Here is a 72089-nt window from a genome sequence, read left to right on the forward strand (position 1 = left end):
ACAATTATTGTATTTGTGTCACTACAACCCCTCTTTGTTTGATAAGACAAGGGAGTTGAATTGCACCAAGTTGCCACAAAACTATCAAATCAGTCTTCTCAAGAAGATGCAAAATTTGAAGCAATGAGAGAGCAGTGTGGAGGAGTACATCAAAGAGTTTTACCCGTTGAACATAAGAGTTGATCATGTTGAAGAGGATGCAAAGCAAGTTTCCTATTATTTGAATGGATTATGCATAGCCATTAAAGATAAGTATGGTTAATGTGCATAGTGTGGAAGAGGCATATCAATTTTCCCTGAAGGCTAAGGAGAAGCTCAATAGGAAGCAACAATGTAATTCACGGTGAAGAGGTAAACTTTCACATGGAAGAGGACAGCCCAGCAATTGTAGAGGCTCCACCAGCAAACAAGATGTAGCAGGCACTTCAAGTGCAAGTACACAGGAAGGAAGGGGAAGAGGACGCTTCCCTAGAGGAAAAGAGGGTTATTCCCATGGAAGGGGATCCTTTGGAAGAGGTGGAGGAAGGAGTTTCAACAGTACTGGTTACTAGTGTGGGGAAAAAGGTCGTCGAGCATTTGAGTGCCCAGGAATTCAATACGATGGAGGAAAAGGAAAGGAGGTCACAGTGCATGTGGTAGAAGCTGAAAGTGAACTAAAGAATCCATCAAAGCAAGGAGATGAACCTGAAAATGGAGTCATTGATGATGGGAAGAGTTTTGCTGAATCTTGAAAAGGAGAAGCTGGAACAAAACCAAAGGTGAAAATTGTTCTAGACAAGATGCAAGGCAAATGGTAAATGTTGCAAAGTCATTGTGGACAGTGGTAGCACATATAATATTGTGCCTAAAGAAATGGTAACAGGCTGAATTTGAAAAGAACCAAGCATCCTAGTCTATATAGTCTCATGGTTGCAAAAGGAGCATAAGTTGTTAGTGAATGAACAATGTTTGGTGAGTTTCAGATTAGGAATTACAAGTATGAAGTCATAAGTGACATAATGCCAATGGATGCATGCCACCTTTTGGGCAGACATCAGCAATCTGATCAACAAGTTGTTCATGATGGTCAGTTGAACACATACACCATCAAGAAAGATAGAAGAAAGTACTTCTTAAATTCTATAAAGGATAGTGAAGGGAAGGGGAAGATAAATCAAGAGTATGTTTGGTCTTTGGAAAGCAATTTTTGAGGAACTGGAAGAAAGAGGAAAATTGTTTTGCTATTACTGCCAAATCAGCCACCATTGGAACAGCCAAGGAGGAAGATGAGATACCAAGGGAAATCCAGGAGATATTGGAGGAGTATTCTAAAATCCTAATGAAAGAGTTGCCTGATGGGTCAACCCCAATAAGAAGCATTAGCAATTGTATGGATCTGATTCCTAGTGCAAGTTTGCCAAACAAGGCACCTTATAGAATGTCGCAAAAGGAGAATGAGGAAATAAACAAAAAAGAAGAAAAAATGATGGTGAAATTAAAGAAGTGTAGATTTATGAAGGAAGAGTTTGTATATCTAGGCTTTGTTATTTCCAGCAGTGGTCTGAAGATAGATCCAGAAAAAGTGAAAGCAATAGTTGATTGGCCTTCTCCAAGTAGTAAGTTTGAAGCTAGGAATTTCCACGAGTTGGCAAGCTTCTATAGGAAGTTTATTCAAAATTTCAGTGGGATATGTGAACCAATAACTGAAACAATGAGAGAAGATAAAAGAGAATTTGTTTGGATAGCAGCAGCTGAAAAGAGTTTCAACATTTTGTGGAGAAGGTGACAGATCAGCCTTTGCTGGCATTACCTGATTTTGAGAAGGTGTACCAGGTTGATTGTGATGCAAACGAGACAAAAGTAGGGGGAATCCTAAATCAAGCAGGAAGGCCCATAGTGTACTTCAGTGAGAAGTTTACTGAGGCAAAGATAAAATACTCCATGTATGATCATGAGTTCTACGCAATCTGTAAGCGTTCAAGAAGTGAAGGCATTACTTGCTACCCAAGGAGTTTGTGTTATACATGGATCATTGTGCATTCCAATTCATAAATAGCCAGGTAAGTTTAGTCAAAGGCATGTGAAATGGGTGGAGTTCCTTCAAAAAATTCCTTTTGTTTTTTAACATTAAAGCGAAAAATGAAAGAGAATAGTAGATGCGTTAAATAGAAGATGTTTGTTGCTAAATGAATTGAGAGTAAGTGTTGTTGGTTTTGATCGTATAGGAGAGTTATATGAAGAAGATGCAGATTTTAAGGAAGCTTGGGCAGCATGCAAGAACCCGGTTGGGGTTGATTGAACTCCACGGTTAGAGTATTTCATACAAGAAAATTTATTGTTCAAAGGAAAGAGGCTATACATTCCTAGAGGTTCAATGAGGGAGAATTTGATAAAGGAAAAACATAGTGGAGGTTTAGGTGGACATTTTGGAGTGGACGAGACATTAGCGCAACTGAGTGAGTGTTACTTTTGACCAGGATGAGTGCAGACGTGAAAAGGATGGCGCAAAATTGTCAAACATGTCAATATGCAAAAGGAGTAAAAATAATACTTGATTGTATCAACCACTACCAATACCGGATAAGCTATGGGAGTGCATTAGCATAGATTTTTTTTAGGGCTACCTTGGACACAAAGAGGTAATGACTCTATCTTTGTTGTAGTGGATAGATTTTCAAAAATGGCTCATTTTATACCATGTCAAAAGTGTAGTGATGCTTCCCATATAGCTTCATTTTTCTTTAAGGAGGTATACAAAATTTGTGACATTTTTGACATACTTTGTGCAAGAAGATAGGAACATAGTTGGGATTTAGTTCAGCATACCATCCTCAAACTGATGGTCAAACGGAAGTTGTGAACCGAGTTTGAGTAATCTCTTAAGATGTTTGGTGGGAGACAAACCAATTCAATGGGATTTGATATTGGCACAAGCAGAATTTGCTTATGACAGCTCAATTAACCGAAGTATAGGGAAGAGTCCATTCCAAGTGGTGTATGGATACAGCCCAAGGGTAGTTGATGAGTTGAAAAATAGTGTTGATTTGACTAGGAGTGTTGTAGCACAAGATTTCGCAGAGTACATTCATGAAGTGCACAAGGAAGTGAAAAGAGCTTTACAAAAGAGTACCATGAAGTACAAGGATGATGCTGATAAACATAGAAGAGTACAAGAATTTGAAGTTGGAGAGCTGGTTATGGCACACTTGCATAAAGAAAGGTTTCCACAAAGAACCTACAACATGCTGAAAAAACAAGAAGATTGGCCCATGCAAAGTTGTACGAATTTTTTCAACGAATGCTTATGAGATTGAAATTTCAGTTGGGGCAGACATCTCACCAATATTTAATGTAGCAGATTTGTACAAATAACTATGAAGGTGAGTCAAGTAGAGATAAAAATTCACTTCCTGATTTGCCAGATGCATCAAAATGGGCGTGTCAATTGCCAGAGAAAGGGACTGAAGGCATTGAGCAAATTATTGATTCACGCATAGCAAGGAAAACACGGGGAAAAGAGAATTGGGAGTATCTAGTTCATTGGAAGAACCATATAGCTGATGAGGCTACCTGGGTCAGTGCTGCAAATTTAGAAAGATTTGGTATTGAAGTCCCATCATTGCAAGAATATTCACGAGCTTTATGTCCATGAAACATTTTAAGTACCTGTGGTGTATGATGCAAGAGCATCCATCCATGATGGCATGTAAACTATTAGATGCCAATTTTTAGAATCTGTTGGTATATGTCATGTTAACCCATGTTTTCTATCTGTCAGATGTCATGTTATCTGAGCACTGCTAGTAGTAGTTGGAATATTTAATGTGGGATTTTGAAATTTCAAAGTATCTAGACTTAGGTCCCCGTTTTGAATTTCAAGTTGGTTTGGGCGCTCAAATTAGTATGCCATTTTAAATATCTAGTGTGCATCTTCTGAGTTAGTTTTAGAAAGCTTTTAGAGAGATTTTTGGGAGAGGAAGAAAGTGAATGCTTGCTGGTGACTCCACATTGCAAAAGAGGCTGAGTACTAGGTGCCAAGGAATAAAGAGTAAGAGAGTAAGTCCCTTCAAAGAATCTAAGTAAACAATATCTGAAATATAATAGAATCTAGAGTTTGCTTTTTGTGTTTGTGTTTCATACATGTAGCATTTCGTTTTTGAGTTAACCCTATGTGCTTGCTGAGAATCTAAGTTATTTTGTAACAACAATTATTCTGTGCGGGGAGCATTTCTTTCTCTTGTCTTTTTAAGTTAATCTTGCAGGTAGTAGTTTGTCATGGGTTTTTCCACAACCCCTCTCTGTTTGATAAGAGACAGGGGAGTTGAGCTGCACCGCAACATCCCTCCAACCTCAGGGGCAGTAGTGTCCATCTTTGTAGCCTCCTAGAAAGAAATCTACTAGGGAGTGGAGTTGGAGGTGGGGTTAGGGGTCGAGTTATGCACAGGACCAGCCTAAGGGGATGGGATTTTTCACAATGGGGGGAGGAGAGTCACGGTCCTTGCTGGAAGAGTGGGCGGAGGACTCATCAGTAACTTTAACAGAATTATCCAACTACGTGGATTCAATTTTTTATAGAGCATGTTTGCCCTTTTCCTTAGGAATTATATTTAACCCGTAGGCATCAATGGTCTCAATGTGATCACCCAAGTCAACTATGTAGACGTCTTTTTTTTCTTTTTGGGTGGGGCCTAGTGTGATGAGCTCGTTGCACATGAAAGGAGACTGGATTTTATAGAAAACATGATGAAATTTTGTCAAATATTTGATAACCTTCACATATGTGAACACACTCTGTGTATGCACGCATTATTTTCCATTGCAACACAACCTCTAACATTGACACATCTTGTTGATCGATTGAGGTCAAAAATTCCAGATTTCTTTTAATTTCATTGTTTGTGGTAAACACCATTGAGACATTCTTCCAAATAACTCTCTTGGCATGCTATGGCATCCGTATGTTTAGCATTTCGTCAAACAAGTCACAGGCCAAGTCTTCAGTTGTCGCTCAACACAAGCGAGGAAGATGGTGGCAGTGAACCCCACACCAATTCAAACTATTCTGATAAGATGCCTGTTTCTCGCCATTCTAATCTGTAGATGCATTCTGTAATTATTGTATTTATTTGCATTTTACTCTCTCAAGACTCCAACCTTTGACCTGTCCATCTCCCTCCATTGGCCAATAATTTCTTTACCATGGTTCATGATCTTGCATCTATATGTCTGAATGGTTGTCCAATTCAAAATGGTTTCACATTTGGCTGTTTCAAAAATATTTGACACAAAGGTAGTCATAAAATTTGGAAGTTACAAACCTTTTTAAAACACTTGATTAACTAAGATGAGGTTAATCAATCTTTTCTTTCAGTGTGTTTTATAAAGATTGATTGACTTCAAATCTATTTTATTTTATTTGACTTATCACAGACTAATGCATCATTGTGATTTACATATTTTCAAAAGATCAATTAACCTTTCTTTCTTTTGCAAGTTAATCATTATTTTTGAATGAAATGACTTTTTTCAAAAATTCAAAATACAGGGTGGAGGTGGAAAACGCCCGAACTCAATTAATCAACATGATTCCAACAAGGACACATAGCGTCAAGTTCCTGTCGAAAGCTTATATGATCAAAGTATTAAAAATGTATGCAATATAACTATGTTAGTAGAATGTCAATTGATTTCTTTATACTTATGTATGTTTAAAATTAAATTGTGATCTAGAATGTTCAATTTGCTACTTTTAGAAAGGAATTTTATTCTAGCACTAATATATTTTTATTAGTATTATATGACTTATTAAATGTTACTTTTAATTTTTGTAAATAGGAAATATAAAGATATAAAAATATGATATAAATCTTTATTGTTTTATTTGTTAAACTAAATCATTTCAATGGTAGCTATAAACAAATGAGAGAGTTTATAGATTAAAGACACTGAATCTATCCACTGAAAATCATCAAGACGCAAATTTGGAGATTAAGGAACCACTTATTCTTTTGCTTGTTGCTTTATTTTAGCAAGTTCAAGAACATGAATGCTATTACGAAACTTGTTTGTTGGCTGTTCTAAACTTCTAAGTTAAGCTTTTACTATGGTAAATGAAAACTCGAAAGAAGTGATTCAAAATATCTTAATAGAAGTGCCAAAACTTGACTCTGCATTTCGGTTTAATATTATTACGCTATTTTTTCCAGGGGGTTAAAACTTTTTTCAAAATTCGGATCTCTCTAGAACATTTTTTTTTTCATCTAGTAATAATGTAAGTTATTTTCACTTATTGCCATGCTTTCATTGATTTTAAAAGTTAACCACTTCAATCCAAAACAAATATTAAACCTTTAATCTTTCCCACTCTAATGTGAATGTAGAAAGCAACTAAGGTGAATGTACAAAGCAATGTTTAGTCCAAAAAATGAAAATCTCTAATACAAGATTGAATTTTATCCTCCATTTTTCGCGATTTTTCAAAATTGACAATCTGCATTATCCCACCATTCCCAATTCCCAATTTGCTGTTATTGAAAGATGCAGATCAGATAAAAACGATTTTTTAAAAAATTATACAAACCACACAAATAAAAAGTATAATTTGTACATTATCTCAACGTTCACAATTTGCTTTCAATTAAGTTATAGATCATGGAAATAGATCTCTGAAAAATTCACACAAACCATTGAAGAAAAAGCACAATTTGTACAGCATCCCAATTATTCACTGCTTCCATTCAAGAAACAGATGATGAAAAACAATTTTCAAAATATAATACAAATCACACAAGAAAAACCACAGTTTGTTTACTTCCATTCAAGATACATATCATGCAAAATGATCTCTATAAATTCAGTCATATCGTACAACAAGAAGCACAATTTAGTACAGTTTCTACCATTCACAATCTGCTTCCATTCATAATAAAGATCATGAAAAGGGATTTTTAATATTTGATACAAACCACACAAGATGCAAAAAAAAACACAATTTTTTATATCTAAAATGCCTTTTCTCAATTCGTTATGGTATGAGAGATATCACTGAAATGACCAGGAGAGGGCTGAAAAGACAGTAATAGCGCAACACGCCCTATCGTCCTTGTAACTTTGGGCTTGGGAACGACCACCGTCAAAACACCATCCTAATAATGCACCCAAGTTGCATCAGGGTTAGCAGAGGGAGGCAGCCGTAACCTTCAGGTGTCCAGATTATCAAAGCCAGGTGCCGGGTGTTGCTGTACGTCTCTCACAACAACTTTGTTCGTCCCAGGAACGATTCGCACAACATCCACTTCCACTAAGATCGTAACCTGAGAATCCGCTATTACGAACTTGAAGGCGGTCTCCATCTCCTCGCTTTTAAAAAGCATAAAACCTCCTGCCCTTTTTGCTGAGTACCTTACATAGAAAATAAAATGAGAAGCAGCTTGTACTGAAGACTCGGTATTTTCATGGGAGGTCTTCTAGCTGCAGCAGATTGAACCTAACCTATTACAGACTTAGACTCAGACTTAGAATAATTGATAATGACTGATCCCGTATACTTGAAGAAACAAAGGAAATCTGTGAAGGGGGGCTGCAGATATTTAGTCTTCATGAGGGCAAAACTTTTAATGTTCTGGAATTATGTTGCTATTTGACTCGGAAAGTCCAGGCTGCCTCAATTTTTCACTTTTCTGTATTTCGAGATAAATTATATACTTTCCCCATGGTATGTGAGTTTTTTCCCAAGAAAATTTATGAAAAATCTCTTTAGAAATAAAAGGGAGATAAAAAATAAAGAATACTATGATTCTTTGATTAAACGGCGAATTAATTTTTTTTTTTAAATAGTTATAAAACCTTTTAAAAAGGGAGAGGAATATTTTTTATTATAATTTTACTAAAAGAAACTCTAGTTGAAGGGTCTGATGGTTTGGGAATCAACCCTTAAATGTTATATTCAGCATTTGTGTGAGACTTTAGAAGGGGTCATGGAGATCACTCAAGGAAAAATAAGGCTGCTTGGTGAGCTATGAGCTTAGAGAAGGGTGAACACAATGTGTGTACAGCTTGGGACACAAAGTACAGTCCACGTTGTCCTGATCAGGGCTATTGTGCATGTTAAATAATTACTATGAATCATGTCATATTCGTGTTGAGTTAAAGCTTGGGAAGCATTAGCTAATTTAACTCTAAAGCAAGTTGGATTAATGCTTGGGAAGCATTAACTAATTTAACTCTTAAGCATGTTGAGTTAACGCTTGGGAAGCAACTGTGTTGGTTCTGAATACGAATTGGATCCTCCTAGATGTAGCATAGTTGGTTAGCTATTTCCTTCAGATTTCTTATAAAGTATGCATGCAATACTATTTATATCTATTTTAGCTAACATTATATATTGTGCATTATGTTAACTTTAGTATTAAGTTTAACCATTGTATTAATTCCATTGCAAATTACTTTTGTTAACTCTGGGAGAAAAGGTACATTACAGACTAAATAATGCACCTCCATTGTTAAGATCACTGACTTGCTTATAAAAATGCTCAAAAGGTATCTATCCTAAATCCAAAAACATACAGAGAGAGATCAAATTTCAATAACCTTCAGAGAAGACTCCTCAAATCCATCCCTTTGATGTGATTGTTTCAAGCATTGTTCATAAATTTTCGTTGTCATAGTATTAACTGTTGACTGCCCCATTCGATTTTCAGGATTGATTGAGTTAGCAGCACCATTAATAGAAGGATGACTCATGTTCCTCCTTAGCTGAGCAAGAATTTGCTGCTCTTGCTGCGGGTTTTGTTGTTGTTGCTGTTGCCATTGTCTTTCCTGTTGCTCATGCTGTATCTGCAGCTCCCTAGCTTTTGATTGCTGTATTTGTAAGATCGGCAAAAATATGCACATGCAGCCAACTTCAATTGCAATTCAAAACAGATTTGATAAAATTCAGATCAAATTCTAGCAAAATTATCAAATTAACAATCTCATCTTAGTGTTGGTCATGTAATGTAAACGTTTATAAGTAAAAATGAAAAACCCTCACCTCTATATATGATGCTGCCTTCTCAGAATGTTTCTCATTTGTTCGTGAGATGAAAATATCCCAAAACACAGACCACCACTCAAATAAAAAGCCTCCAGGTGCATCAATTGCTGTTATCCAATTCACTGACTTTTTAATAGAGCTTATTATTGTAATTTAATAGAAAACAAAAATACTGACCTACATTAAATGCAAGTCAAACCAGATGGTAAAATGCAAATTAAAAGCTATTAAAGCAAGGAAAATTGCAGCATGATTCAGCCACAGATGAGCTCCCATGGCATGGTTCAAGTTCATTGTCCTATGAAAAAGTTCAATCTTTCTGTCACACACATCCAGTCGCAATCAAGCATTTTTAAAAAGAAGGTGGAGCACATTTTATATGACACCTTAAACATAAACATATATGGTAAAAAAATAAGGGAAATAATATCCAAAGCTGATAAAAGATATACATTTCACAACAAGTACAACTAGCATGGATAAATATCAAACAATTAAGAATAATTATGAGCCAATTTTCATGTATAGAAAAGAGTATACAACATACACGGTATCTATACCGCAATTGTAAAACATAATGTGCTTGTAAGCAATATAGTAATATGCCAGAAAAGAGGCACCTATTTTTTAAAGAATGTACCAAATATATACAGCATCTAAAGAATTACATTAAAAAATAATTACAACACAGACACTAAAATCTCATGTTCATTATAAGTTGTGGTCATTCTTATGCCAAATCATACATATTTAATGCTTCTATTTCTGAATAATTTCCTTGCAATTCAAATACGAGGGCAGAGAATGGAATGCGTCTATCATCCAAAAATTTAGAACAAATAAATTTCTCAGCTTTAATATTGTAAAATAAATCCCCAAGTAAACTATCAAATATGTTAAATATACACATTGTAAATGGGGTTTGCACAAGAAACTTGGATTACATTTCCAAGATAAAGAAGGTTTTTTTTATTGGAATCAAGTATATTAAATAAAAATGCAGAAGAAGGAATAAACATTATTCAGTAAAGATGACATTAATGGTGTTCTTCCTTGTTGACACGAGATCCATGAAACATGATCAAGGCACACGGAAGTGCAATATATAAAATTGCAATTGAGTGCTTGCTATTGGATCAGGAATTTCTTACCAACTGGCTCTGTACAAACTTTCCCCTCTTGCATGAATGCCTTAGCGGATGCGTTGAGACCTCGCTTGACAAGATAGTCATGAATGTACACATCCAGCCTAATCATGTACAAATAGGAAACTAAAATTCAGAACATTATCCTGAAATTAAAATCTAATTAGCTCTCATATCTAATATATATGTGTGTGTGTGTGTGTGTGTTGGGGGGTTGTTCAATTTCAATAACAAAATGAAATATTAATTAAAATCAATACTATTTTATCCACAAGGCTGATGCTACACTTCACTTTCTCTACTCTTCATATAGATGTGTATTGATTGCACCCCAAATGAATTCTCATATATGAGACCTTTCTCAATTTTAGGCATCATGTCTCGTGATGAATAAAATCAAACATATTGGAAGTTAGAATGTAGAATTTCATATCATTCCTTAAATCTTTCAAAATAAAAATTAAAAACACCTTGACATCTTGTCATAAATGTACATAATTTTTTTTTAAACAGGCTAGTCCTATTCAATTATATTCATTCATGAGCTTTTAAGTACAATTTGTAAGTTGGGAAGGAACAGATTTAAAGACAATGTTTGCTACTAAAGATGCTTATGAAGGTATTTACTAATTTACTTGTGTATGACAACCGCATATGATTTGTAGTAGAACAGGGAATATTTCAATATACCTTATAGATCTATGAAAAATACTCTCATAGTTTTTGTCTATATTCATTTGTAGTGAATCATCTGTTATATAAAATGATACCTATATTTCTCATGCCAATGGCTCCATGTTTCCCTAATAGCCATGAGGAACACACGCACTCTATCACCATCACGCCTCCACCATCACAGATAGTCTATAAATGGTAATATTTTGATTGATAAAATTAGAACATGGTGCAACTTCACGACAATCGCGTATGAGTTAATCTAAAACTATGTTGCTTGAATTCACACATTTCACATTTGCAAAAACAATTATTAAGTAGTACGATTTTTCGTGTAAAGCTGCGAAACAGATGCTGTAGCTTCTGCTTGAGCAAGGATAATATATGATTAAGAAAGAATGGGTGAACATAGGAGGGATTTTGGTGAATATAGAAATATTGTTAAAACATAGCCCTATGTGAGTAACAATATTATCTCATGTTGTTACCAGACGTGATAATCTAGGAATAACAAAGAATGGGTAAACATAGGGGATTTAGGTGAATATAGAACTACTATTAAAACAGAGCCCTATGTGATTAACAATATTATCTCATGTTGTTACAAGATGTAATTGAGTGGTTACATGACAAAAAATTTAAATAGTAGATTTTTCTATTGTTACAAATAAGCACTTGAACTCCCAAAGGAAGAATCGCATTGCAGTAATATCATATCATATATTCTCTGATACCTTGTTACTTCTGATTCTGTCAAGCATATTTAACTTCACTGTTGTTTATAAAATTACTTCATCTAAAACTGGACTTTCAGGCAATAGCCATTAACAAAACAATACTTCCAATCATCGACTTAAAAAGGTCACTTTCAACAGACCTTACGCATTTAACACTTAAAGAGAAATTAGATTACAATAGCATCTTGCAAAATTCTTAATGCAGCCCATAGGCAAGCTTTAAGTGAAATCTGTAAAGCAAATTATAGACAATTTTAAGAAAAGAATAAAAATATGTGTGGTAATTGAAATTGATTCAGAACTCTTTCCCACTTGAAGTAAAATTCATTGAATTCAACTCCAGAAAAGATGGAGGTGAACAATCAAACTTGTCAATATGCATGGTGCAAGTAGGGTCCTGACTTGAAAAAAGATGCAAAGTTGTGAACTATTCCAACAACACTCATTACCATAAGAGTAAAGGCACTACTCTGTTAAGGAAGAATATCACACATTGGTACATGGAATTTCTGCTACACGCGTTAACAGATTTATTGCAAGAATGGCGTAAGATCTGAATCAATGCAATATTTTATTTTATTCAGCTGTATCTGAATATTGGACTATACATGTACTGCACAAAGATAATGTACTATACTCCCACTAAAATTTAGAGCATATGCATTCCAACAGATTGGATTGCCAGTGGCATGTAAAGTCTCCCCCATATTAATCAATTGAGATTTTGACCAGATACATAGAACTAGGCCTCTAAGGTTTTCACAAGAATAGATTACAGTGATATTTTCTAATTATTGCTAGAGATTTTTTCAGTATATTTCAAAATATATGATTTGTGAACATTGACTTATCAACATCTGCACCTCATTTTCCACTGTATGACAAATTGAATCAAAATTGAACAAAATCTCACATAACATTTAGGCTAATTCTACAGCAATATTTCTGGAAAGACAAAGCCAGGTGCTTTAATAAAAGCTTAACGAAGTCTTCTTTGTGAATATTCTTGTGACATAACTTTTAATGGCTTTACCAAACAGATACCAACTTCTTAAAATGGCCAATTCAAAACCGACAAAAGAATCTACTCTCCAAATGAGATCTTTTGAGTGGAAACGAAATTCTTCCTTTTCTATTTTCTCCCAAGGAAGGTTCGTTGTATATCAAGAGTATTGCCGATTAGTTGTGAGAATTGAATTGTAGCAATGCCAATAAACCAGAAAAGTTGTATTCATCAAAGCACAAATTTAGCCAAAAAGAAGCAGAAGACTCCGCCACTTCAAATAACAGTTTTGTTTTCTGTTTCTTTAGAGAACTCTCAAACAAAAAGAGTCTTGTCAAAATCCACACTCCTCAGAACTCAGAGAGCCGAAAGACAAACCATTTCAGATTGGTAATTACTCAGAATAAAGGATTCTATAATTATGACTCGTTCAGAATCTCACAACTATGATAATACCAAAGCTTGAAAAAATTAGGGAAAAAATCCCTTTTAGCACTCTTAGGTCATCCGGAGTATAGTATTCAATGAACCTAAGTAGTACAATCAAAGCCCACACGGAAGTATTAAAGCTCAATGTTATGAATACATTTGAGTAGACAGCCAATAAACCTCAGCAACTTCCAAAAACTCTCAATAGCTCCCAATACTGATAATATTTTTCTTTTGAACTCGATATTTGTTATAGTCAGCCAAAACCTGATAATATTTTACACTATGCCACAGTATTTTAATCTGTAGCTCTCCATGTTTCTACTTTTTAAGTAGTGTAGCAGTAATTGTAAGCACTGGCCAATTATTCAAGTCACTTTGATTTCTTCAGGCTCGGCTCCTCACAATTACTAACAGACGCTTTTAACACAGACGCCAGAACAAACAGAGAAATGGGTTGAGGAAACTTCACCACGCCAGAACAGAATGCACGACCGACTCCAGTAAAGATAGTACATTTCACATCTACATGTGCATTCACAAATTTAAAAGCTTTTGCCAAATCATTAAGCATGGGCTTTGTTAGGGAGAGCAACAATTTAATCAATACAGTCGTCATGGCAGAAACAGGGCATGCACACAAAGGCACATGAAACCCCTATTGTTGCAGTGGTAACCCAATACTAGAATCCTCTTTAAATCCAGGACGCAGATTGTTTCTAATACTTGATGAAAATCAAAACTTTAAAAATGATCACCAAGCCTAACAAATAACCCATGCAGTGTGTGCACTAAAACTTGGGAATCCCACTGCCCGCCAAGGCCCTAAATCAATAATAGTTAAATGACTGTCATTTGAAATAAATTTTGGTGATACCCATTAAAAGAGAAGAAACGAATGGTCATAGAGGAATGCAGGGAACAATACTTACTTCTGTGGCTGACTTTGAATGACATTGCATGTGTAATCAAGAATACCAATGAGACCCAGATCCTGTAACTTCCCAGAAGTAACCTCCTCGGCCATAGTTGTAGGAAGCATGCCCTTTATCTTCCTCTTTTCGTCATTGGCCGTGAACCTGCACGCAAATAATAAAATAAGCCCTAATCAGTCAACCATATAAACTTTAGGTGAGCAGTAAAAAGGATGCAGGGCGTATAATTATGTGAATCGGGTATTGCTGCTTCCAACTGGCTTGAGACTGAGTGTTTCTGGGCATGCACGACACTAACATGGTAATCCAGGTGAAAATTGAACATGTGGTGTGAAGAATGAAATTAAAATTAAAATTTGCAGGAAAACTTCCAAAAGTCCCTTAAAAACAGAGCTTTGAAAATTAGTGCATATCTAGAGCTCATGATCTGTGTGGTTTTCTTCAACGCACAAGCTTGGAATCGCTCAGAATATTGAGTATGTGATGATTCATACAGGAACCACAATAAAATAGAGGAAGAGGACAACTGCAGATGTTATCACTATCTGAACCAACTCTTCGTCGGTGTATTGGGTTAAACAAATGCTGGAGGAGAAGTAACCTGTGCTGTGTCGTTCAAATGATTGCTTAGTATATCAAATTCAACAAGCTGCGAGATTCTTAAAACATCAAACTGTTCAACAATGAAAGGGGAATCTATCCAAATGTTTCAAATAATAGGGCTTTTGTAATTTGGAACATCTGTAAACATTAAATAACAAATATGGTACCGAATGTTAAAAAGCTTTCATATCCAGCTCACTCACCAATGCCCAGACTGGATTAATTATGAAGGAAGATGCGCTTTTGTTTGCCCACTCTTGTGCTGGTGCTGTGCCCTCGTCCCTCCGTGTCTCTACAATGTGCTGCGTACATTCATTTGCAGAGCAGAGCAATGAGAAGGCGTGTGATTGAAGCCCATGTCGGGGTTTCCTCTAAAGACCTTCCGAATTTATCTTTGGTAGGAATGCCACCAACTCCAAGCATTAATTTCCACCGACTGAAGTCAAACTCAGACAAATGCCACCGACTCCAAGCATCAATTCCCACTGACTGGTCATGCTCAGCGTAGCAAATATCTCGATTTTTAGTACAGATCAATAGGTCTTGTTTGACTGAGTTTTTGACAATATTAATACCAACTACTGTGCAAGCACTGTGCTATATGTTTGCACAATACAATTTAACAAAAAAACTTTAGTGTTTGATCAGTTAAAAGTTCAAAAACAAAATTGAACACTGACTGTTCACTGTCCGTACAAACATTTATATAATGCAACTTTATATTTGAATAGGAATATGTAATAATTCTAACACTTTATTCGTTGGAAAAAATTCAGAATAAGCATGCACTTGATGCTATAGTATCCTGCCGGCAGGAACTAACAAAAGATTATATATATTCAAAGTTGAGCTTTCCTTTGTTACAGAACTGAATAACTCAAATTTTGGAAAAGTTGAGCATGGAGAGATAGGCCAAAAATTGAAGACGATTAAACATGCCTTAGGAAACATGAAAATTTAAATTATGAAGCATACAGATATAAGGACAACATATGTTGATAATATACTTCATTACAATATTAACAAATCTATTTCAATTATTTTATAGTAACCTTTACTATATAAATATGTTGTATATATGCTTAATCAATTTATTTCAATTATTAATATATCTCATAGAATTTGAGGTATTTATAAGGTATGTTCTATTCCCTACAAAGGTAAAATATGCACAACATATGATCCATGATTGTTCTGTTTGTGAGTACATCTTCTCTGACATACAGATATTTGTGGTGTTGTTATTTCATTAATCTAACGGAAACAATAAATTTTGATAATCATATCTATGATATCATAAGATTTGAAGTTTGTATGCTATTTGTGCAGGTTGGGTTACAATTTTCCTACCATGTGTTACATTTGGACAGGGAGTTGCACCTGTAGAACGGGCAGATTCATGTCAAATACTACTTACTTTCAATGCAAAATCTATTTTTTTCTTCCAAGACTTTTGTTTAATGGCAGACATGTAAAATTACCGGCTGTTGTATATAAGGTGGTCTGCACGTGGTGTTTTGCATGTTAGGAAATCCATGCATGTACACATGCGGAAACATGAAGAAACAAGTGGAGACTGTTGTGTACACTTGTTGTGTCATTGTTGTGCACTCTCTCAAGAAGCCAGGGAGATCCAAGATTAAAGAAATCAGGTAACTAGTAGTTGCACTTCAACAAGGAGCAGATGTTATGTTGATAGGAAGACAAAATTGGGCATTGTAATGAAAGCCGGGAAGAAAATTTCAATAATTCATTTGTCAGTGATTGTTGCCAGCTTTTTATTTTGTGATTCATAGTATTTCCCTTAAAAAGGGAAGAACAAAAGCAAAATAATGTTTTCATATTTGCCACTAGAGTGCACAAGTTTTTGTTGTAGATTCTTTAAAATGGTTTGTTTTAGTTGTTTTCTACAAATAATAAACTGACTGGAATAGATTTCTGCAATAGAGTGAATTGTAAAATTTAAATTAAACCATATGGTGAGAAGAATAGGTAAAATGCAATTTTATAACAAGAAAATAAAATGCATTTCAAGTCCTATTGTGTAGTAAATGGGTAAGAAAAATGTGACAGAGATATAGCTGAGAGTTGCATGCCTCGATTATGGGAGGAGCACCCCTCAGCCTGGTAGGGTAGATATATTCTTTGAGCTTAGTTGCTCCATTTCTCAAAGAGGCCATTTAATACATATTCACTCAAATATTCTTCAAGAGGCTCTTGTTCTAGTTGCTTCATTTTCTCTTCAGTGAATTAAAACACTTCTGCCCCCCGTGTCTCTATCAATGGCAATGCATTTTTATTACAAATTTTTCCATTTGGGTCCACTACCACTAGTATGGCCGGATTCAATTCACCCCATTCCCTTTCAAAAAAGTAGCACACCTCTGTCTTTAACAGCCAGGGATTTTGTAGCACAGGCCATGGCACTTCTCTTAAAATGCTGTCAAACCCAGCAAGATCAGAATCTGGCACTACTGCCACTTGATGCCGCGTTCGCTCCTGAAGTCGTCCTCGAACTTCAACAGGGATTGGTATAGAAAGGACTTCTATGTTGTCACTGGCCTTAAATTTTGTATATATTTCTTTCAAGGACTGGAATGGATGCTCATCCATGAGACTGATGAGAAGCAAAACTGTCTTTCCACTCATTTGATCAATTCCGACCTACAATTGTAAACAATGAAAAGAATTATATAAGCTCTGATTTCGTCGAGCAATTTTTCTCTAAAATTTTATTGAAATCCAAAAACAACATCTTACTTTTTCTGTGTAATTCCTGAGAAAAACGACACTTGTTCTTGACTCTGCAGTATTGATCAATGTTCTTAGCAACTTCTCATTGCTCTCCTGCGTAGTTTCTGTCAATTTGTGGAGGTCAGAATACAAACTAGAGTTAGACAAGGAAAACTCCACAAATGAATCTGTAATATCTTCCCATCTGGAGAAGTGTTTACTGCCTTCTTCATCTGTAACAACATCTGTAAGCACAAAATTTGACGAAAATTGGGATGGATAATCCCCATTGGCTTCCAGTTATAGAATAACAAGAAAGCATCAGATTCCTCAGAAGCATATGCCAGAATTTCATCTGCAAATTCTTTTGATAATTGGCCAAAATTATTGCCAACATAAATCATTTGGAAAGGCACAAGCAGGTGGTCATGGCGCACCACAATTTCTTCCAGCAATCTCCATGGACCCGTCCATGAATCTTCCTTATGCTCATACATGACAAGGAGGAGAGTGTCTGGCACAACAGTGGATAAAGAGAAGGGCTTTTCATGGGAGTCTTTTAAAAGGCATTTCCCAGTTAACAATTTTGATGCAGCCTTATTCAAAATATTCTCGCACTTCTGCAAGATAAGTACAACCACAAATTTGACGAGGTCAAGAAAGAGAATTCTTTAATATGCACTAGAAAACATCTGTTAAATTACAAGATCATTTCATTGGATTATAGGGAAAAATGAAAACTACATTTTGTCATCTTTATAAATTAACTTTGAACCAAAGAGCCTAAATCACCTTGTGGCCTGTTCTTACAACAAACTGCCACATTTCTCCTTCATTTTCCTTCTCCATTTCCATTATTGCCCATCGCTTGCGCAACATCATGCTTCCAACAATATCAACCAGCTCTAACGTTTTAATCTTTGCCACAGTGTCCATCCACTTCCCTTCTAACTTTGTACACCATTGCATATTCAAACCTTGCAAAGATGCCAGACAATGGAAATCAGCGCTCAATTCTTCTAATGAGTGGCATCCCATCAAATTTAGCACAACCAATGACTTCAACTGACCGAAACCTTCAGGAAGCCTCTCCAAACTTGTACAACTGCAAAGATCCAACCTGGTTAAACTCGCTAATTCCACAAGCCCCCTTGGAAGATTCATCAGTGATTGACAATGTCCAAAAGAAAGATCTTTCACCAATTTGAGGTAACTACAAAACTCTTCTGGCAAATCTCTCAAGGAGGAACAATGTTCCATGCCGACTGACATGGGAAAAGAGCTCAGTTGTCCAAAACTGGGAGGAATACTTAGCAGACCCGATCCTTTTAAATCTATTCTAACCAGAGCTGATAGATTTCCAATATTATCAGGCAAGTACTCAAGAACTCCACAATCCATTAGGCTCAGGATCTTCAATGAGGAAAGCTGATCAAAACTGCTAGGAAGCTCTTTGAATAATACAGATCCCATATCAAGCTCTTCGAGACAGCTCAATGATCCAAAATCTTCTGGCAACTGTTCTAGACATACACAAGAATGAAGATCGAGATATTTCAAAGATCGAAGTTTCTCAAATGAGTCTGGCAGTTTTTTTAAAGACTCACAAGAGTGGAGACTCAATCTAGTCAAAGCCTTTAAATTGCCCAGGTCTTTTGGCAGATGGCGAAGCTTTCTGCATCCAGTGAGATCCAGCTCTTTCAGTTGGGTTGATGACAAAAGCTTCTCAGGAAGAGTCTTCAGTGTCTTGAACTCCGCCAATTTCAAGATGCTTAAACCACTTTTTTTAAAACACTTTCAATGTCAACTCTAGAGGTATATCGATAGCCATTCAACTTCAACACTTTCAATTTTGAGGACATCTGCACTTTGATAACGGTATAATCAATATCAAACTTAAAAAGTAAAGCTGAAGCTTGTTCAAATACTTGCAGAATTAAAGCTAACTAGTGGTTTCGTTAACTTATGGACTAGGATATGAACAAGTTCAGAAGAAGAGATTAACGGACACTTGCCTTGGTTAATTGCAAATCGTTGTAACGAGGTAACCAATCCAAATACCTTAGCTCTTGCAATGTTGTAGGATGGAATGGAATGTATGGAATTAGTCCAGCCTCAAAATATATAATCTGTTTGAACTTCTGCCGGCAATGTTGCCCATCCACTACTATTGTCATGTGCCCAAGCGCGAGCACTCTTAGAGAGTTGTGCATCAAACCAAGTACTTTTGCCGACATAAGGAAAGGTTCAGATATGTTGTCTTGCAACCAGATCCCTTTCATGCCTCGGATGTCATCCTGGTAGCACAGAAATATGTAACTGGAGCAAATAAACTATAACAAGCAAAGGCAGGCTTGGAAGAAATCGTGTGTTTTCTTACCAGATTGTTTCCTTCCAGCACCTTAGTCAGGTCATGCACACTTGTGAATCGTTTGCCCCTTGTCAAGTTGCGGCCTACAGTCAAAATGATAGGGCGGACCATCACCCTATTTTCATATTCTTCTTTCTTCAACAACAGAGCTCTCTTTTCTAGGAGATTCAGCTCACCCTCACCCATTATACAGCAAACCTTATCCCAATCCCAACCATTGAAGAAAGAGCAAATGTCAAGAAAAGATTCCTTTGCAGAGGCTGTAAGTTCTTCCAAATCAAAGAGAAGGCCTTTCGTTTCTATAATATTCTCTTCTGCAGTACTGAAAGGTTTTCCACTTTTATTCCAATCAATTACTCGCATGTAAGCTTCATTCTTGTCCGGGCTATGACATATATATGTTCCTATCCGCTCTAGAACAGCGGGGACGCCGTCACATATCTTCACAATTTCGCTGATCTGAGACATATGATGCTGGGGTATTTGCATCCTGCCAGAAAATCCCATATTGTTGCACAAGAGTTCCAAGGCATCCTGGGAATGGAGGGGTTTGACAGGGTATACGTGCGTAAGGATCCTAAAGCCTGAGATCACGTCTCTAACCGTCTCATCTCGAGCAGTGAGGAGAATTCTGACCTTTTTGCAGGACTTAGGTACAAGCTTGTCAAGATCTTTCTTCTTAAGCATGCAATTGTCGATATAAATGAATGATTTCATGTTTTCAAACGCCTCTCCCTGTCCATCCGGATTGTTTATCATGCTCTGGAAAGGCACAGCAGTAAAACAGTCCCATCCTTGCAAATCAAGTGTGGCAAGAACAGCATCTGCCAGGGTTGTTTTCCCCGAGCCGCCAAACCCGTGTAAAATAACTGCTACGGCGACATTTGTTTCGTCCTCCCATTCAAGAAGTCGAATTACACTATTCACTTGATCATCTATCCCAGCTGTTAGTGAAATTAATATCCGTTTGTCAATACATGTAAATCGAAAATAAACTAAGGTAGAATGGGAAATCGATAGGCCTACCTGCATGATGAGGAAAAGCAATGTCTGAAGAGAGAGGCACTAGTTTGCAGGATGGAGGCAGAGGCACTGATTTGGGGGATGAAATTTGAGGATGGACTTCTGAATCAGAAGAACAAGTCTCATACGCAGCAATTTTCTCGTTACCCTTGCCACGAGACGAGGAAAAGCGCAGGCAACACCCGAGCAGACAATTTCTTCCCATTGAGTATGCGTCCGGTGGATCTCTTGGCCTTCACCTCCGGCAAACTGTGATTGAGAGATTATTGCTCGACATATTGAAACGCCCGATATCAAGATTCCAAGACCGACAGAGACAAAAATCCATAGGATATGGAAAGTTTCAATTCAAGCAAATAGATTGTACAGGTTGAATAGAATTTTCTCGTACAGCAAAACCTGCCGTTGTGAATTTGGAATCGAAGCTTGTAACATTTTAATAACTTTTTGCATCTGTGTTTCTGTAGGATGTTAGCTAATTTTGCTCCTAGTATTATGGAAACATAAATTAACTCTTTAGTAAATTGCAAGTAATTATTTAAGTAATTTGTCAAATGTATTAATTTTATTAATATTATAATAATTATGCCAAGAGACATATACAATGGATGAAACACTTCCCAGCACAAAAAATATGTGTAAGGAAAAAAGATTTGGTGAGAGTTACAAACGAAATTAAAATATGGAATGTCATTTGGCAACTCGAAAAAATAGAGTTCGAAAAAGTAGGGCCTCAAAAAATAGGGGCGAAATAATTTCAATATGATTTTTTTTTTGTTAAATATAATTTTGCATGTACATTCATACTTGTTTTTTGTGGGGAGTGGGCGAATTTGAAACAAATTCATGGAATGTGAAGAGACATCTGTTGGGGGATATGAGGAGCCTCTCAGAAGTTATAAAATCAAAGCTCACCATTTCATTTTCATTTTATGTTTTTGCAGGAAGGAAGAGGTGGAGGTTATTGGAGGATTAAATTGGAGTTTTTGAATATGAGTAGATTGAAGTTTTGGAGTAACATTTTTGCAAGTGAAATTTCTATTTTTTATTTACATTTTCATTTAGATTTAGATGTAAATGTAAATTGAAATTCAAAATTAGTTATAATATTCTACTTTGATTTAGATTTCAATTTTAATTAATTTCATTTAGATTTAGAATTTTGTTCATAACTATTTAGGCTTGCATTTAATAGTTTAGTCTTGCATGTTTAATTTTGATTTAGATTTGTATTCAAAATTTATTTGATTTATATATTTTATAATACTTTTCATTTACACATTTTAAAAGTGTATGTTTCAAATTAGTATTATATTTGCATATTTCATATTAGTTTTAGATTTTCATATTTCAAAATAGTTTTAGTTTGCATGTTTTAGATTTGAATGTTTCGCAATAGTTTTACATTTGCATGTTTCTAAATATTTATATTTTCATATTTCAAAACATAATTTTATCATTAATCTGGATGAGAATGCCACCATATCAATACAATTTATAGTTTATTAAAGTTAATGATTTATTTAAAGTAGATAAATCATATATTTAGTATATATTTTAACATTATTGAATTATAAAGTAAAATAAAAATTTTAAAATAATAGCTAACCAAAATAATATTAAGCCAAATGGATGCTGAAATAATAGAACTTGAAAAAATAAAGTCAAAAAAATAGAATGCAAGAAAATAAGGCTGAAATAACTTAATTAAAATTTTAAATATAAAACATTTTCTTTTTGTTAAATATATTTTTGCATGCACATTCATGCTTATTTTTTGTGAGAAGTGGGGAATTTGAAACAAATTCATGGAATGTCAAAAGACATCTATTGGGAGATATGAGGGTTCTCTCATAAATTATAAAACAAATGCTCCTCATTTCATTTTCATTTTGTGTTTTTGCAGAGAGGAAAAGATGGAGATTATTGGAGCAATTAGAGTTTTTTAACAAAAGTAGATTAAAAGTTTCATATAGTTTAGCCTTGTATGTTTGATTTAGATTTAGGATTCAAAAACTTTTTGATTTAGATATTTGATAATACATTTCTTTTGCAGATTTTTAATGTGCATATTTCAATTTAGTTTTACATTTGCATGTTTTACATTAGTTTTAGATTTGCATATTTCAAAATACTTTTGGTTTCCATGTTTAGATTTGTATGTTTCATAATAGTTTTATATTTGCATGTTTCAAAATATTTATATTTTTAATGTTTCATAATTAAATTTAATTGTTGATGCAGACAAGAAGTTCACCTTATCAATAAAATTTGTATTTTATTAAAGTTAGTGATTAATTTAAAATAAACGAATCATATATTTAGTTTATATTGTCATTATTTAATTAGATTATATATGTGGCTACTAAATATATTAATTAAGAAAGAAAATCATAAGTCTAAATAGATTCCTTAATGATAGGGAGATTTATTGATTAAAATTCTTAATCATTGCAATAAAAATTGCATTAGCATTATTAAAAATTCAACAATATATAATGTTCTCACATCATCATGGAGAAATAATTTTCATAAAATTGACTCTTATATATTCTTTCACACTTTTAACATCATCTGAATTGTTGTGTTGGGACTTATAACTTCCCTTTCATGAATTAATTTTTTCACTATTTGAGTCATTTGTATAACATATATCCCAAATTTGACCATAGTTGTACTCCAAATACTCCAACACTACACCTAAATCTCATACTTCCCTTAACCCTGTCCCTTATTTTAGTGTAACATTTAACCACTTATTAACCCTAACCATAACACTGAGTGTCATATAAATGAAATTGTAAACCTTGGATCCTAACTATAACTCTTACTCTATATATGATTGTACTAATCATTTAGTAAATTATATACCTTAGCCTAACCCTATATGTACAAGTATCTAGAAATATATTTTTTTAATATAAGTGATAATATGTATATACACACACCCAGAGAGAGAGAGAGAGAGAGAGAGAGAGAGAGAGAGAGAGAGAGAGAGAGAGAGCACATATATGTAGACAAGAAGGAGCTCATATTATGTTTCTTGTAGAGGCATGTTTTATGTAGAGAGAGAGAAAAAGAGATTATGAGGTGTATCTAGAGAGTAGGCACAAAGAGAGTTAGGGTTAGGGTTAGGTTTAAAATTACAGTTAGAGTTGGGATTAGGGTTAGGGTTAGAATTAGAGTTAGAAATATAGTTAGGATTAGAGTTAGGGTTAGGGTAAGGGTAAGAATTAGGGTGAGGGTTAGAATTAGGGTTACAAATATAGTTAGGATTAGTGTTAGGGTTTGAATAAGAGTTAGGGTTAGGGTTAGAGATAGAGTTAGAATTAGAGTTAGAATAAGGGTTGGAGTTAGAATTAGAGTTAGAGTTAGGGTTATATTTAGGGTTATAATTAAGGTTATGATTAGAATTAGTGTTAGAGTTAGGGTTATGGTTAGTGTTAGGGTTATGGTTAGGGTTAGCATTAGAGTTAGGGTTAGGGTTAGTGTTAGAGTTATGGTTAGGATTAGCATTAGGGTTAGGGTTACAATTAGAGTAAGAGTTAAAATTAGAGGTAGTGTTAGTGTTAGTGTTAGTATAAGAGTTAGAGTTAGAATTAGAGTTAGAGTTAGGGTTCAAGTTAGAGTTAGAGTTAAAGTTAGAGATAGAATTGTGATCAGGGTTAGATTAGGGTGAGGGTTAAAGTTACCTTATTAGATTTAGGGTTAGGGTAAGAATTAGGGCTGGGATTAGGATTAGAATTAGGGTTAGTGTTAGAGTTAGAGTTATATATAGTGTTAGGGTTAGGATTAGGGGTAGGTTTATAGTCAAAGTTAGGGTGAGGGTTAATATTGAGGTTAGGGTTACAAAAAGTGTCAAAGTTAGAGTTAGGGTTAGAATTGGAGGTAGAGTTAGAATCAGGGATAAAGTTAGAGTTGGAGTTAGGGTTAGAGTTAGAGTTAGAGTTAGATTTAGGGTAAGAATCAGGGTTAGGATTAGAATTAGCATTAGAGTTAGAGCTAGGGTTAGAATTAGGGTTAGGGTTAGGGTTAGGGTTAGGGTAAGAATTAGAGTTATAGTTATAGTTTGGGTTAGAGTTAGGAATAGAATTATAGTTAGGGTTACAATTAGGTTAGGGTTAGAGCTAAAATTGGGGTTAGGGTTAGAATTAGAATTAGGGTTAGAGTTAGGGTTATATAGGTTTGGGTTAAGATTAGGGGTAGAATTAGAGTTACAATTAGAGTTAGAGTTAGAATTAGGGTTAGGGTTAGAATTAGGGTTACAAATATAATTAGCGTTACATATTGAGTTAGAGCTAGAGTTAGGTAAGGGTAATAATTAGGGTTAGGGCAAGAATTAGGGTTACAAATAAAGTTAGGGTTAGGGTTAGGGTTAGATTTAGAAGTAGGATTTGAGCTAGATTTAGAGATAGAATTAGAATTAGAACAAGAGTTGGAGTTAGAGGTAGGGTTAGAATTAGGGCTAGGATTATGGTTAGCATAAGGGTTATGGTTAGAGTTAGGGTTAGCATTAGGGTTAGGGTTATAATTAGTGTTAGTTTTAGTGTTAGTGTTAGTGTTAGTGTTAGGGTTATAATTGGGGCTAGAATTGAGGCTAGGGTTAGGGTTAGGGTTAGGGTTAGAATTAGAGTTAGAGTTAGGGATCAAGCTAGAGTTAAAGTTGGAGATAGAGTTGGGGTTCGGGTTAGATTTAGGGTTAGGGCTGGAGTTAGGGTTAACTTTAGGGTTAGATTTAGGTTTAGAGTTAGAGTTAGGGTTAGAATTAGGATTAGGGTTAGAATTAGGATTGGGTTTACGATTAGAATTAGGGTTAGGATTAGAGTTAGAGTTGCATATAGTGTTAGGGTTAGTATTAGCATTATATATAGTGTTAGGATTAGGATTATGAGTAGGATTAGGGTTAGAGTTAGGGTTAGAGTTAGGGTTACAATTAGAGTTAGAGTTATAATTATAGTGAGGGTTAGAGTTAGAGTTAGAGTTAGGGTTAGAATTAGGGGTAGGGGTAGGGTTAGGGTTAGAGATAGAGTTGGAGTTAGAGTTAGGGTTAGAGTTAGAATATGGGTTTAAATTAGGGTTAGATTTAGGGTTACAATTAGCATTAGAGTTAGAATTAGAGTTAGGATTAGAGTTATAGTAAGGCTTAGGGTTAGGGCTAGAATTAGGGTTAGGGTTAGAATTAGCATTAGATTTAGGATTATAAAGGGTTAAGGTTAGGGTTAGGGTTAAACTTAGATATATATAAACAAATAAATCGATACTAATTTTATCAAAAGTAAAAATTAGAAAAAAAAAAAAATATATATATATATATATATATATATATGTATATATATATGTATATATATATATATATATATGTATATATATATATATGTATATATATATATGTATATATATATATGTATATATATATATAATACATATATATATATATATATATATATACATATATATATAATGTCGAGAGTCATCCTTCTCGAGGCACCTATTTTAATTCAAATCGTATCCAATACAAAAAAAAATCATTAGGATTTAAATTAAAATAGGTGCCTCAAGAAGGATGACTCTCGGCATATATATATATATATATATAAGCTAGTTATTCTTTGTTTTAACATATAGATTATGATTTGATGTTATCCCTACTATGGTATTTGACTTGACTTGGAAGCCAATAGAGGTGTGGAATGTTGAATTTCAAGAAGTTTTAGTTTTTAATTTGTTTGACAATGAGTTCTCGACTTTGAACAATTGATTTTTTTAAATTTATTTTTTTATTTAAAAAAATTAGTGATCGAAAGATTGACATATTTTATAACAAATGAACAAGATGTTTTAATAAATCTTCTCAATGTCAATAAAATAACCATAGATTCTATGAATACGAATGTAAATTAAGTTAAGTCCTTAATTTTTTTATATGAAAAAATTATAAGAACAACATCTACATTAATAAATTGAGAAAAAAATGAATGTCAAAAATATAAAATAGAATTATAAGAAAATTAGTTGTAAAACAAAATAAAAAATCACAACAAAATAAAAAAAAACTAAAATCACAATTCTTAGCAATAAATATTTTATTAGTCAACTTTTACAAGTTATACTAATAACTTTTTTTGGTAAATTGATTTTTATTTTTTAAGTACATGAAAATGATGTTCCCAATTAATTTAAGATCACAATTCTTCTATTTCTTAAATTAAGAGGTGTTCTATTATTGTTCTATTTTATGATACAATGACAATAAAAGATTTATTTCTATTATATAAATGTGCTTCTTTTTCTATTAATAAGTAGACATAAATCTTTCCTTTGTATAATGTGATTTTTTAATAAGAATAGAATGAAAGGTTAGTGTATAATTTGATTTTTTCCAAAAAAAACATAATGAAAAGATTTTGTATAATGTGATTTTTTTCCATAAAAATAGAATGAAATGATATTATTCTATAAAATAAATAGAAATATTTTCATTACTTATTTTATTGTAATTAGTCATAAGTTATAATTAAAAAAAATTCATATATTGAAATTATTGTCTATCCTTAACATTAACTTGTCAAACAAATAATATTACTTCTAATAAAATATGGAAAAAATTAATAGATAATATTTACATTTAAAAAAATAGAAAATCATAAACAATGATATTTACTTAGTTAAACAAAGTTGGAAAACTTACCAAAATTATAAATGATATATGAAGATAGAATGCAACAAGTGCCATGCATGTACTTGCCATTAGAATGTATTGTAATAGAAACAATATTCGATATTATAATAATGAATATGTATAAGAAATTGAAGTTTAAAAAGATTAGATATATAATACAATTATTAATTTTTAATTATGTACTATAGAATATTTTAGTATTGTAATATGCATTATAAAATAATATAATAGAAATTAACTTTGTATGTTGAACATTATTTTTACCATGTATTATGCATTATTTATAGTAAAATATTAAAGAAAATGTAATATGTAACTTGCTAATTATTATTTTTTATCAACAATTAATAAAAATAAAAAATTTAATGGTAATATTTTAAATTTTAAATGATAATTCAAATTTTAAATTAGGGGTGCTTGTATTTCAATTTTACTATTATATTTTTTTAAATATGAATATAAATTTTTTTTAAAAATTTAAAAATTATGAAATAAACATTTTTAAAAATGTATACATTAGAAAAATAACTTACTTCACAGTCTTGATGTTTATAGGGAAATAGAAGATATATTTTCATCTATTAGTTTCTTAACAGTAGTTTTTGAATGTAATAATTGTGTATATATCTATATTTATTTGTGAATTTCATGCCGTTAAAAAAGCAATATGGTGGGAGCTCCGAGAAAAGGGGTCTTATAAGACAAAATGAATTCAACCAATTAGAATGGAGATAAATATTTTTTCATAATATATTATATTGATTAAAAATATGAAAACTTTATAAAAATTGAAATGAGGTAAAAATGCTTGCATATAATTGGTTGATACTTTCAAAACTAATGCACTAATGAGACATAGTGAATGCAATAGTACATTGCCTACGACAAGTACAATAAGATGCACATATGATTTGTATATAGTCTTTATGATGGGAATATGCACTGGGTATGTTTCTTTACCATCTGATTTTAGATATGGACAAAATTTGTTCGTATGCATTTTGTGGATCTGAGAATTTTCATTGTGGTGACAAACAATTCCTTCAAATTTCTCCCACAGTTTATGCATCTTGTCTAGCATAATTTATAGAACACTTTGTTTTCTTCTTCTAAAGGCTCAATCTTGATTTTGTTTTGAATTTCAACTTCTTCATTCATACGTGAATATTTTTCATTTCCGAATTTTAATACTATTCAATTCTAGAGATATCAAAGCACTAAGTGCTCACTATTTATTGGTAAAGACTAGATGCTAAGAAGTAATACAACACATTTCATTTTCAAGGAAGAGGACTTCGTTTAAGAATAAAAGAAATCCACATCTCCATGGCTATAATGGAAAACATTGTAAAGAACTAGCACATTTATGTACATGCAACAATTAGTTGATAGAAGTGAAAACCTTGTTAAACATTCTATATTTTATAAATTTTCATTATGAGATTAAAAATATCAAAAGAAGAAAAATATTGTATTATTTTTTTAGAATGGAAGTATCTATTGAACTACAATACTTTAACCTAAAGAAATTAAGATTATGTAATTTTTTTATAATAATTATAATTTAATATTTATAAATATTTAATTTTAATTAAAAAATTATATTTTAATTTTTTGAATACAAATTTCTTATGTTCTATTATTAATTATCTTAGATGAGTTCTTTAAAAGCGAACCAATATGATTAAAAGAGAAAGGATATACCTCTATATAATTGTACGAATAATTAATTATAGAGAGAATTCAATGCTAAGGTTAAGCATTTGAAAGATGGTGAAATTATCCTCTAAATAAACATTTAATATAGGTAAAATGCTAGAACTACAACCCGGATAATCTATTAGTTCAAATATGTGTGATATTTAGTTGGACATAAATTTGAATATGGTTTTTATTTACTTTTACAATTTCACATTTTAGTTTTTAAAATTGATATCTCTAGATTTTCTTTAATCGATTTGATAAAATATAAATATCTTAATTATATAATTTGATCAAATTTGATTTTCAAAATAAACTCATAGCAGCTTAAATTTAAATTTTTTTCAAATTTATATTCATATCAAAGATTCTAATATCCATATATTCTAATTATTAAAACAAAAACAAAGATAAAACTACATCACAATAGCATGTAAAAATGGAAAGAACTTAGCTATCTACAACCATGCATGTGTATGAAAGATAATTGATAACTAAGAAGAAACATGGTGGTATTTTTGTTTTTGTTTGAGGAGATTTGTTTAATGACAAAGACAATAAGTTGACAATATGTCATTTATAAAACCATTTATCTATTCAATAAAATAACTAAATCGATTTGTACTTTTAAGGTATGATGGTCACAGAGAATCATCTTTAAAGAGTTACACATAGAAGAATCAAACAAGACTAATTATTGTGTAATTCAATATTGTAGTTTATTATTAATATGCATGATGTAGGATTGAAAAATAGAGTTGAGCAAAGAATTTGAGTGTATAATACTAACATAGAAATAATGATTATATGACGGTGATTATATTTTATATATAGGAAAGAAACTTTTCCTATATCAATGAAGCTCCTTGTTCATAGCTTAGGAGTGCTTGAAGATAATAAACTTGGGAATAACAAGACCTTGCATCATAGATTGATGAATTATCACATAATCAATATTAAATTAAGTGCCTGTAATATGCCTATCCGCTTAATTAATTCTTATAAACTTACAAAATATGTTACAAAATGAATCATCAGCTTTTAAAATTAATTGTGATTCATAAATTGTTCTGAAAATTTCAGTATTTGATCTTCTTGATATGCATAGTTTGTAGTAAAAAACAACAATTTTTTTAGAAAAAATTACTAGGTTTTCATGAATCTAGAAAAACAAAAAGTTTGACTTTGTTTTGTCGTTAGTGCATTTTGTCCTAAGATTAGCTTGCTATATAGAAATATAAGTTCACCATTTTCAAATGATGTATCTATATTTAAAATGCACATGAAGCATATAAGTTGTTCATCATTTTTCAAATCTTTATCATCTAAAATAGATGAAAAATAGATAAAAGTGCAAATCGCTCTATTCTATGGCTCCTCCCTACCATGGCAATAGGCGTAAAGAATCTTCCCTACTATTCACCAAGGGGACTAGTACACCATATTATAGATGTAACATGGCCTTCCAAGTACTAGAACTAATCTTATGCCTAGAGATAACAAGCTAGTTTGCATCTTCAGCTTGATTCCAGCAGGGCCATATGACTACCTATTCCCCATTACGGTGACATGGTGGGGCCAACCACAACTAGAATTGGGTAGGCATGTTATGTATAAAACCAATCCTAGAATTGGGTACACATATAACAACTCTATACATCATGTATCTATCAAAACACAGTCTAAGAAGATGTAGAGGATGTTGGCACGAGCAAAAATGGGAAATTATCAAAATCCATTTTTTTGGTATTTTCTATGTTCTAGTATTTTGCATTTTTGAAGGTCTCTAGGGAATTTATGGGCTTCAGTAGGTGCTATGCTCAAGACTTCAGACAATAAATGTAGTTCTCTAGAATATCTTTCTAAAAAATTTGACGGTTCATGATTTCGAGATACGAGTAGAAAGTTACGACTTCTACAAGTAGACACAAATTTTAATATAGTTTTTTTATAATTTGTATAGTTGTTAGAGTTTATTTTGTAATTAATTAGTTTGTGGACTTTTCATTTTCATTTCCAAGGGATAATGGTGGCCCTTGGGATCCATGAAACTTGTATAAACTCTATTTTTTGAAAGGAATGGATCACTTTTGGCTTGTAAAAAATCTAGTGTTGCATTTTGATTGTTTTCAATTTTAGCCACAATACCACAGGTTCTACACCAGGTATTGTAACCTAAATTCATAATTTAGATCAGTGGTATTAGGGCCTATTCACTCTTGTATGTCCCATTGTACGTGGTTAGCTTATTGAAGGTTGGGATTGGCCATGAGAGATCTCTCGAATTATCTTCCTTTGAGGCACAAATAGTCACAAATGGCAAAACAATCATCAAATGGGATGGATGAATCCCTCAAAACACTGGTAGAAGAGGCGTTAAATAAAAAATGTGAAGAAATGATGCAACAATTTTCACAGATGCTTGAAAAATGAGAGTTACATGCCAGTCCAAGCAATTCAAAATTTGGCAGGCAAACCCCATTCTTTGACATTCCAACTTTTCATATAAAAAATGATGCAAATGTTGTTGATGACTGGTTTTCTAAATTGGAGAGGTATTTTTGTGTTAATAATTTTTCAGATAGTGAAAAGATAACCTTCACCCTCTTCAAACCTGAGAATCGTGTGAAGTTGGCATGGGAGGTACACTTAACAACTGAAGAAACCCAAGAATCTCAGCATGGACATGAATTTTTTGTGTTATTTGATGGAAAACCCACATAGGAAGAATTTTTAGAGCATATAAAACAAGAATATTACCCCAAGGATACCTATGAACAAAAATATATGCAATGGCAATTACTCGACAAAAGAAAGACCAATCAGTTTAGGAGTACACCAACATTTTTCATGCTCTCTCTACAAAGCTTGGCATCAAAGACTCAAAAAAACATCGAGTTCTAAAGTATAAGAGTGGTCTTCATAAATACATTTAGATTGAAATGGATTTCTTGAATATAGAAACATTACCCAATGCTTTCAAATATGCATCAAAATTTGAGGAGAAGTTCAAACAAAGAGGGAGGAGGGAAAATCCAATGAACAACAAATGGAAAGGTGAAGGTAATAAGTTAATGGAAAAACAAATACCCAAGGAACCATCTCCAAATTCACCAACAAAGAAGACATGGGGGGTAAAGAAAATAGGGCAAGAATCAGGTATATGGTGTGAAATCCATAAAAGTCCCTCTCATAACACTAAAGATTGTAGAACTATAAAGAGTTTAATGATGGAAACCCATGAAGAAGCTATTGAACCTGACATGACAGAAGCTAGAAAACAAGAGGATGAAAAAATTCATTGAGGCTAACCCATATGCCACTATGGCCACTGCAAAGGTATTTGCTTGTGATGATGAAGAGAGATTATTCCATTCACAAATGTGGGTAGGAGGAAAAGCTTTACATTTTATTGTTGAGAGTGGTAGTCAAAAGAATTTGATATCTTCTTAGACTATAAAGAGATTGAATCTAAAGACAACATCACATATACAACCATATTCTATGGGGTAGGTGAGCCAATGGCGAGACATTTAAGTAAACAAGCAATGTCATCTTTCATATTCCATAAAACCATTCAAAGATGATGTGATCTGTGATGTAATTCCTCTTGATGTGTGTGATATTATGTTGGGGCAGCCATACATGTATCAATGTCATGGAGTTTATGATTTAAGGCCATGAAGTGTGACAATCAAATTAGGTTGACAAAAAAGTACCATATTTCAAGAGTAAGTCCTACATACGCTGCATCTTTGATTAGTGTAAAATAGTGTAGAAGGTTAATAGCCCAAACTGGTATATTTGTGTTATTAATGATCCATCTAGAGGAACAAAAGAAAAATGTGTGTAATTCTCATTCCATGGTATCCATCACAACAAAACAACAAAGATCAATGGATCAAATTTTAAAAAAATATCATAATGTGTTTGAGTTACCAATAGGGGTACCCTCACATTACCAAGTAAGACACTCCATTGATTTGATACCAAGAACCCCATTACCTAATGAGCCAGTATATAGGAGATCAATTCTAGAGAATGATGAGATAAAAAGGCAAATACAAGAATTAATTCAAAAAGGACATATCTACCCAAGTGCATCTCCCTGTGGTAGCCCAATTGTTCTGGCAAAGAAAAAGGATGGTACATAAAGGCTTTGTATTGATTACAGATCATTGACTAAGATCACTATAAAAAATAGATATCCAATTCCTTGGATAGATGATCTCTTAGACCAGCTTAAAGGGGCAAAATTCTTCACTAAAATTGACTTAAAATCTGAGTACCATCAAGTACCAATTGATCCAATAGATGTATGGAAGACTGCCTTTAAATCTAAAGAAGGACTATTTGAATGGTTGGTGATGCCTTTTGGTCTCACAAATGCCCCAACCACATTTATGAGGATGATGAATGATGTTCTTAGGCTATTCACTAACTCATTTGTAGTTGTATATCTAGATGATATCCTAATTTTTAGTAAACCTTGGGAAGAACATCTACAACATGTGGAACAAATACTTTCTACATTACAAAATCATGGACTCTATGCAAATAAAGAAAAATGTTATTTTAGCATGCAAACTATTAAGTACTTGGGATATGTTATTGATAGTGAGGGTGTTCATGTTGATCTTGAAAAAATTCAAGTAATTAAAGATTGGCCTGCTCCAAGGAATCTCATAGAGTTGCGTAGCTTCTTGGGGTTAGCTAACTTTTATCGCAAATTTGTGTTTTGATTTCACATTTGTCTTGGCCTTTAAATCATTCATTATGAGGAGGTATGAAAGTGAATTCAAGTGGGCAAGTGCTCAACAACAAACATTTGAGCAGTTAAAAAAAAGGTTATGTTCTGCACTAGTTTTATCTCTTCTTAATTTACAACAGTCTTTTGAAATATAAACCAATGCATCAGAATATGCATTGGGAGCAGTCGTCATGCAACATGGGCATCTAGTTGCCTACCATAATGAGACTTTTTTTGATATAGTGCATAGATATCCCACCTATGACAAAGAACTATATGCTATTGTTCAAGCTTGCAAGCAATGGAAACATTATATATTGGGAAAGGAGACTATCATCCACATAGATCACAAACCCCTTCAATTTTTACAAACACAAGGTAAATTATAGAATGATAGGCATCAAAGATGGTCAACTTATCTTCAACAATTTCATCTCAAAATTCATCATAAGAAAGGAAGCACCAATAAGGTAGCAAATTATCTGAGTAGGCCTCCAATTGCAAGAATAAGTATAGTATTAGAATCATGTGGTCACCAAATAGAAAATTGGGTCCACTTGTATGGACATGATAATGAATTTTCTGATGTTTATACTCAGCTAGTGGAAGGTAATCATGTGAATGATTTTTACTTGCAAGATGGAATGCTTTGTCACTTTGGCCAAATATGTGTTCATGAGGAAGAACGTAAGAATATAATATGGGAAGCTCACTACAGTAAGGTTGTTGGTCATTTTGGAATAGGTAAGACTACTGCTATACTAGAAAGATATTTTTACTAGCCAAAAATGAAAAATGATGTCATGAAATAAATTCAAGCATGTATAGCATGTGTCATTGCAAATCTTGCAAATCATAAGTTGGGTTTATTTTACCACTTCCTATCCAAATAAACCTTGGTATTCAATTTCAATGGATTTTATGTCTAGTTTTCCTACCACAAAACATGGGCATGATTGTGTATATGTTGTAGTTGATAGATTTTCAAAAATGGCAATCTTGGTGGCTTGTAGAAAGGCAATCTTTGCTGAAGAAACTGAAAAACTCTTTTTTGAGCATGGTTGGGTTCATTTTGGGCTACCAAAAAGCATTATTTTAGATAGGGATAGTCACTTTCTCAATAAATTTTGGTCTTCATTATGGGTAATGATGGACACAAAACTAACAAAGTCTACTACTTTCCACCCTAAAAAAAATGGTCAAATAGAGGTTGTTAATTGAATGATTATTCAAATCGTGTGTATGTATCACTCCAAACATCATCGTACATGGGATGAGAGCCTTCCCTATGTACAACATAGCTACAACAGGGCAATTCATAGTTCAACTAGCCATAGCCTATTTGAAGTTTGTCTTGGATATCAGCCCCTAGCACCAATAAATGTTTCTATTCCTATTATGCAACCTGACTTGGTACCATGATTGGATAAGGAGAAGGAAAAAGCAATGAAGTTCATTGATAGAATTCATCATTTGCAGCAAGAAGTTCATGAAATTTTGGAGCAAACCACTAAGAAGTATAAACAGAGGCATGATGAGCATCAAAATCCTCATAATTTTCAGGTTGGGGATAAGGTATGGTTTCATTTCCAGAAGGAACACCTACAAGGCCCTCATAGGAAGCTTCATCCTCTTCACTATGGTCCTTATAAGATTATAAAGAAAGTTGGTGAAAATGCATGTGAACTTGACTTGCCTCCGTTTTTGGGTGTTCACCCAGTCTTCAATGTAGAATTGTTGAAGCCAAATTTCCCTCCTTTACTATATATTGTAGATGTTGCTAAAGAAATTAGTCACACAGAGCTGAATCTAGAAGCATCAATCCACTTCAAAGTGATCAAATTTTGGAAGTTGTTGTGAAGAATTTGAGGAACCAAAAAATATATTTGTATAGTGTGGTAAAAATAGGACAATTTGGTCAATAGGGAAAATGGCTTACATGTGAATAAATCCATGTTCATTTTTGACATCTAATGTAAAGTGTGGATGATGGGGCCCATTTCCTCTCAAGAAGGAAGGAATGATCAAAACATAGTATAGGAAGATGCAGAGGATGTTGGAACAAGCAAAAATGGGAAAATATTGAAATCCATTTTTTCGGTGTTTTCTATGTTCTAGTATTTTGCATTTTTAGAAGTCTCTAGGGCATTTATAGGATTTGGTGGGCACTACACTTAAGAATTTAGACAATAAATGTAGTTCTCTAGAATACCTTTTTTGGAAATTTTGACGGTTCATGATTTTGAGCTATGAGTAGAAAGTTACAACTTCTACAAGTAGATGTGAATTTTAATATAGTTTTTAATAATTTTTATAGTTGTAAGATTTTATTTTGTAATTAATTAGTTTGTGGACTTTTCATTTTCATTTCCAAGGGATAATGGTGACCCTTGGGATCCATGAAACTTGTATAAACTCTATTTTTCGAAAGGAATGGATCACTGTTGGCTTGCAAAAAATCTACTGTTGCATTTTAATTGTTTTCAATTTTAGCCACAATACTATAGGTTCTAAACTAGGTATTTTAATTTGAATTCATAATTTAGATTAGTATCATAATAACCCTAGGTGGTATCAATGATAATGCACTCATTGAATCTCCTTTCATAGTAATATTTGGAACATCTCATTTTGTAGGTGGAGGACAAGTGCCACTCTTCACCAATTGAATGTTACTAACCTCTTCACCTTGATTCTTTGTTGTTGATGTTGATCTAGATTTCATTTATTCATTTAGGGTTTGTGATTCACTTTTGAGTAACTTAGCATTTTTGACATTCAACTACTCAATCATACTTCACCAAAATAAATTCGTGTAATCTCCTTTTGAATCACTTCACAACTCGCTCAAATTGTTTTACCTCTCAAAATCTAAATGCAAGGTGTGCAAAATGTATTCAAATTTTACTATATACCTTTATTCGTTCAAATTAGGGTACTCTTAAATGTTGTGTACTTCATTAGGTGGAATCCAACTATCTTGTCATTATTACATTCTTTGTTAACTCGATCTTCATTGCACAACTAGACCAGTGATATTCAACTCGAGCAATACATCATCTTAGTCATTGTAGGCACTTGGTCTATATTGCAATGCTCGGTCCTAAAAAATGAGATGTTCCAGATATTACTATGAAAGGAGATTCAATGAGTGCATTATCATTGATACTACCTAGGGTTTTTATGATACACGATGTACATGGTTGTTATATATGTAAGATTAGTGAAGTTAGAGACTACAAGATTTGAATGACATATTAGGAATTATGTGACAGAGGATTTTTGAAAGATGAATTCAAGATTGTGGAGAAGAAAGGGTTAGCACCCACCTTGGACTTTCCAAGAAACTTCAAAATTGAATAGATTAAAGCAATATTGAGTGAGATTAATGATATGGAGTTATGGCTGGAGAATGGATTGGTGAAAATCACAAAGAAGATTATACATGTAGTCACAAGGTATCCCACATTTGAGAAGAAGAAGACCATGAGATACTAAGGCAAAGATGTGATTAAGGAAAACATTAAGGCTAAGTGGAATGGTCATGTCATGTTAATTTTTAGCATCACTAATCTATTGATATATTTTTCTATATGTGTGATAACACATAATTTTTATTAGTCAAGCTAAATGAATAGTGTGTAGTGTATGACAATAGACCAAGCTTGTAAGATTGTTATGAAATATCATGAATATGATTGTGCAGAGCTCCAATGGCTAAAATTGATAGAGAATTTTCTATCAATCAGGAAAGTAAAGAACGCTATGTGCAAGTTTGGATCATTGATAACATCTTCTTTTATGTTGAAAATTATTTTCCTATATTGTTAATGTTGTTTGGGAGCAAGGGAAACCTGGTACTAGCTAAATAAGTGAATGTATTGTAAATTTGGGAGATAGTTTTGAAAATATATTGGATGGATATTTTGATGAGTTCAAACAAAAGATGAGAAGAAGAAGGATTCCTGCATTCTTATTAGATAAGTATTACAATGATGTGTATTTTCTAGTAAACATTGATTATACATATGTTCAAGCAGTTAAGCTAAGGGTAGACTAGCTTAAACCATTTTCTTATGAAATTGATATTGATGACATGAGTGCAACAATCACACAATTTCTTATTGAGGAGATTGAGGCAAAGGTTGGGCCCTTTGGAAAATATGAAGAAGCAAAGGAAAGGATAACAATAGATTGATTTGGTTCTAATGTCTTTGAAATTTGAAATGGTGAGAGCTCTCGTGGGTGAGAATCTGGTAGGTAGGAATTTAATTGTTGGAACCGACCCTAGCAATGTAGGGTATCTGAATGCAAGGATTTTGGCAGGCAATGTAGGGAATCTAACTGTAGGAAAATCAACAGAGTTTGACAGTTCCTCAGGGTCAGGTTTTGATGGCTTGGAGCAAGAATAAGACAAATTGCTACTTGGGTTTTGTTCTAGAAGATGTGGGGTTGAGGATATCTTTTATTCTCACCCCTAACTGAGTGTCTAGTCCAGACTAGGGACCCACTATAGGAGGGGGATATTTTGATGGATGTGGGCAAGGATGCAATTGCATCATATGTGGAGGATTAAAAGAAGGATGTGGTGGAGACAAGTCAACACACATGGTCTTCACGATTTGGCAGAAATCTAGGAGGAAAGTCATATTTTCCTCCTGTTACTTCTAAGTCTCATTGGGAAAAAGGTTAGTTTCAAATATTCATCCTAGATTCAATTGTTGATTATTCTATTTCAATTATGGAGTTTACCCTAGTTGGTAAATTTTTGGGGGCTTGTCCAAAAGTTGATGGTCTTAGAAAGATGGTTAAAAGGAAATGGACTCTTTGTGGGCAAGTGGACATTGTGCTAATGATGAATAGATTCTTTTCCTTTGTCTTTACGTGTAAGGAAGATTTAAATATGGTTCTTTGTGGTGGTCCTTTCTTGTTTGGTAATAGTACTCTAACAATCAAGAAGTAGGAACCCAATATGGATCTGTCTGATGCCTTTTTCCTAACTAATCCAATTTGGGTTAGATTACTAGGGCTCCGCTTGAATTTTGGCATGAAGAAAATTTTAAGGGGATATCTGGTTCATTTGGTGAGCTAATAGTTATTGATAAATGGGATGGCTACAAGGTCAAAACTTTATTATTCCCAGATCTATGTGAAAGTTTCTCATTAAAAAAATCTTCCACAAAAAGTGGAATTAAATTCAAAACTTGGAAAAGTGATGCAAGACATAGTCTTTGAGGACCTCCCTAATGCCTATTTTGTCTGTAAAAAGTAGGGCCATTCGGCTAAAAATTATTTGATGAAAATTTAAAAAGAACCAAAGATGGTGAATGGGGAAAAAAGAGGGAACCAAAACAAAAAAGAGTATGGAAACCTAAAATCATTCTGGAAAATATGACTGAAATTAAAGTTGATCAAGACTTTCAAAGTAAGGAGAAGTGGTTGGAAGAAGAGGAGATATCCTAGAATAATTAAGTCTCTAGGACCAAGGAAAAAGAGGAATGTGAAGATCCTATGAACCAGATGGTAATCTATCAAAACAAAGATCCTAAAATGGAAGGTTTTGTAGATTTAGAGGAGATGGGGAAGGAGAAGTCCTTGAGGAAATAAGTGGTCAACTTGATGAGTTGGAAGTTTTGGGAGAGCCTCTATAGGATGTCTCCCAGATCCTTTCAAGATCCTTGGGACGAGATTTTGAATCTTGATGATGTTGAGGAGCCAAAATGCTTGGATTTTATTTCTATCAAGATAGAATCTAAACAAAAATTGGGTCAAAGGAAGAAAATAGAGAAGAAATCTAACCCCAACCCAACTTCTTTAGGAGTGGAAACTCGAAGAAGTAAACTAGAAATCAGCTCTCTCAAATTGAAACCAAATGTTGGAACTCCAGAGAAACCTAGTAGGAAAACTACCAGGAAGACAAGAGAAAGTGAAAGTTTATAGAATATTGCTAATGGAAAACATGCAACTATTCTAGATTTTACTCCCAAAAAGTTACTATGAAAGTGATCATCTAGACTATTAGAAGGATGAACAATATTCACAAACTTATTATTGTTCATAACTTTGTAAGAGAGCATAAACTTGATATTTTAGTGCTTTAGGAAACTAAAATGGAAAAATAAAAAGCATAAAAGCTTAAATCTTTTAATAATTATTATATTATGGCAAGTAATTTTGAAGGTGCTTATGGAGGAACAATGATCTTGTGGAAATAGTCTATATTATTTGGTAAATTGATTGATGCTAATAAACATTTATTGGTTAAGTTAAAGAGTAATGCCCAAAATAACTATTGGTATATAGTTAATTTGTATGCGCCCAATGACAATAACTCTAGAAAAAAAGATTGAGAGTCTTTATCTAAGATAAATAGTGTTGACTATAAAGGCAGATGGCTTTTCTTGGGGGATTTTAATATTCCTCTTTATGAGCATGAAAAAAAAGGTGGAAATGCTAGTCAACTAGAAGGGAGACTAGATCTTATGGATTTTATAAACAAGAAGGGATTAATGGACTTAGATCTTCATGAGATTGAGTTTACCTAGAGTAAAAAAAGAGTGGGAAATGAAAGCATCCAAGCTCGGTTGGATAGAGTCTTAATATCTCTAGATTGGACTAAAGATTTTGTGTGTAAGATGAAGGCTATCCAGAAGATAGATTCTGACCATTTCCCTCTTTTATTTATGATGAAGGCTAGTCAAACTACAAAAAATTCCCCATTCAGATTTGAGAAAATGTGGATGCAACATCCTTGATTTTAGGATTGGATTGTGGAATGGTGGAACATAAACATTAAATGATCGACCCTATACCATGTGGCTTCAAAACTAAGGCATGCTAAAAAGAAAATTAGAGAATGGAATAAAAGGAATTTTGGGAATATCTATGAGAGTAAATCTTCTATTAAGGATGAACTTAAAATTATCCAATATAGAATCTAGTAGGAGGGATACTCATTGGAGTTGGTGAAGGATGAAAATAAGAAACTAGTGGAGTATCATGACATAATATCTAAAGAAGAGACCTATTTGAGACAGAGGTCAAGATCTATTTGGCTTGAAGAAGGAGATAGGTGTTGGTGTTTTTACACTACCAAGTAATAAGGATACCTGATACCAAGATGATGAAGATCAAAATAACCTAAGGATTAGCTACTTCCCATAAATAGCTAGATGTTCTTTAGATTTGGACCCAACTTCAACAAAATCATAAGAGATTTTCTACTCTTTTGCCATTGCAAAACCAAGGCGGGTGCACCTTAGGGATAAGAGATTTCAAATCTTGGTACTACATTCACATTTCATTCATTCCATGACATTTTATAACAATATTCATCCCCTATAGTTGATTGTTCACAATTCTTCTTAGATCTACAAATAATTCTGGGCAATAGCAGCTAACTAAAACTCAAAGGTTATATGTAAACAAGTACTGACTAGCTATGACATTCTTCATACATTTAAAATAAAATTGATATTGATTTTTTTTTACATTTTTGCTTGACATCTATCTATGATCTTTTCATATGCTAACTGAAATAATTGATCAGTGCCTCATTGATTGGGATTCAGAGTCTATATAATTTCTTGACCTAATTGACTACATTACAATCAATATAATTAACAATTCTCCCTAAAACTCATTCTTACATAAATCCTTCTCACTACCTGGAGATCCTGTCACATTCACTAAAGCATTTACTCAATTCATTGAATCAAAAGCAATAATTAATTAGTATACAAATTATCCCAATTGCATTAAATTGAATAAGCTTTGCTCATACAATCTCAAAATAACCAGCCAATAAAAAAGGAGACAAGATTTAGAGAGAAAAGATATGGGGACAATTCATCTTTGTATTAATCCTCTTTGAAAATTATGTAACATTGGATAATACTCAAAACAACTCAAAACAAGACACCATGATCCTATAAAATTAATATATTCTTAGAATTGCATAGAAAATACATCAAAGAGTTGACATCAAGAAAACTAGAATGAAATAGACTAGCAAACTAAAAGTTATACAATAAATTAGACCATTTCTCTAGCCTTGGAATCTCACTTATATAGTATGAGATGCAACAAGCTTTAGGGTTAGAGAGTACTAACAGTTGTCCTTAAGATAGAAAGATATTTACAATGTTTTTGATTAGATAAATAGGTTTTACAGGGACTCTGAAACCCAAGAGTTACAATAATAACAAGGCTAATAATAAGCGTGAAAAGCCTAGCCAAAAGAATTCAAGTTCAAAGGCTGATAATAAGCCCAAGGCCTAGTTGAAAAAAAAAGATCATAGAAAAGACTATGAACAGAAACAACAAGAAATGAAAAAGGCCTAAACCCTAACAAAAAGCTAAAAAATAGATTGAGACAAAAGAATAGGTAGTGGATTAGTCCTCGTTCTTTCTCTCTAGGACTTGCATGGCCTGAGTAGCCTCATAGGCCATCAGGTTCTCCTCAGCCTCTTGCTGGTGCACCCTTTGATCCTCTTGGTCTTGACCATTGTTGATTTTGTCCTTTGCAGTGTCAACCACCAGTCTGGCTTTTTTCTTGTTTTTTCCTTCCTCATCTTCCTTCATACCTCTATCTTTGATCTAGCTAGTTAAAGAAATGGTGTTGTTGTTAATGGAGCTAAGTAGCGAAATCATCTGGTTTGAGAGATTATGATTACAGATTTCGAGGTTGTTAATCCTTCTCTCTGCCAGACTGAGCCTCTCACTATTGCCATCTCTATTATACAAATCTGCTCCATTCCTATTATCCTCCACATGACCCACCTTCTCTTTGACCTCCTCCAGCTCATGGAAAAGCCACTTGATTGATTTGAAGATATTAATCATACTATTGCGAGCATTGTTCAAGATGTTTAATGTAGTTTCCCTTGCTTAATCTGAAATAGCCACAATTGCTAGGTCTATGAGTTCTTCAAGCTACACCCCTTCTTGGATTTCCATAAGGATCTGCGGGTTCATGGCCTCTCTAAAACTGCCTATTTTTGAGGTCCTAACTGTACACTCGAAAGTGTCCCACTCTAAACCCTTCTATCCAAATTATTCCATGAGTTTGGAATGTTCGAATGCTGGCTTAGAGCTCCCTATCCATGGAGTGCAAAAGAGTATATTTGAACAATAAGAAGGCTCTTAGATGAGCCTTAGAGATACTCTTCTTGCTAGTAAACCATGCAACAAGAGGTTCTTTGAGACAAGAGAAAGAGTGCAAATATCTTCAAGGAATCCCTCAAGAAAGCAATGCAAGTATGGAAACTAAGCTAGGATGATAATGCAAAATGCAGCTATTCTAAGCATGAATAAGAGTATTACAAAACCATTATTAAGCTATGTGAGATAGATTATTGCAAAATAGAAGCTAAACTAACATGCAACATGAATCTAAGCTAAAATGCTATGGTATGAGAGAATGTAGACAAGAAATAGAAGTTCTCCACAAAGCTCTAAAGAAACCTGTTAGAAAACCTGCAGCATAACAATATTCAAAGGATGGATGGATCCTTTGAGGGAGAAAGCTCTCTCCCTTTTAAAGTCGTATGGACGGTAGAGATCAAGATGAAGATGGTGGATGATCAACAGTGGAATTCAAAAATAAGTGTGATCCATGTGCACACACAAGTCAACCAATAGAATATAAGTTGACTTGTCATATAAGACAAAAGTCTCACAAACCTTTTCTTTTAATTGTAAAATAGAAAAAAGACTTTATATGTGCACTTTAAGTGGGTTAGAAGAATGGGGTGTTTTATTTAATTAAAAGGGGACATGTTCTTTTAATCAAATAATGAACTTAGAATAGCATAGTCAAACTATAGGTTATAATCAAATAAATTGATTATTAGCAATTTGGTCTAGGTAAATGATTAAATTAATTTAGCCAAAATGCTAAGAAGGGGGCTAATAGTCTAGATGACCATTTTTAGGTGATTACATTTTCCCCTCTTTGACTAATGCATGATCGATCTGGGAACACATTATGTCAAAGAAAATTGAAGTCAAGTAGGCGATGATAGATATAGATATCTGATTCCAAAGAATGAAATGCAGAAATAGATAGCAAGTCCTGAATGCACAGCTTGATAGTGGTAGTACTAAACATTATAAAGAGATGATGCCAGAATTCAAGAAGAATGCTAACACTTAGCAAAGTAGATAGATCGAGAACAAGTGAGAAGATCAAACAAATGCTCCTAAGAAATAGATAGTTGTAGCAATCAGTGATAGAGTATTTCTGCCCCCTCGGGATTGAAATTAAAATGAGGTAAGGGGATGCAGAAACTGGCTAGACATGAGAAAATTAGAAGATGGCAGATAGATGATTAGAACCCAAGAATGACTATAAGAAATTGATAAAATGCCCCAGTTTGACTAGAGTGGACCTTAAAGGATATAGCATAAAAATTAGGTCAAAATGAGTAGAAAGGTGATTTTAGACATGAAATGGTTATTTGAAGTAGATATGAAGTATGGAAATGATGAAGACATGAAGAAATGAAGATGCCCCACTGATGATTCAGAGATTAGACCTCAAAAGGTCAGCTAACTGCTCAGAAGAAAGTAGAAATTTAAAAGACAATTTTGACCATCAAGACGAACTCGAATTTGGATTTTGATCCCAAAAATGAATCCAAGATGTCAAAAATTTTTAAGAGGTCAAAAATTTATATAATGTGATGATAAGATAGAAAAGAGATGAAGTGAAAGATTAAGAAGGTGAAAAGACATGAACAAGAAGAAAGTAAAGAAATATATGAAAGGAGTTAGCCGATATGTCTATGATAAGATGAAGAGAGAGCTCTCCCCATATGCCAGAATGCAAGACTAAGCTAGAAAATGAACCTAAAATGCAAGCTAATATGAAAAGTGGTTTACCAGCAAGAAGTGCATAACATTTAGACTCTTAATTTCATCATTGAGCATTTATTAGGGACATCATGAGATCATACAACCATCACTAGTATAACTATGAGGATATGAATATGATCGATATCAGATAGGTATGTGGAAATCCAATCTAAGCATCAGAGACATGTGAGTCAAGATAACTACGTGATTAGATTCCCTAAGTTTAATTTAGAAAGATTACAGCTGTATCAAGGCATAAGCGTTAGGATAAACCCCAAGATTGGTCTTGCAAAACAATCAAGGATGATACATTTGTAAGTCAAAATGTTGAATAGGTCAAGCATAATTGCTTACAACACTATAGACAAACAAAGTATACCCACAAGCAAAAATCAAGAAAACATGTCCCATGCCCCCAATCTTCTAGTCAATGACATCCTTGAAAGACTATTAGGGATGGAACATATAGTAAAGAAATCATCATAGACATCACACAAAGTAGATAAAGATTAGCATAGCTTAGTTGTTTAAGTGTTAAAGTGCATGTGTGTAAGTCACTTGACCATTTCTTCAAGAATTGATTCTGATAATGAAAAATATCATAACATCAGAGATCGTAGGTAAACTATCTAAAAAGTGTTGAAAAACACTAGATGTCATGGTGGGGGAAGTGTTGAGAAACACTATTTTGTGAGTTGTCAAAGAAACCCTAATGCACAAGAATACCTCAAAAGGCTAAGCAGCTATGCCCCCATGACGAGGACAAGAAACAATTCCAAGCTAGGAAATGTGTAGCAAAATAGGTGATTGAGATTGATAGACATAGGTGTGAGGGTTTCAAGTAGTGCATGTTTCTAGGTTTTCACCACTTGATAGATTTTTTTCAGGACTTTTTTCAATTTTTTTTGTATTTTTCAATTTTTGCTTTTTTTGGTGATACATCAAAGTGCCTATTGCTAGGTTTTCACTAAGATGATCATTTTTTCAGGACATTTTCTAATTTTTAGGATTTTTTCACCATCATATATGATTTTTTGGATTTTTTAGAATAATTTAGAGATCACTAGTTCTCAAGCAAGATCACATCATTTTCTCCTAATGTCTAGCAAGGTATAGGACACGATGGAGAAACAAGCTATTGGATAAGAAAAGATGGATAAGAAAGGAGTATGAAGCAAGTAAAAGTGATCCTCAAGGACTGACTCCTCAAGAGTACCCAAGCTAGGGAAAGAGGTGAAATAGTCATATGAAGCATGTTTTGGATAAGCAATGGAATTAATGAGCAAGATAACATGTAGAATAAATAGTGAAGCCAACAAGTGAGATAGCATGAAGCATGTAGTCCAAAAGAGTAGACATGTCAAGAGACCTAAGAACCATTTTTATTTATCATGATCAAGACCAAGGGCTCAACTAGATAGTATAGCAATGGGATAGAGCAATAAGAATAAAGCTCAAGATAGAGGCTATGAGGGAATGAGAAAGCACAAATAGAGAATCTCATGGATAAGATAGCCAATATGAAAAGATAGCTCAACATTGTCAAGATCAAAGAGAGAAGAGGGGATAGATGGATGGTGGAAGAATTACACATGATGCCTATTTGCTAGGTTTTCATCATGGTACTTATATAAGGTGCCACAAGAAGTAGTTTTCACCATAGGATAAATTTATTTCTCTTTACTTTTGCTACCAAGGTGCCACAAGATGTGGTTTTCACTAAGGCACATTTTCATTTTTTTCATTTTTTCTATTTTTTCTTCTTCTTTTTTTTGAATTTTTAGAAAGAGCTGAAGCTGTTTGAATGTAGATAATGCTCCTATAGAAAAGATAAGCCATGATAAGCCAAGACCATAGAAAGGTATGCTCAAAGATGTTGATAGGGTGATGAAAGGGAAATGGTAGTAGGAAGAATATATGGAGGATAAGAGTTCATGTATAGAAAGGAGCTGTAAGCTTTAGAGGATTTCATGTGGGTAGCTAAAATATTGGATAAGATCAACATTTTAACACACCTTGAAGGGTATTGGAACAATGGAGGAATCATGGATGAAATAGCTTGAGATTTAGATGTATGAGGTGGTAGAAAAGATTTGGAAAAAAGTGGAGTGGAAGGCTTTGGAATATTTTTAGGAAGATTTTTGGAAGAAGATGGAATGGAAGCCTTTGGAAGCTTGAATGTCAACTTTGAAGTATTTTCAATATTCAAGTCTTTTAAAAGAGACTTGGGAATCCACATAGCTTTAGATTTTCCTCATTCTTTGGGTGCTTGAGAGTGCATTTCTTCAATGATGGATTTAGGAACCCACATTTTCTTTGATTTAGCTCTCTTAATAGTGGACCTTTGTATTCTCTTTTGTGCATTTTCCTTCTTAGCATTCACACGTCGATTAGATGGGACATAGTGATCTTCATTTTTCAATGGATTCTTATGTTTATTCTCACTTCCAAAGGACTTGGGACTTGTGGGTGAATAAGGATGATATGACTGGTTTAGATGTATAGATGGGTGAAAAGTCATCAAGGATGAGTGTCTTTGTTGATCTTGAGGTATTATAGAAGAGCTAGGGAATGAGCTAGGAGTGAATGTAGGAGATGGAGGAACATAAGGCCCCAATATGGATGGAAGGTTTGAATGCTTTAGCTTAGATGGATAAGGACCAAGGATAGATTTAGAAGATGCAATGGATAGTGGAAAGGGATATCAACATCTTTAGAATGAGCAACATGGTCAAAGCCATCAATAGACTCATGAGTACCTTTGATAGGAACAACATTTTTAATAGTAGCACTTGAAGCTTGAGCACAATTTTGAAGTGGATATGGAGAAGTAGAACATGAGGGGATGCTTTGATCTTGACAAGTAGCTTTGGATAGCATATGAAGAGAACTTTTCTCATATTTTTTAGTAAGCTCAAGGGAGATAATGGAAGTGGTATCTTCATCATACTTAGGAGGTGGATAAGACATAGGATATGGAGGAGTGACATTTTGAAGGAGATGAAAGGGTGCTTGATCTTGATCTTTCTTGACATTTATAGCTTTTTCTTTTTGAGATTCTTCTTGACATGGAGCCACTTCTAAGGACAAGGGAGAATGAAGAGTGAATGGAGGAGTGCTTGGATTAGGCATAGTAGTGCATAAAGGTTGAGGATATTTAGGATTAGTAACATGGAAAAGGTTTGCAGCCAAGTGAAGTTTAGCTTGAGTTTCTTTTAGAGGTAGCCCTTGAGGATACACATAGTCAATGTGGAAAGCATTAGGTTCCTTTTTTGATAGAGGCATGTGGGAAAGCTTTGAAGTGTTGGGAGATGCATGAGTGTTGGAAGAAGTAGAAGATGTAATGGAACCATTACTAGACATAGGTTCATCAATGTAATCTTTCTCAAGAGAAGTATCCTCAGCACATGAGTCACTAGAGGTTCCAAGATCAACAATCTCATCATCAATGAGATCTTGGATTTTATGTTTCAGCTCTATACAATTTGAAGTACTATGCTCATTATGTTGATGATAAGCACAATAGATATCCAAGAATGGGTTTCCATATGAGCTAGATTTAGGTAAGATGATGATCTTATTACCAAGAAGTTTTTGCAAAGTGTCATCATAAGAATCTTCCAAGGGAGCAAAAGTTCTTTCAAAATTATGTCTAGAGTCCTTTTTTTGTTTCTCAAGTGAATGGTATGCATCCATGTCTTCATCACTGTCTTGGTCAAAGATAGGTCCATCATGAAATTTTAGCATAGGCTCAAAGGAGTTATCACTTTTTCTCTCTCTAAGGAGGTCTTTACATCTAGAAGATGAAGACATTTGATGTCTTGAAGTAGAGCATGTAGACCTAAAAGAAGAGGATGACCTCAAAGAAGGTGACTCACAAGCATGTAAAGACCTTAAGGAAGATTCATGTAATGATGAAATCTTCTCCTCTAACCTTTTCTCAAGTTTAGACTTCATTTTTGTCATACGCTTAGAGAGATGAAGGTAAGAAAGATCATTTGTCTCTTCTAGTTCTTTATATTGAACATATAGATCTTGAAACTCTTTAGTGACATGGAGGATATCATGATCATCTAGATTCGGTTGAAGTTTGGTATCACAAGGTTTAGATCCCATAGTTTTAGATGCAAAGCGAAGCATAAAAGAGCCTAGAAGATAACTTGATGTTGAAACCATAGGAGGTAGAGTGTTTACTTGGCAAGATAGTAGAGAGAGATTAAAGTGACTTGTCAAACAATATGTCCAAGAAACTTACAACATGAATGACTCAAGTCAATAGCTAGGAAAGATGCCCAAATAGCCAAATAGATAGAGCAAGCAAGGTGACAAGTGAACAACTCTCCAACCCAAGAGTGTAGTCAAGAAATCAAGACAACCATTTCAGCAAAAATATAACTAGCAAGTGGACATAGACCATGAAGATAGAAAAACCAAGAGTACCAAGACCAAAGAGTTACTTTAAGCATGTTCAAGAACTAGAGACATAAAAAATAAAAATCAAATGATGAGAATCCCCTTAGCAAGCAACACAAGAAAATGTTTGCATTTGATGTTTTGACTTGGTTAACAAAGTTTGACAATAGTTGATAGCATAGCAAGTTTGATGTTCAAAAGCAATTTCTTTCCAAGCAAGATAGTGACACATGGAGTAGTCTTCAAAAAATCAAGCAAGGGACAAAACAACCTTGCATGATACAAGCATATCTGAGGTCTCAAAAGAATTCCCTAGAATTATCATCATGTGTATGTTCAAAAGATTTTCACAGGTATACCACATTCGAGAACACATCAAGCAATATCTACCTAAAGGACATGGTTAATTACTCAACAACTTGGCCCACGCTTGATGCTCCTTTGCCTCACACCAAGTGGTTTCCCACAAGAGATATTGGCTTTGTCATGGAAATGCCATAAGCATAACCAAGGGAACACAGATGGTGAGTGGAAAATCTTGGGGTGATCTGGGTAGTCCACTCGGATCGATCCTTGCACCAAGAAGTTGAGTGGCTAAAAAAGGTAGTTACTAACTTAGGGTGTTTAGATAGGGCTTCCGTTCATAGTGTTCCTCTTGCTCCCGATTACAGAACACCTCACCTTGCGATGAATAATCGATCTCATGACCACAAGAGTACCTTAAGCATTCTTGCCTAGTGATCTCCCTATGGTCGAAATCCCATAAGCGATCACACTAGGTGAAGACAAACACTATTTCTACCAAGGTTTTGTGTCCTTGATAGCCTTGAGTTTATAGTGGGTTGGAAGAGCCAGGTAATTTTTTTATCCCCACTTGGGTCGTTCCTCTCAGGTTGTTCGAGAGCAGGCCCTCTAAAGGATTCTAAACTACACAAAGAGTGGATCAACTTTTGGAAGTCAAGATTTCTGATTCACCACAAGGGTGAAGAGCATACTCTCCTATTCCAATCATTTTCTCCCAAACACACTAGGAAGATTCAGTTACCCCTTGCTTTTGAAACCAAATGGCAAGTCAAGATTTTTGATTCACCACAAGGGTGGAGAGCATACTCTCCTATTACCAAAAGACTCCAATCATAAGTTTTATGTGCCTATGAAAAATGAACAATTAGTTAATGCCACACATGAAAACAAAAAAGAATTTTTTTTTAGGTTTTTATGCTTTGGGCAGCCCTGCAAACAATGTTAGTAGCCCTTGCGCATTTGAAGCTTTGACATGCGTTCTTTTTATGCAATGTTTCAATTTTTTTCATAAGGATGGCAACCTATAATCACAACTTGTTAGCACCAGAAGTTAGTGTGAAATAACATAAAAATCTGCAATAAAAGTGGTTAGTTTCCTCAAAAATCCAATTTATCTTCCAACCAAGTGCATGCAAAGAAAGTGCAAGTTAATCAGAAATGCTCTCATTTTTACTCTTTGATTTTGACCTAGTCAACAAAATTGGACTTGTTTGCTATGATTTCGGATCCAAAAATAGAAATGAAAAGAAGATACCCCTATTAAAAATCAGAGAGCTTTCCAAAAATGTAAGAAATTCAAAAAAATCTCTTCATTTTCTCCCTAGAGATCAATTTTGTCAAAACAGGCCAGATTTATCAAATTGAGTTTTTGATCCCTAATACAACCTCAAAAGTCAAAACACAAAGAGAGTACCCCTCTTAGAATTCAAAATTTTTTCTGAAAATATAAGTTTTTCCAAAAAATGTGCTGATTTGCGATTAGAAATGACTTTTTATGAGAAAAAAAGAAAAAATCATAACTCCTAAAAATAATGTCAAAATTCTCTAAAAATTGGACTGAAACATTTTAAACACATATTTAACTTGCAAAAAAAATTTCAAAACCAAAATCCAAGTGGTTTAAAAGATATGATCAAATCTTTAAACCAACTAGATTTTTGGCCTTCAAACCAATCTACTTATGGGTTGGCCTTAAAACCCAAGTGATAATTCTACAAAAGCACTTGATTAGATCCAATATGCTACTGTAAAAAATCAGAGATGAAATATAAAAGCAAATGGAGCTAGAAACTTGATTCAAGCCCCACGGTGGGCGCCAAAAATGTACACTCGAAAGTGTCCCACTCTAAACCCTTCTGTCCAAACGATTCCATGAGTTTGGAATGTTCGAATGCCGGCTTAGAGCTCCCTATCCATGGAGTGCAAAAGAGTATATTTCAAGAATAAGAAGGCTCTCAGATGAGCCTTAGAGATACTCTTCTTGCTAGTAAACCATGCAACGGGAGGTTCTTTGAGACAAGAGCAAGAGTGCAAATATTTTCAAGGAATTCCTCAAGAATGCAATGCAAGTATGGAAACTAAGCTAAGATGATAATGCAAAATGCAGCTATTCTAAGCATGAATGAGAGTATTACAAAACCATTATTAAGCTATGTGAGATAGATTATTGCAAAATAGAAGCTAAACTAACATGCAACATGAATCTAAGCTAAAATGCTATGGTATGAGAGAATGTAGACAAGAAATAGAAGTTCTCCACAAAGCTCTAAAGAAACCTGTTAGAAAACCTGCAGCATAACAATATTCAAAAGATGGATGGATCCTTTGAGGGAGAAAGCTCTCTCCCTTTTAAAGTCGTATGGATGGTAGAGATCAAGATGAAGATGGTGGATGATCAACGGTGGAATTTGAAAATAGGTGTGATCCATGTGCACACACAAGTCAACTAATAGAATATAAGTTGACTTGTCATATAAGACAAAAGTCTCACAAGCCTTTTCTTTTAATTGTAAAATAGAAAAAGGACTTTATGTGTGCACTTTAAGTGGGTTAGAAGAATGGGGTGTTTTATTTAATTAAAAGGGGACATGTTTTTTTAATCAAATAATGAACTTAGGATAGCATAGTCAAACTATAGGTTATAATCAAATAAATTGATTATTAGCAATTTGGTCTAGGTAAATGATTAAATTAATTTATCCAAAATGCTGAGAAGGGGGCTAATAGTCTAGATGACCATTTTTAGGTGATTACACTAACATTAAAGTTTTTCCAAGCTTTCCTCCTATCTTTAACCTGCACCTCCCCACCCTCAGTCTTAGATTCCATTTTTTGTTGCTCAGGTTGGGCTTGAATATGGATAGGAGAAAGAGGCAGTGAAGACATATCCCATTCTTCATGCAATCTCTCATCCTCCAGACCCTCCCTCTTATGTTTCTTCCCTCCCGATCTTCCTTATTTTCCTGCTACATCTCCTTTTCCTCCTCTTTCATCTCCACATCCTCCTCATCATCACTGTTATCCTTCACATCCTTCACAAGTTGCTTCTACCCATGGGCCCTAGGGATTTTCCCACTAGGGTTTATGGAAGAAGGCGAATTCTTGACCTAAAGGGTGACAATTTTATCAATAGAAGAAATCCCGCCATCCTCAGAGCTAAAGCTCTGAATATCATCTGAGTCCGAAGAGAAGCTAGAGCTTCCAAAGCTTCCAGAGCTAACCACCACCTTGCTTATGGAAGTTAAAAAGTAAAAAGGAAAGAAAATTTTATAGCTGTGCCGAAAATGATTCAAAAGAACAAAGTGGTGGGTACGAGCCCAATCAAACCTAGGGTCTAGACCAATGTACTCTTAGAACATACCTCCACAATTTCTTCATGGTATCAAGAACATAGTACATATCAATCTTCTTCAGGGCTTTTAGTTCCTTTGCATCCTTCACAAAATCCTATACAACATTAGTTGAAAGCTTCTTGTCCCTGAAAAACTTAAAACCCTCAATCAAGATTTCAAAAATGGTCGATATCATGTCCTTAGTGATCATGAAAGAATCCCTGTTCACCTTAACTCTACCATCCTTCCATGATCCAACCATACTAACCTCCTGATCAAAACCATGTAGTTTTGTAATGTATCTAGTAATCCCACCCTGATCCAGTTGCTCCCAAACTTTTTCCCTACTCCTCCATTTCTCTATTTCACCAACTAGCTCCTTTCTGCACCTTTCACCCACCATATCTGCACTCTGCGCACCCTCAATTCTCATATGCACCTCACACTATAACTAATAGGAACCTCTATTCTTGAGCATAATACAAAAAGAATTAACCTTTCTATTGCTCCTATTGCAAATGCAAAAAATGACCCATAAAGTGTGTCGAATAGTCTGTAATAAATTACAACAATTACAATTTCCCATGCTACCTTTTTGAGAAGTACCCTTTCCCCTTGATCCATTCATACTCATAATTGCACATTGATCTTCTCTATACTTCCTTGGATCTTGTCCAGTTCAATCATGCTTTTGACATCTGCCAGCAAAATATTTTCAGGATGCCATGTCATTTTTTGGTTTGCATCGACCCTTATATTAGCAAACCTATCGACAACCGAGTTAGCTTCTGGGAATATATGAGTGACATGGACTCTACCAAATTTGGCAAGAGTCTCATGAGTCTCATCAATAAGATTTGCAACCGACCATGATGGCTAAGAGTTACCATTAATACATTTTATAATGTTGTTCGAGTCCCCTTCAAGCCAAAGGTTAGTAACTCCAATTTCAAATGCCAATTTGATAGGATTACACTCAGCATTCACTTCCAAAAAGTGGTTGGTTTGATATCCCAATGGGAGGGAAAAAGCCACAATACCATCACCATTTTCATTCCTTATTATGCCTCCACTTCCTGAGGAGCCAAGTTTTCCTTTTGAAGCTCCGTTGAAGCTGGCTTTATGCCATCCTTCGGGGGGGGAGAAGCCATTTGGCTTCTTGTCTATTCGTCTTTTTTTCTTTTGCCTTCTCCTTTTTTTTGCCACCTAATTCTATATCTCCCCCTTTCCTTATTGAATAGTTTTCCTTAATATTTGCAAATATTTTCTTTCCTATCATTATAGCTGGCTCCTCTTTATCTCTGAAGATTCTGTTATTTCTCTCCTTCTAGATGCTCCAACAAAAATGAGGCAGGATCCAAGAACATAATTCCTAAAGATCAGACCTGTTGAACATGCATTTCCATTGACAGAAGAAATCTAGAAGGTTAAAAGGCACACACCAGCTGAAGCCCAAGTCCTAGGTAAGAAGAACCCAAACCTCCCTAGAGAAAGAACAATGAATAAACAAATGATTGCCAGTCTTCATCTGATCTTTACATAACACACATCTGCTAGGCATAATATGACCTCTTTTTATGAGGTTATCCTAGGTGAGGATTTTGTCTTCTAGAGCCAGCCAATAGAACAAATTAATTTTTGGAATGAGGCCAAAGAGCCAAGCCCTCGACCAAGGAGGAATCTCATTTAATCTCCAAAGGGTCGAATACCCAGAGGCAGTAGTATATTGCCCATTAGCATTATCTCCCTAGACCAATTCATCCCTGTTGTTATTTAGGGCCATAGAGTTTAGCATTATCATAATAGGAATAAGATCTTTAGAGATGACAAAAAGGTCTATCCATCCCTGGTCGTTCCTATAGTTACTAACTTTCTACCCAAAATGGTTGATGCAATCATTCACCCAGACCTCATAGCTGGGGTTGTTCATAAGAGGGCCTTGAATGAGCCAACTATTAGACGAGGACTGGATATCCTCCCCATTTCCCAATTTCTAAGAGACACTACAACTTGCCAAGTCCCTGGCATTTAAAAAACCATTCCAAATAGCGGATCCTCTTGGGATATCTTCCCTGAAGAGGGTAAACTGTTTAGAGGGCCTCTTTATATACTTGTTTTCCATAATGTCTCTCCATTCCCCTGTGCTGCTGAAGATACACCATATTTTCTTAGCCAAAAGAGCCTTGTTGATGTGAGTAAGCTTCCTGATGCCTAGACCTCCATATTTCTTGGGGAGGCAAACTTTTTCCCAAGCAACGAGAGGATACCTTTTATTCTTTTCAGCCCTTATCCATAAGAAGTCTCTCTAAATTTTTTCCATCCTCTCAGCAAATTTCACGGGGATCACAAAAAGGCTCAAAGCATAAATAGGCAAGTTCTGAAGGGTGAATTTAACCAGTTGGCTTAAAGATATTTACAATGTTACTGTCACAAAAGACAAAAATTAGTGCAATAGAAATATTTCACATCATGAATATTCCTTTGTGGGAACCACTTTTAGCTACACCTTTTTGTTGCTAAGAGGTTCATGATTGGCTTTGAGGTTTTTGGCATTCCTCGGAGGGTGTACCTAATGGAGTTTCTTGTGATGGACCTAGTTTTGATGTTTGTAAAGTTACTTCAACTTTAGGGTCTCCATCTACGTCATCATGCACTGTTAAAACACCAGTTACATTTGATTCTCATGTTGCTATGTCATCAGTTTGGACCATTGCACCAATTAATGTAGCTAATTTTTCCTCTTTGTCTTCTTCTACTTGAACTAATGCATCATTTACTTGCATCTCATCTTGGTCTATTTCCTCCTCATTAGTTTCTTCAAGCACTAACTATTTTGAGTGCACAAAATCTTCCATCCATTTATTAAAAATTGGTAACCTAGCCAATCAAAACTCATAACCTCTCATTGCTTATTGATCAAAAGATCTCCTAAATTATTGATTTCAACAAATTTCTCTCTAATAGAATTATATAATAATTTCACTTTAACAATTTCTTCAGTTGTCATTGCCCATAGCACATGCCCTTTTTTACTTATAACCCCATTTATTCTGAGGCATAATAAATCATCGATTTCTTTGCCCCATTCACCCTTTTCTTTTAGTTTATCTACATTTTAAAGTGCTACTTGAGCCTACAATTGATGTATCTTATTTCCCCTTTCTTCATATTCTTTCAACATTTCTTCAAATTTGGCATTGAGCTCTAGGAATCTATATTTTTAATCCTTTTCAACAACCACAACCCCAAAGTCCATCATTTCCCTAGTCATTTTGGATACTTTCTTACTATCCATGTCCTTTGCTCTATAGACCATGAGGCTGCCTATATGCTTAGCATCTGACACGTCCTGTATTATGGTCTTGTCCCTTTTTTCAATGGACCATATCACCAATACTTGGTGATCATCACTATATTTCAATTCTTTATGGGCATGCAAGACCTCTTCCTCAGTTTTAAACTAAGTGTCTTTTGTTTTCTTGATAGCATAAAAAATTCATAACATTGGCTATGTGCCATTTAGGCAAGATTAAAATTCTTGAATCCTTTAATAATTGTCTTCCCCCTCCTAGGGTTATTTGTGCAAATTCCTCCATGAAGTTAGCTTTAACTCCTCTTCAATTTCAGATTCCTTTTTATTAGGTTGCTCTACTTTTATTAGGTTACACTTATTCTCAAAATTATCAATATTTCTTCTCCATAAGAATTGAGCAAAAGCTCTAGATTTTACAAATCTTTCATCATCAATAAATTTTTTTGCAACTTGTGCTATCACAAGATCTATTTCCTTACCTTTATAATCTTTAACAGTGAGCTTAAGTGATGGCATAGGAGGTTCTTTAGGCACTCCTTCAATATCTACAATTGTGACCATAATATCCCTCTCCCCTTCAATTTGTCTCAGTTGTTCTCTCAAGGATGCTTCATCATCTATCTTGAGTGGATTTAGGTGGGTGAATATTCTTCAACATTAGAAGATGACCCTAGCTCCAAATTTTATTTTTTTGGAGCATGTGTGTTAGGTGGGCTCTCAGACCTTGGTCTTTTGTATGGAGGAACATGTTGTACATTCCTGGCCACTAAATACCTGACTCTTTTCTACAATGTATACTACCCCAGGGTCAAAATCATTCTGCTTGCTAGCCTCCTCTCCACCTTAATAGCCTTGTCTAGGTATGCTTGTGTCATGATTTCTTTCTTCTCATTCAATGTTTGCATAATCCCAACAAATTTGTCCATCGACATATCTATTTTCATACCCCAATATTTTCTATCTACTAGGGGATCATAATCTGGCTCAAAAACATTTATAAAGTCTAAGACTTTACTATAAACTATCCATTTTTCCTTCCTAAGCTCTTGTTCTTATAATAAGAACTTATTTTTGAATAAATGTCCTCAAGAAAATATACAACTTGCTTCTAAATTTTAGCCTTACTCCTTTCTCTGAGGAGGTCATAAAATCCCCTTGAATCTACAAAACAAGCATGGGACTAAGCCATTTGATATCTGTTTAAGAATTTTCCCAAGTTTCTCCATCACTTCTTAAGAAAAATAAAGTTGTGAACAATAATAAGCTAGGGAAAAAATGTACATCTAGATTTACCCAACAAATCTCTTTCCTCAACTGATCCAATTTGCCACAACAATTCAACAATCCCTATTTTTAAAGGAACTTGGTATGGTAACACATGTAGTTTTCCCAAAAAACCATGAACTCTAAAAATAGTGGACACTGCATATGGGGTGATATCTCCCCAATTATGCCTCACCAACAATCCTTTAGCATGGTCTTTAGGTCTAATCAATTCTAATAAAGGTTGTGGTATCCTAGCACTATTCCCTATTAACAACATTCTAAGCCTAGAACCAAAATATCTATCAAACCTAACAAAACTAGCATCAATAACCTCCCATGTCATATTTGTGCTCCATAATTGAATAGGGAGTTTCTCTCCCTCTCTTTCCAATTCTAGTTTCATCTCCTTAGAGAAAAAGGTAACTCCCTTGTATAAGCATATATACATCAGCATGGAGTACTAGTGAAAGGGCTTATCAACCTTAGCCTTTGCAATCCCTATTAAGCCATTATGAATATCCTTTGCTAAGTGAGTAGAAAAATAAAAAAATTGAACTCATTCCATATTAAAAAATTTGAGCAATAATGAAAATAATGGAGCCTAGTATGTGATCTTGCTCATCCATGCCAAAGATCTCACAAAGAGAAAAATACAAGGTCTGTTCCCTATGGTTGAAATAATTTTTCAATAGAGGCTTGGGGGGTGTTTTTTGTAACCAAAGGAAATGACAAACCCTTACAAAATTCTCCTACAATGATCCTCCCCTTAGATATATCCTTTGTGTGCATCATACCTAGCTTGGAGGTCTTCTATGTCTATTTTTTCATTAACTGCATGGTTAGGGTTTAGGTTAAAAACTTTCTGATCAGTTCAGGTGAAAACCTAAAGATATTATCACCCACATGGTTCTTTACAATTCTAGTAATTGGGTCATAACTTTTTGCCATTACTACCAGTAAATCATCATCGAAAAAAATTCCTAGAACAATCAATTTACCTATATCAAATTCCCATACATTGTTTACTAGAGTATCTAATTTTCTTTCTACAAACCATTTTCAAAAAATCCCTAATCCTCCAATAGACACTTCTACAACCCTTAACTAGTTCGCTTTATCATGAAAACCCTCACTAACTAGTAACTTAGGGCTTTTTGGCATAAGATCTTTTCCCCTAGCTAATTCATTCATAGACTATGGCATTTGTTCCATGAAATCATCATGTAACCCCCCTCTTCAGATAATCTACTTTCCCCAAAAAATCCTTTCGTAGAGGCATTTTTTGAAATTTACCCTAATGCAATTACAATTTCTCAAATTTCTAGAAGCTTAGATGACTTACCCATTTTTCATGTCTTTTCTTCTCTGGAAATTGCTCAGCAATGTGTTAAAACCCTTGGAAAATATTGCCCTTACCTCTGGAAATATTTGTGTTGCGAGAATTCTATAATCTTATGGCTCAATAATGGAGAATTGGAAATTTTATATTACAAAAATAAACTCGCACTAAACAACATTGATCAAAGTTAATGCTTCAACAATCATTTTTTGGGTCACACCATGAAGTTTAAAATTCCATCATTGATCATCAAGAATCAGATGGCTTAGCTTGAAATCAAAATAACTACATTAACCTTTTTTGAAAATTGCCACGTGTTAATAGGGAACTTCCCTACTTTATTAAACTTTGTTCACTTTTATGTTGCAAGTATGTGCTAGTCGTCGATCTTCCAAAGATCAACAATCATGAAAATCCTTATAAATTTATAAATTTGGTTTCAAAATTTTGGGCCCACTAGTACTATTACCTTCCAACTTGATGAACACATAGACCACTCCACCAATCATTGGATACCATGTCAACATGATTTCCAACCTGGTGTGACTAAGTGACCCTTTGAATGACTGGACCCACTTGTCCACATGGCAAGCAAGTGCTTCCTCAATTTAGTTAAACTTCTATTACTTTTATCTTGCAGGGATGTACATTTCATTGATCTTCCCAAGATCAATGGTGCATATATCTCATACCTTTAATGACCTAGTCAGTAAGAGAAACCAATGGAATGTGTTTCTTTTTCTAGTGTGTCTGACATTTTCTAACTGTTTCCAACACCTTCTTAAAATTGGGATGCATGACATCATCAAGTACATGTATCGCTAGGGTTCTTTCCCACATCAGTTAAACTTCACACATCTTTTAATTGTGGTAATACACCTTCTATTTATCTTTCAAAGATCAATAGTGAAATGTCATAGTACAAAAGGTAACCCCCCTCTACTCAGATTGACCAATGAGATGGCTCAAAATTCCCAATGTGTTCTAACATCCATCTGATAGCTCTAAAACTATTTTGACACTTACAACTTTTGTGGTGCTTTGAGGGGATAATGTCACAAATAACTACATGGAAATTAGGCACTCTCCCACTTTAGTTAAAGGTTGAGCAAATTCTCAATGTGGGCAAGCGCTCATCATTGATCTTCCCAAGATCAACAGTTATCAAATGCAAACTCTACAGTGGTTAAAACACTTTGGGAAAGTGTTAAGGAATTAACAAAGGTAAAACCACAATTAAGACAAGGGTTTATAGGAAAAGATAATTAAATTCTAGGAAAGTAAATTTAAAATAAGTATAGGAAAATATAAAGATAAAACCTTAGGGTGATAGGCTTCTCGTATAATTTTTATAAAACACTACTCTCCAAAAATTTGAAAACTAGGGTGCATAACAAAAGTTTCATGAGATTTTAATAACTTCATCTAGGGTTTCAACACATCTCACTTTTTTAAACATAGGACTAATGGTTTTTTCACAATAGGAATACAAAAAAAATTCATTAGTCTACTTTGAAACACAAAGCCAAAAATTGTCTTACTAAAGGAAGACTTCAAATTACTAATAATCAGGAAATTTTTGGTGAATTGGTTTCCTTTTTTCAACTTTACTATCCTTGGACCTTGATATCAACCAATCTAGATAGGCCAAGTTACTAGATGTTATTCCTTCCTTGGTCTATAAGGAGAAGAAAAAAATGTTATGTGCTATCCCTAAGGGAGAGGAAATCTATAAAGCTATTTGCTCACTTGAAGGAGATAAATCCCTAGGGTCAGATGGTTTCCCTATGCTTTTCTCTTAGAAAGAGTGGGAACTAGTTGGAAAAGATGTTTGTGATGTTGCTAAAGAGTTCTTTGGAGCCAAAAGTATGTTGAAGGAAATTAACTCTACCTTCTTGTGTTTGATTCTAAAGAAGATTGGAGTTGATTCTCTAGATCAGTTCAGACCTATTAGTCTCTACAACTAGATTTATAAAATCATCTCTATAGTCCTCACTTTGATATTGTTGAACATTCTTCCAGATTTGATTTATGAGAAACAAAATGGTTTTATTCTTGGTAGTCAAATTCTTAATTCCATTATTTATGTGCATGAAAATATCCATTCCTTATCTCTTTCTAACAATCATGGTTTTATTATGAAAGTTGATATTGCCAAAGCATATGATAGAGTTGAATGGTCCTTCCTCCAAAAGATCCTTGTTTTTTGGCTTTGGTGTCAATGTGATTAAGCTTATTATGCAGATGGTTTCTACTAATTCAATTTTTGTGCTATTCAATGGGAGCTCTATTGAATTTTTTACTCCCTCTAGGGGGCTAAGGCAGGGTGGCCCCTTATCTCCAATTATTTTTACTATGATGGCTAATTGTCTAGGGAGATATATTAGGAAGATGGTTTCTAAAGATGAAATTCAAGGTTTGAGACCCTCGTCTCATCCTCTTATCTGTTCTCACGAACAATTTGTGGATGATACCATTTTCCTTGGAAAAGCTTAGGTTAGAGAGGCTAGGAATCTTAAAAAGGCACTTAAGCTTTGCTCCTCTACAACTGGTCAGCTAATTAATTGGAACAAGAGTTCCTTTTTTTTTTATTAACATTCCAACTACTAAACATGGTAAGATTGCAAACATTATTGGATGCTCTATAGGATCTTTTTCATGTACCTATCTTGGATTACCTTTGGGATTGAATTCTCTAGAGAGTTTTTGGAAGGAACTTATTAAGAAATTCAACAAGAAACTGGCTGGGTGGAAAGGTAATTTACTAAGTCAAGCTAGTAAATTTACTCTCCTCAAAGCCTCTCTTCTGAGTATTCCTACGTATGCTTTGAGCCTTTTTAGGATCCTAAGAAAATTTGTTGATGCAATGGACAAAATTCAAAGGAACTTCCTTTGGTTTGGTATAGAGGAAATGAAGAGATTGGCTTTAATTGCTTGGGATAAGATTTGTAAACCTAAACTAGAAAGGGGTTTGGGTATAAGATGTTCCAAAAGTATGAATAAAGCTTTATTAGCTAAACAGGGTTGGAGAGTCTACCATGATAACAAGGAATAGAGCTCTATCTAGAAACATAAGTACCTTTATGAGGGTCCTTCCTTTTCTGATTTTCTTTCCTACAATATTGTTCCTTCTTCTTAAGAAATCTAGAATGTGGTACAAGGAGTTAAACATATTTTAAATAAAGGGTGCAAATGGAAAGTAGGTAATGGGAATAAGATTAGGTTTTGGGAAGATGAATGGCTTTTGGATCATCCTCTAATTGAGGATTTTGATGATAGAACTTTTGTGGACAGGTGCAGATAAGTTTATGGTGAATATGTGGAGAGTTTTTGGGCTTAGAGTAAATGGGTCAATATTGATGACATTAATTAGGATTTTTCCAGTATTTAGTTGAACCTGAATGTTGTTAGCCTTTACCCTAAAAAAGAAGATACTTTGGTTTGGGGGATTGAACCAAGAGGATGTTTCAAGGTCTCATGGATTAAAGGGCTTACTCCAAAAATCAATGTCTTTTTATGGACTTTGCTTCAAAATAAAATCTTAACTCTGGATAACTTGCAAAAGAGAGGAGTCTACTTGGAAAACATATGTTTTCTCTATAAGAAGGACTTTTATGATAGGAACCACCTTTTTTTTAAATTATTGTTTTAGCTAGAATGTTTGGAGCTATCTTCTCAAATATTGGAATTTAGATTGGGGTCAACATAATGACATTGATCTTTACTTCCAGGGTTGGACTTGTCCTACCAAGATTGATGATATTGGTTTTCTTTGGAAGATTTCTATACCTCATCTCTTGTGGGGAATCTAGAAGGAGGGGAATAATAGAATTTTCAAAAATAAGGAGACTCCTGATTAGGTTTTAGGTCATAATATAATTAGAGTTATAAAAGAAAATTTCAAAGCTTAGAGAAAAATGTTTGATGAGATTCAAATAAGTAATCATATGAATGTTAAAGGTAATACAACAAAACAAAAGGATTAGAGACAAAATGTTAAGTGGAGATCTCCACCTATAGGATAGATTGAGGGAAATTTTGATGGCTTTGCTAAAGGGAACCTAGGAAAACCTACATGTGGTGTATTGACAAACCATTACAATACAGTTGTGGATGCTATTGCAATCCCTATAGGGAAGTCTACTAGTCATAAAGTTGAGGCAATGACTGCTCTTTTCACTATAAGGATGAAAGTAGAATTTGGTTTTTAGAATCTTTGGTTGGAAGGAGACTCTCTTAACATCATTAACATGTTGAACAACAAGAGTCTGATTACCTAGAGTATAGAGGGAAGTATATTGGGAATAAAAGACCTTATGAATAAATTTGATAGTATCTATATTTCTCATATTTTTTGGGAGGGCAACAAAGTTGCTAATTGGATTACTAATCAAGTAGTCTATAGGGAAACTAGATTGAGCTAGCAAGATGGCCTCAGCAAGGAAGTCGAGCTGATGAAAACTATTAATTATGATATGAAACATGTTAATGAAGGAAAGATCACACAAGATTAAGGAATTTATTATGGGAAGTGATGGGTTTGTGGCAGATTTTTTGAGTGTCCCTAGGTGGTACTTTTTTCACAATTATGGATTGTACTTGGCACACATGCAAGGTTAAAGGTTTCTTGGAAATCATTAACAATTTACTCTACTTTTTGGTGACCATTTTTTAGTCTAATTGTAGGTGTAGAGTTGAAGACAAGATGAGAGGGGAACCAAGAAAGCAAGAGCCAAACAATTGCAAAGAATAGAGGGTGAATTTGGATTTTTGGAAAATACTAAAAAAAGGAAGGTCATGACTTATATTGAGAAAATTCAAGGATATAAGCCACACATTATAAAGTCCTTCTTCAAAAATTGGTTTGAGGATAGGGTAATGTTACATGGGGTTATTGTGAGGTTGTTGGAGGAGTTCATCATTGAGATTACGGGTCTTCCAATGGAGGGTCTCAAATTTAGAAAGGAAACTAGTATCTCAAATGTGGCCTTCAAAAAGTTCCCCAAAATTTATGATGAGGAGAAAAGGCTAGAGAAGAATGGTGATTTTTATGATCTGAACCAAATTAAGGTAATCTAAAGGGATTTTCTTTCATGTATTTATGAGTATTTTATTCTTGATGGTAGAGCTAAGAGAGTCCACAAGTTCCATTTTGTGTTCCTAAATCATTTTAGGGAAAGATAGAATTTCTTTCCCATTCTACCTTAAGTACTCTCTGATCTAAAGCCTTTGAGCACATAGGAAGAAGGATTCTCATCCTATACTTCATGAGGGTTTAATCCTTCTTATTGAAGTATTGTAAAAGTAAGGTTGTTAACCCTCTCTGACTTTGGAGAAAAAAATGAAAGTGTTTGGTAATGAACCCTCAAAGAAAATGGTTAAAAGTGAGGGAGGCACTAGTGATAGTAAGAGCACTGAGAAGGGCCATAAGCAGGAGATTAAAAAGAAGAATGTTGAGGAAGTGATAGATTCTGAGAATTTTGCTAAGGATGACAATAAGACTAAAATAAGTGACCTTAGCTCAAACCTGGAAGGCTATTCTAGAAGTAAGGGCATGTCTACTAGTAAGGACCAAGTGGAGGAAAGTAAAGATAGAAAAATTGAACCAAATGTTGGGTTTGAAGCTTTAAAGGATGATGAGGGGAAATATAAAGTTCTTTCTTCCCCTCCTAATACTAAATCCATGAGGAGAAAATTGACATTGAAACAAAAAAAGAACAATGAGGGTAAAGTCCTTGTTATGAAAGAGAAAAGCCCAAGTAAGGAGAAGGAAGAGGATTTTAAGGAGAAGTAGGATGCTAACACTGACATCCAAGTCAATAACACTACCATTGACACTACGATTAGAATTGAAGAAGATACTAGGGATGAGACCCACCATGCAAAGCTCTCCTTTCTTCATGCTACCAAACTTAAAGTGGAAGCCTCTCTACAAGTTAATTCATGGCTATACATTGAAATCATGCTGCTTAAGAAAAAGGTTGAAGTCATTTAGAAAGACTTAGACCATGAACATGTTATGAGAGCCCACCTAGAAAATCTTGTCAGCAATATTCCTAATATACTTAATGATTACAAGATGGAACTCTATCAAATTATTAAGGAAAGTAGGTAGAGAATGGAGTAGGTGACTTCCCGTTTGTGCATCACAATGGCTAGTCTAGTTAAGAAAAAGCAACAAGGAGATCATGTCTCCAAACATTGTTGTGGTGAGGAGTCCAGGAGGGATTGACAAGAGAATGAGGTAGAGTATGAGAAAAACAATTCCTGATGCTCTTGAGGTTCTTATTTTTACCACAATAGATATTATCTAGGCTATTGCTAAAGCTAGTAAGGGGGTGGAGAAGAGCATCAAGGAGCTAGTGTAGGTGTTGGTCATGGTTGCCAATGTGTTGGTTGCTGGTTCTATTTTTTTCTTATTTTTTCTAGCTTTCTATATGAAAAATTTTGGTTCTAGGTCCTTGTAAAACCTGGGTGTTTTTGGTTAAAACTTGTAGTTTTAGGTATTTGTAAAACCCAAATTTTTGTATTTTTTGCATTACTCTAGGTTTTAGGTCCTCATAAAACTTGGCTGGTTCTTAATGCTAATATTTTTCTTTTGTTAAAGGGTTTTGGGTCCCTTCAAAACCTATTTTAAACTTAATCTAAAATAATAGATGTTAAGATTGCTTCATCTGATAGAAAAAAGAAGAAGATGATAAAAGACCTAGAAGAGAAACTAGGCATATAGGTTGAAGGTGGAGGACTTGTTAGCTAAAATTGTCCTCCTGCTGAAATATTGATTTCAAAAGCCTAAGCATACCCAGTAGTCATAATATTCAAAAATTCAAACATTTAAATAATATAAGGATATGCCAAAACATTAGGTTATCTTTATATCCGATGGCCTCAAGCCTTTCATGTTATATCCTTTAAAGGGTTTTAAGTTATGACCATGCGATAGCCTTCATCGCATGATTACATGCAGTCAAGGTCTAACTATGTTCTAGGTGACAATGGTGTGAGGCAGTTTCTCCTAGCATTTAGCATGATGTCAGAACATTTGATTTAACATCATAACTTTAATGGTGATGTTGCATTTCCCCTTATTGTATGGTCACATGAAGGATACGAAATGCAAGTTTTAGGTCAGGGGTCCCACTATTCTTAGTCATCAAATTTGAAGAAGATCTATGGTTGCCATTTTGTTGCTATTCAAAGTTGCAAAGTTATTAGTCATAGTGATACAATGATAGGCTACCACATGTGCATGTGGGGCCAGTCTCAACAAAGAAAGCCAAAGTAGAAGCTTGTGAGATGTTACAAAGTTTCAATCTTATGACTAACAATGTTTTTTAAGATCTCAAGTGTAAGTTTCCAAATTGTTGATGTCATGATAAGTGATTTCTGCTTGTTTGTAAGATCATAGACACAAATGAGCTAATTGTCAAAGTCATGTCAAGGGTTATGCTGACCACGATTGTAGGATTGTGAAGGTTATAGTTGTTGCTACTAATGTTACAATGGATTGTGATCAATTAACCATGCCTATAACATTGTAAGGGTAGATCGATAGGCTTCCAAAGCTATGCCAGGGGTATTATCAAGAGATTGTGTGATTGTGAGATTACAAGGGAAAAACAAGAGTTCTGATGATACAATAGGGGATGATCAAAGGATCGTAAGAGTTTGAATGCCTGTCACTGATGCTATGCCAAAGTGTATAAGTTGGCGATCATAAGATAGTAAAGGCCAAGGTCCCAGCTAAAGATGATACAAGGGTTTTGACTTCATTGATTATCATAACATCGTAAGTTCCTAGGCTAACCATGATATAAAAAGGTATCTACTTGTTTGAGTTGGAAAACAAAGGGCTTTTGACCAGTAAAATTACAAAGAAGGTATAAGTTGATAGTTGAATGTAGTTGACCGGCTAACATATCTAATTTGGTATGTCAAGAACAATCTAAAGCAACTCTTTAATGGATAATTGATCTTTTGATTGTCTACAACTAATTTTAGGGTTCTCCATGCCTAGTAAATGAAAAAGGAGCATGCACTTATCACTTGGTTATCTATCTATCTAGCTATGCATTAATGGTTGTTGTTTTCATCTTCTTAGGGCTCTATTTTGTGAAAGATATGATTTCCTACATCTAGATGGGTACCAAGATTAGAGCTTCCCTAGATTTGTATTGATTGTTCTCTATAACTTTAATGGTTGTAGTTGAGTTCTACCTTAGGGTAAAAGCTATCTCAGTTATGCTTGAACTATAAAAGCAAGTTTTGTGACTCTTCTTAGGGTTAATTGTTTCTTTGATTCTCTATTATTGTATTATCTACCTTACTACTATAATTTCTTGTGCCTCTCAACTATCATAATTCTTTATTGTATCTCATTCATCCATTAATATATTATGAAATACCTTCTTGCCTTTTATTAATGTATTGTTTGTATTCTCCAACCATATTGTTGTATGTATTTAATAATTTGAATGATATAGAGTGAAATTCCTTCCTTATAACATTCTTCTATTTCCTCATCTACATGTGGTTGTCAAATTAAGAAATAATTGAATCTATATCCTTTGAGATTATGTTGGTTAATTGTGCATTCTTAGGTAGATATAAGATTGAACATACTATTTTGGTGCATCACCCCTTTAGATTATGTTAGGTAGTTTGATTTCATGCATTCCTTCTCCCTTTTCCTCTCAAGAGTAGTTAGTTGTACCCTAATAGTAAGGAAGTCAGCCTTCTCCGGAGACTCAATCTCATAGTTCAAGTCCCATAGCTTGAAGATAGTTTCCATGTTTCACAAGGTAAAAAATTTAGGCAAGGGTGCAAGATTTTGTGATAATAAGACCCTTAATGACTACACAAGGTCTTGGAGAAGATAGAGAAAGTGATGATGATGATGTAGAGGAAGAGGAAGAAAATGCAGAGGAGGGTAAAGCCCTAGCACTTGTCTCACCATAGGCTAAGAAGGCCAAGAAAGTCACAATTATTAAGCCCAAGGTGAAGAAATCTATTAAGAAAGACATATCCAAACCCCTCTCTCCTCTTGCACCAATTAGACTTAGAACCAGGGTAGCTATAACAACAAGTTCTAAGCCACCATTTAGAAAAAAAAAAGTTGCAAAGATTACAAAACCAAGGGAAGGTTCAAGTGGTATAAGTTGTACAAAGAGAAAATTGCCAATAGCTAAAGGTCAACCTCAACAAAGAAGAAGAAAAATTATTTTATAAAAGGATGATGATAATGAAGATGTAGAAAAGGCCAATCTGATGAACTTATTCACTACCAAGTTGTAGTACACACAAAGCGTAAATAAGTTGATGAGGTATGAAACAACAATAGGAACTTTGTAGGCTTATCTAGTTTTAAGTTCATAAAGTATGGAACATTAATTGCAGTAGATAAGGCTAAGGTAGAACATGCTAAACATGATAGCTAAGTTTAAGACTACACCTATTGAGATAGGTAACAATAATCCTAATGAATTGTATAATAGAATTGATGCCAAGTGGAAACATACAATAAAGACTGAAAGGAAGAGTAGAGAAAGAGAACTTGTAAATATAATGCGCAAGTTAACAAATAAGAAAGCCACAATTTTTTTGGACAAGTATAGGAATAGATTTATTCCTAAGTATAGAGCATTTTTTTTTTGCAACATAAGATTGAGGTAACAAATAAGAATGATAAAGGCAAGGGTATTGAAGATGTTGAACTAGATAATGAGAAATATGTTTATAATGACCTAGACACAGGTGAAGAAGCTATTAGAAAAAAGGTCAAAGATAGTGAGAAAGATATTGTAACAATAGAAGATGGTCATATCGATGAAGAAGAAATAGGTGTGTTGAGCTCTCAAGAATACGGTAATGTATCCCCCATTCATTCTACCACACCTAATGCTCTAGTCTTGCAAAAATAAAGTACTATCCTAAGATAGGAGAGGCACTAATTCTAGTTGTTGATTCTACTACATAGATCCAACAATCATCTCAGACACAGACAAGTGCCAAGGAGCTAGAGAATAAAAATAAATCCTTTAAAAAAAAAGAAGGAAAAAAAAGAGAAAAAAAAAAAGATTCCAAGGTAGACTAGTCTACTATAGGTCAGAAAAGACCACAAGTCTTAGGACCTCTATCAGAGGGAACAAGGAGACCAAGGTAAAAGAAAAGGAGAAGGAAAAAAATAAGGGTGATACATCACAGATAGTGTCGAGTGTGAAAGCTTACACTCCATAGCTACTTCATATTCCACATCTACACAATAGGTGCAAGCTCTAACCATACAAATCTTGCCAAGTGTTATTGTTGCTTCTTTTGGCACTAATACTCAAAATAGACTAAGTGGTGAAACCCCTTCACCAATTCTAGCATCAAGAAGCAACACACCCAAGAAGAACAAAGAGAAGAAGAAACTCTAGGTAAATATGTTACCTTGAATGAAGTGATTGAATTACTTGACTGGGATTTGAAGAACCTTTCATTTGAGAAAACAATTATATTACAAGATATCTTGGCTAGAAAGAAAAGGCAAGAATAAATGAGGAGAGATCAACAACAAAGGCCTTTTTAAACCCTCATTTAGCCCATCACTGATATCTAGTCAAAGAAACCTTCAATGGGCTTGGTTTCTTGAAGGGGATAATATTGTGCTAAAGTTGGCAGCTAAGATCTCATGATAAGCTCATTTTGTTCTTTGTTGGGCTATTTTCTTTATTTTGAGATCACATAGCTGTTATTCTTTCACATCCTACCTTCCTAGCTTCTTGGATACACAAGATGCTTTCGAGTGTTGGAATTCTGGCTTTTTCATGCACTATAACATTTCCTCAGGGTTCTGAAGTTTGGAATCCCACCATGTGTGAAGGGTCCCACTTCCCACATTATCTATATCCTATCCATGCTTTTGTATGGGTGGTTGGCTCAATGTGTCATTTGACATGATGTTGCCATGCATTGCCATTCTAACACTTCCTCCTACCACAATGCCTTTGCAAGACTTTGAATCTTGGAATTGCATGAAATTGTACGATGTAGAAAAGGATCAATGACCCTCATATTTTTGTATTATGCCAACTCAATGTTTGTGGGTCTATGGGTTTCAAAGTTATGCCATCTACAATTGGTCCACATACTTCCACATGTCTTCATCCTAGCATTTCTTATACCACAGAGTCTCTATAGGGTTTTGAGGTTGGGAGTTGCATCACGTGGTGGAGGGTCTCATCTCTAACTTAAATTGGCCTAACATGCATAAAAAAAAATCAATGATGGAGATTCCATGAAGGGTTAATGGATCACCATCCATTTGATCAAAATAAGTTACGTAAGTGGTTGCTACACATCTCCATTTTAGAGTTTCTTCACATTATAATGCTTCTTCGATGTTCCAAAATCTAGAATGGTGCCATGTGGAAAAGGAGATCTATATCGATGACTATGACTTAATCTATCATTGGGGATATTTCCCATGGCATTTGGCCATTTTAAAGAGATGACCTTCACTGACGGTCAACATTCAATTTCAGAAAACCAAATTTCCCCCATGGTCAAGTCTACATTATTCCTTTTACATGTTTTTTTCTATCATGGCACACCATCAAGACCAATTTTTTAATGCCTAGCTACTTCTTGGACCTTGATTGGCATGACACCAATGCACTCCATGCCTCTTTCATGCATGAAATGATCAAATTTTTGGCAATTTGATCTCTTGTAGTTGGGTGCAGTCATTTTGTCTCATCTTATCACTTCCATAGGAAATCATACTTCATGATCAGATTTCCCTTTTAATTTCTAGTTAGATGGAGTTTAAACTCAAGGTTGTGTTTGGGTTATGCTTGCACCTCATAAAGGCAAGTTTTGTTATTTTTCTCAAGATCTCTTTTTTCTAGTCTTCTGTAGATTTCTTTGTAAATGCTCTTGCCTCTTATTCAATAGAAATCACTACTATTATATCCATTCTTAGCCAATTAAATTTGTGTAATCTATTATACCTCATTTCCCTAGATGTATTTTAGCAATTGCAGCATTGTATGATTATGTTTAGTTCAATTAACTAATCTATTAAGTGAATCTATTGTATTCCTTGCATGGTTATGTTATTTCTTGGCTTTTCTATGGTGTTAATATTGAAGGAATACAGATAGTGGTATATCTTTTGAGGTCTATTGGATTTTAGTGTAGTTATTGGAAAGAAGGAGATCAACAATCTATTTCATGCATCACCACTTTTCCCCTTCAACATTTCATTTTTCTATTTTCTCCTTCTCTTTGTCTTTCTAGATTGTGAGGAAGCCAACCTTCTCTAGAGATTCAATCTTTGATTGCAAAGTCCCACACTTTTGAGATGATTTCCATATTACACAAGGTCACTTGAGGATCACACCTCAAGCAAGGGTGCAAAATTTTGTATCAATAGTTTTTGGCATGCCTTGTGGGACTACATTCAAGCTTACTAAAAAGTCTACTCATTTGTTGGTGCCAATTAAAGGAATTCAATTTCTATGCTAAGAAGATAGTATTTCTCTTAGAATTTTAGCCTTATGGAGGCTCATATTCAAGAACCTAGTGACTCCATCTCAACATCTTGGTTCTTAGACCAAAGCTATTGTAATTCATTCCCAAGGTTTAAAAAAGGCATATTCTAGAGGTAACTTTTAGTTTACTAAATTTTCATTTTCAAATCCTAGAGGAAAAAGAAGTAAACTTTCTCTGATACTAGTTAGGAGTTTAGAGGTAGCACATACACCTCCTAGATTTCTTTCTACTCCTCCAGTTGATTGGTCAAAGCCTAGGGTACCATCTTTTCATCTAAATAGATCATTATTCCATATGGCCCTCCCTAGAAATTAAGTGTTTGCTACCTTTAATGGTGGTGATCCTCTTATTTTATCCCAAAGACATGATATCCTGATATCTTCACTTAAAATTCTACTAGATTTTACTAGTGAAACTTTAATTTCCACAATAGAATGCATTCAGGAAGTCTCAAATATCTGCAATATGCATGGTATTATAGAAGATGATGTTTTTGTTACACTCTTAGCTTCATCACTAAAGGGAAAAGCCTTATAATGGTATAGAGGATTTCCACATAACTTCATTAATAACTGGGATGAGCTGGGAGAAAGATTGTGCAAACATTTCAAAGATAAGAGTGATCATCTATTACTTTTAGAACAACTAACTATAATCAAGAGGGTGCCTCATGAGACTATGACAAATTTCAATTATAGATTCCAAAACATGGGATAGAATCCCTACTACATTGAAGCCCACTCTTAGCAATGCTTTCTTGCATTACCTTAGAACTTTTAATAGTGATATTGCTACCACATTGCAAACCATGAGAGGGGACACTTTTCCAACTACGTATGAAATTTCTATAAGGGTAGAGAACACTCTAGTACAAGGAGGAAAGCTACCCCCAAGACCACTAATGTCACTATTGCCTGACATGCCTACACACC

General features: G+C 34.3%; 3 protein-coding genes across 3 annotated transcripts; all 3 read right to left on the reverse strand.

Annotated features, from left to right (window-relative positions):
• Positions 1-6808: 6808 nt before the first annotated feature.
• On the reverse strand, positions 6809-16775 carry LOC149535053 (transcriptional corepressor LEUNIG_HOMOLOG-like). Its single transcript, XM_089803034.1, has 6 exons — positions 16637-16775; positions 14744-15029; positions 13935-14081; positions 10165-10262; positions 9011-9120; positions 6809-8838 (listed from the first exon to the last, which is right to left on the reverse strand). Exons 3-6 carry the CDS (start codon positions 14042-14044, stop codon positions 8554-8556), a joined length of 603 nt encoding a protein of 200 aa, XP_089659160.1. The 5' UTR covers positions 14045-14081; positions 14744-15029; positions 16637-16775; the 3' UTR covers positions 6809-8553.
• Positions 16532-18746, reverse strand: LOC149535054 (uncharacterized). The gene is made up of 3 exons (XM_089803033.1): positions 18066-18746; positions 17301-17893; positions 16532-17204 (listed from the first exon to the last, which is right to left on the reverse strand). The coding sequence occupies exons 1-2, from the start codon at positions 18744-18746 to the stop codon at positions 17402-17404; spliced, it is 1173 nt and encodes a 390-aa protein (XP_089659159.1). The 3' UTR covers positions 16532-17204; positions 17301-17401.
• On the reverse strand, positions 18109-21003 carry LOC149535055 (uncharacterized). The gene is made up of 4 exons (XM_089803032.1): positions 20671-21003; positions 19654-20588; positions 19289-19570; positions 18109-19135 (listed from the first exon to the last, which is right to left on the reverse strand). Exons 1-4 carry the CDS (start codon positions 20870-20872, stop codon positions 19046-19048), a joined length of 1509 nt encoding a protein of 502 aa, XP_089659158.1. The 5' UTR covers positions 20873-21003; the 3' UTR covers positions 18109-19045.
• Positions 21004-72089: the final 51086 nt, after the last annotated feature.

This window comes from Cupressus sempervirens, chromosome 10, assembly GCF_028749045.1.
Source record: "Cupressus sempervirens isolate cs-2001-9-10 chromosome 10, ASM2874904v1, whole genome shotgun sequence".
NCBI classification, from domain to species: Eukaryota; Viridiplantae; Streptophyta; class Pinopsida; order Cupressales; family Cupressaceae; genus Cupressus; species Cupressus sempervirens.

What these genes read in the sequence shown, in the direction of transcription:
- LOC149535053 (XM_089803034.1), bottom strand. Translation starts at nt 14,044, where the DNA reads ATGCTTCCTACAACTATGGCCGAGGAGGTTACTTCTGGGAAGTTACAG. An exon ending in ATTCAAAGTCAGCCACAGAA is followed by an intron (nt 10,263 to 13,934) that starts GTAAGTATTGTT and finishes GTACATGATTAG; the next exon opens with GCTGGATGTGTACATTCATG. An exon ending in AGTTTGTACAGAGCCAGTTG is followed by an intron (nt 9,121 to 10,164) that starts GTAAGAAATTCC and finishes ATTGGATAACAG; the next exon opens with CAATTGATGCACCTGGAGGC.
- LOC149535054 (XM_089803033.1), bottom strand. Translation starts at nt 18,746, where the DNA reads ATGGGATCTGTATTATTCAAAGAGCTTCCTAGCAGTTTTGATCAGCTT. An exon ending in TTGTAAGAACAGGCCACAAG is followed by an intron (nt 17,894 to 18,065) that starts GTGATTTAGGCT and finishes CTTATCTTGCAG; the next exon opens with AAGTGCGAGAATATTTTGAA.
- LOC149535055 (XM_089803032.1), bottom strand. Translation starts at nt 20,872, where the DNA reads ATGGGAAGAAATTGTCTGCTCGGGTGTTGCCTGCGCTTTTCCTCGTCT. An exon ending in TGCTTTTCCTCATCATGCAG is followed by an intron (nt 20,589 to 20,670) that starts GTAGGCCTATCG and finishes TTTCACTAACAG; the next exon opens with CTGGGATAGATGATCAAGTG. An exon ending in ACGATTTGCAATTAACCAAG is followed by an intron (nt 19,136 to 19,288) that starts GCAAGTGTCCGT and finishes ATCAAAGTGCAG; the next exon opens with ATGTCCTCAAAATTGAAAGT.